At 38.3% G+C, this 72,089-nt stretch overlaps 1 protein-coding gene and 1 long non-coding RNA gene across 2 annotated transcripts; both read right to left on the reverse strand.

Moving 5' to 3' along the window:
• Positions 1 to 17,013: 17,013 nt before the first annotated feature.
• Positions 17,014 to 42,931, reverse strand: LOC122018688 (lysine-specific demethylase SE14-like). Its single transcript, XM_042576088.1, has 8 exons — positions 41,725 to 42,931; positions 41,562 to 41,640; positions 41,366 to 41,433; positions 24,091 to 24,241; positions 21,947 to 22,641; positions 20,942 to 21,019; positions 20,608 to 20,832; positions 17,014 to 19,427 (listed from the first exon to the last, which is right to left on the reverse strand). Exons 1-8 carry the CDS (start codon positions 42,677 to 42,679, stop codon positions 17,335 to 17,337), a joined length of 4,344 nt encoding a protein of 1,447 aa, XP_042432022.1. The 5' UTR covers positions 42,680 to 42,931; the 3' UTR covers positions 17,014 to 17,334.
• Positions 42,932 to 45,048: 2,117 nt separating this feature from the next.
• Positions 45,049 to 46,618, reverse strand: LOC122021242. Its single transcript, XR_006122482.1, has 4 exons — positions 46,578 to 46,618; positions 45,529 to 45,589; positions 45,224 to 45,351; positions 45,049 to 45,075 (listed from the first exon to the last, which is right to left on the reverse strand). It is a non-coding gene; the product is annotated as an uncharacterized LOC122021242 (long non-coding RNA).
• Between the last annotated feature and the right edge of the window lie 25,471 nt (positions 46,619 to 72,089).

Genomic DNA, 72,089 nt, shown 5'->3' on the forward strand with positions numbered 1-72,089 from the left:
TTCCTTAAAAGGCTTTGTCTAGTCGGTGGTGGTTGCTCTCATATCCAAGAAGGCCAAGTGCCTCGTCATGCAGCACTGGAAGCCAATTTTGGAAACTAATATTTAATTGAATTTATAACCTAGTTGATTTGAATCAAACGTGTTAAGTTCCGTAGGAGATCCAAATCTAAACCTAAAAGAACATATAAGTTAAACTTGGAATCAAACGTGTTAAGTTCCGCAGGAGATACAAGTTTAACTTAAAAGAACACATGGTAGCTAGGAAAGGTTCAGATCACGTACAAAATTTTTGTACAGTGGAGCCATTGGGTTTTCCGAGTAGCAACCAACAACCACGTCTTCCTTGGTGAGAGAGAAAATCATGGCATTTGTCGTAACTGGCGGGACTCCCAATCTCCCTTGGCTTACTGAGTACCTTCTATCACAGCTTGCATCTGGTGTAGCTGTGAGGGAGCACCCCGGTTCTAAATATACTGCTGAGGAGGTGCCTGAACCTGATAGGGAAGTCCCTGGCTCTATGTCCTTTCAGTCCATAGTTGAAGCACATATTTGTGCCCTTGTGGCACACCCCGGGATGCTTCTTTCCACATGTAGTACACTGAGGGTGCGTGGGTTGTTTATTTGCTGGACCACCCTTAGAGTTGTTACATTGCTTTCTCTTACCAGTGGGGTTTCCTTTCTAGCTGGCTTTGGTACTTTGAGGTTTCTGTCCTCCTGACTGGGCTCAACTCTTGCCTTCGTTCAGCGCCTTCAGGTAGTGTTCGGTGATCAGGGCACTGTTGAACAGCTCTTCTGCAGTCTGCGGTCTATTAACCCCGGCGACCACATTCAGAGTTATTTCGGGCATGAGCATCTTCAGTATGAGTCTGACCTTTTCTCTTTCCGTACCGACCAACTCTGGGCATAGGCGTGCTAGTCGGTTGAATCTTTTCACGTCTTCATTAACTGATAGGTCACCTTGCCGAAACTCGGTGAACTCGTCGTAGTGCTTGTTTGTCACACGCATATAAAAGAATTCTTCAAAAAATTCAGCTTCAAAATCCGTCCATCTCATTTGGTTCACTTGCCTCTTTGCTTTAACCCTGTCCCACCACATTCTGGCATCTTCCGAAAGACAGAATGATGCACACTTGACCTTTTCATGTTCAGGTCAGTCCAGTAGCTCTACTATACTTTCCACAGTCTTGAACCAGGCCTGGGCGCCCCATGGTTCACAAGTGCCATAGAAATTTTCCGGCTTCAGTCTCTGCCACTGAATTAAATACGCTTCTTGTCGAACTACTGGGGTTGGGCCTATCGGTGGTACTGGTGCAGCTGTAGGTACGACTGACATCTGATTCTAGTTCACTGGTGTGGTGGTAGGATTCCCTTGCTGATTCATCAGAGCATTAATTACTTGCTGCTGCTCTGTAACTTGACACTGGAGTTCAGTAACTACATGCATCAGATCAGGTGGGGGTATTGTCTCATCGACTCTGTTATTGCGTCTTCTAACCATGCTTATATTCATCAATGACAACAAGGCTAGCATAAGATTATTATCATCTTAACCTACATTCATGCATACTTAAACTAAAGCATTCATTAACATACATAAAAGAAATAGAGTAGGCATAGAACTTCTTACTTGGAGCAGCAGGATGGAGGCTTGATGTGTGTGTAGTGGAAAGACAGACCTGCTCTTATACCAAACTGTAACACCCGCCCTTCCCCTACTGATAGCAAGGGCGGCGCTACGCGAACATACATGCATGTGTAATCATTGCAGCGGAAGAATTCTTAAATTTTTAAAACATACATAGAGAACAATATAATCATGTAAACATATTAAACATGTGAGCATGCTTAGCATTCATGTGCGTACTTGATTTAATATTTAGTCACTGAAACATAACATAAAATTCAAGCATAGTTTAGTTAGCTTAACATTCAAGCATGATAAAAAAGTTCTTAGCAATTCTATAACTAAACCAAGTGTCTATTAGTTCAAGATTCATGAAAATAATAAAAAGAGATAGTCAAGTAGCAAACATTAAAAGCATCAAGTAGGAAAACAAGTTAACATGCAGAACTTAGAATATGCATAAGTCTTAAAACACCAAACAGATCTCTTCCACCATGCCACTGTCACACACATCTTTCGTCCCTCCTACTGCTCTCTTTAGTTTAGCCATTCTTTACTCTTGTCTGCAGTACAAGGAAAGTAAAACTATAAGCACATAGACTTAATAAGATCCTTTCCTACTCACAAAAGTCATAAATCACGAATTAAACATGGAGTAGTGATATATTCATTTAACCAACACCTACATTTAACATTTTATGCTAAAACATAATAATCATATAGCATGAAATAAGTATATGCAAGATGTTCTTTTGAAAACATATATCATAATCATATAGCATGAAATAAGTATATGCAAGATGTTATTTTAAAAACATATATCATAATCGTATAGCATGAAATAAGTATATGCAAGATGTTCTTTTGAAAATGTATATCATATAGGTACTTAAACATAAATCTCAACATGAGAGTCCGGCATTGTACCACATATATGAATTGCGCGCATTCTAATTAAATCCGAGGTAGCTAATCTCGAACCTTCTAGGAACTAGGCCCGTACTTCGACCTAGGGGCAACTTAGGAGCTCATCCCATGGACCATTCTTAGGGGCCGGTACAAGCCATTCAAAAGTAAAATAGCATATCATGTTTCTTGTCATATCATGAAGAGTGCTCTTAGTCCCAACTTATAGAGAAGCATCTCTTAGGCATTTCATCATACATAAGCCTTGCAAAAGCATAACATGGTGACATAAAGTTCACATATCACATAGCATATCATGAAGAGTCATTGTCATGCATAGTTGGGGTTTTGATCTTTCTACAAACCCTAACTCATATCTTGGCCGAAACTTGCATGAGACATAATCTTAAATCTTAAGCAACTTTAAACAAGGAAAGCATCCTACTAGCATCACATAATACATAGTATATCATGGGAGAAAACATAAGAAATTCTAGTTGGAGTTAAACTTCCCTAAGTCATTTCATTTCCTTCTTGGACGAAACTTACAAGACATGGTACTAGGTTTTTAAGCCACATTTAAGCATGAAACATCAAACTAATACCACATAATACATAGCATAACATGGGAGAAAACATAAGCAAGTCCAGTTGGAGTTAAACTTGTTGATACAGTCTGATCTGGATATTGTTTTGCTGTTGACACTGATTTAAGTTTGTATCAGATATTTAACTCAGATTAATTACTAATCTAGGTTGACTTGGTTGACCTGATTGAGGAAGTCCTAACTGGGATGTTAGGCAGTTGGAAAGTCCTGGTGAGTGAAGCTAGGCAGATTGAAAGTCCTGGTGAGTGAAGCCAGGCAGATTGGAAATCCTGGTGAGTGAAGCCAGGTGAAAACCCTAGTGAGTGAAGCTAGGTGCAAGTCCTGGTGAGTGAAGCCAGGCAAGGGAAAATCCAGATGGATCAAGGGTGATCGGACATCTGGTGTTGAAAAGTCCAAGAAGGAAGCTTGGCATGCGAAGTCAGAGAGGGCTCGGTGGCTCGTTCTCTAGGACCGGATGAAGTCGGAGGGCTAGGGAGCTCGTTCTCCGGACTAGGTCGGAGAGGGCTCGGCCGCCCGATCCAGAAGGCTGGATCGGTCGGCGGACCGATCGGTGGCTTGAACACTGATCGGTCGGCGGCCGATCGAGAATCGATCGATGGCTGCGGCGATTCTTGTCGATCTGCGGCCGATCAATCGATCGATGATCTCGTGATTTTCTTGATCGGTGCGGAGCCGTCGAGGGTAGCGCTGGGAAGGCGACATCGATCGGTCCGGGCCGATCGAAGCTGCGCATTGGAAAGGCGACATCGATCGGTGCGGGGACCGATCAGATTAGTTCTGATCGGTCCGCAGACCGATCAGCGAAGCGTGGATCGGTCTGCAGACCGACCCACGGTATTGTTTGTTTTGCATGCACTTTTTCTGATTGCCGTATTTGTTTTCACCCATCTGTTTTTAACCATCTGCTGTGAGTCTTTTTAGCTTGCAGGTTGCAGGTCACACTCTCATGGTTGAATTCAAATTGAGCTTCATTAAGAGAAGAAGACAAGTGCTCTTTTCACTGTGATTTGCTGCAACAGATGCATTTGAGGCATCAACGTTCACTGGCGAATCTGATTGCGATTGGGTTGCGCTCAGTTTGACCTCTACTTATTGGTTCGTATCCAGAGACGCCAGTGATTTCCATTGGCATGGGTTCAGAGAACCAGATGAGGAGGAGAGGTGATTGGCTACGCCTTGTTGGCAGCAGCGATTCTGCAGGCGGCGGTGATTCGAGCCAGTAAAGCAAAGAGACATAAGAAGGAAGAAGAGAGGTTCAGAAAAGGGACTGTATTCTCTGTTTATTTTCGATTAATCCTTTGAGAAAGCAAGTTTGTGAAGCTGTGAGCTCCTTGCTAAGAAGGTCGTTGTGCGCTCTCTGCTCTGTTTTTTCTCCGCGTGGCTGTAAGCTCATCTGATTATTCTTCTCAGCCACTGTAAGTCTTGTGCTTAATTCTATAATCAACTGAGACTCTGTTGAGAGGTTGCTCCACCGAGAAGGAGACATCTTTAGCCGGATTTTGTCCGGGGTGTGATCTACCGAAAGATCAAGGAGTCGTCCTCCTTACGGACACGCCGAGGAGGAGGGGCAAGTTATCCCCGAACCTCGTATATCCTTGTGTCTGCTGTGTGTGTTTTTCTTCCTTCGTTTTAGTTTTCTACTTCCGCTGTGCTAACAAGTTTTTCTTTAAGAAAGATTGTGTTTAAGTTTTCAAAGAGGCTATTCACCCCCCTCTAGCCATCTAAGATCCCAACAAGTGGTATCAGAGTAAGGGGCTCTTTGATTCAGATTAACACCCAAAAGAGCAAACAAGGATGGCTATGAAGGAAGGCTTTAGCACAAATCGACCACCCTACTTCGAAGGAGCAGATTTTCAATATTGGAAGGGCCGCATGGAGTATTACCTCAAGACCGACATTGCCATGTGGTTCTCAGTCAAGGAAGGTTTCACACCACCAAAGGATGAAGAAGGTAAGGAACTCGATTCGTCAAGGTGGTCTACCGAACAACTCCGCAAAGCACAAGCCGATGCCAAGGCTATGGTCACCTTGCAATGTGGAATCGCCAAGGACCAACTCGTCAAGGTAGGTCCGTTCTCGAGTGCAAGAGACCTATGGAACAAACTCATCGAGCTCCAAGAGGGAACTCGAGATTCTCGGATTGTCAAGAGGGACCTATTCTTGAATCAGCTCCAAAATCTAACCATGAAGGACAATGAAACGGTAAGTGAACTTCATGGAAGATTCAAGGAGATCATCAACGGTCTACACTCTGTGGACGAACGAGTGGAGAATCGCGATCTAGTAAGGTACGCTCTTAAATCTTTTCCTAGGAATGCCTTGTGGTCATCTATGGTGGATACCTACAAGGTATCCAAGGATCTTTCCATTGTTAAACTAGATGAATTTTTCTGTGAGATGGAACTTCATGAGCTTGCTAACAAAGGTCAAAAAGAGAAGGGTATTGCTTTATTTGCAGGACCAAAGAGCAAGGATGGAAGAAGGAAGAAGGAAAAGAAGAAGGAAAAGGAGATTTCCTCATCCACCTCTTCCTCCGAATCCGATGATGAAAGTGGATCATCATCAAGTGAGATGGCGAATTTCGTAAGAAGGATTATGAGAAGAAGCCGAAGATACAAAGGAAAAGGTAAAACTAATGATCAAAATTTTGATAAATCTAATGTTATATGTTATGAGTGTAGCAAGAAAGGACACATTCGGAGCGAGTGTCCGAAATTAAAGAGGAAGGAGGAACGAGCCAAAAAGAAGGAGGAAAGAGTCAAGAAGAAGAAGGCTCTCAAGGCCACTTGGGATGAGTCCTCATCAAGCTCATCGGAGGAAGAAGAGAAGATGAAAAAGAGCACACGACAATTAGCACTCATGGCAAGGGAGGTTTCGGACTCCGGAAGTGAGGGAGATTCGAGCGACGCTTCAACCGCGGCTTCATCATCGTCGGATGATGAAGAGGTAACCTCTTTTCATATAGAAAAGTGTTATAAGACTATCACTCACTTATCTACATTGCTTAAAAAATCAAAAATAGAAAATAAATTGTTAAAAGAAGAAATAAAAACCTTAAGGACCCTTAGGGAAGATGAGGTCGATGACCTACATCTAGAAGTCCTTGAGGATGAGAACAAGGCTTTAAAGGGTGAGGTTGAGAAACTCAAGAAAATGCTTGAGAAGTTCTCAACTAGCTCTAAGACTCTAGACATGATTCTAAATGCCCAAAGGATAGTCTACAACAAGGCCGGGCTAGGGTATCAACCCAAGGAGTCGAGTTTCATTTCTCTAATGTCTAGAACTCAAAATAGTAGATCACATGTTTCTAGGGCTCATGGAACTAGGAAAGGTATGACCAAGGCATGGGTTCCTAGGTCTTTCGTTGTAGAAGCGTTAGGTCCCAAGATTTGGGTACCTAAAACCTCTATCTTCCGTGTCTTGTAGGCATTGGTCGAGGGGGAGCATCTATCAACTTGGTTTGTTGATAGTGGATGCTCCAAGCACATGACCGGGGACAAATCACTGTTTACAACCATTCAAAACAAAAGTAGAGGTAATGTGTCTTTTGGTAATAATGGTAGCCTTAAGGTTGTAGGAGTTGGAGACATTCATATATCCGAATGTCTCCATATCAAGAATGTCCTTCTAGTCAAGGGGATGACTTTTAATCTCCTAAGTGTCAGTCAATTGTGTGATACGGGTTACACAATTGAATTTCATTCAAGTCAATGTTTGGTTAAACACATTGACACACTTGACACGGTACTAGTAGGCACAAGGGTTGATAATATTTATCAAGTATTGTTTAAAAGTGCTACTAATGCTTTGATTAAGTGTTTCATGTCGAAAGAAGAAGAGTCTTGGCTATGGCATAGAAGGTTGGCACATGTAAACATGAAGAACATCCGGAAGTTGGCCAACCAAGGATTAGTGCGAGACTTACCCAGCATCAAGTACCACAAGACCAAACTATGTGATGCATGTCAAAAGGGTAAGCAAACAAAAGTTGTTCATAAAGGTAAAAGCACTGTAAGTACATCTACTGCTTTAGATTTATTGCACATGGACCTATTTGATTGCAGTAGTGTAATATCATTGAATGGAAGTAAATATTGCTTGGTAATCGTTGATGATTTTACTAGATACACGTGGACTTTCTTCTTGAAACATAAGGACCAAACTATAGATATTTTTATTTCTTTTTATAGAAGAACTGAAAATGAAAAATCGACAACAATTAAAACCATTAGAAGTGATCATGGTGGGGAATTTCAAAATCATAGGTTTTTAGAGTTTTGTCAAGAAAAGGGATATAGGCATGAGTTCTCTACTCCAAGGACCCCACAGCAAAATGGGGTTGTGGAGAGAAAGAACCGAGTCCTACAAGAGGCTGCATGCTCAATGAGTACTCACTACCGAGCTACTTATGGGCTGAAGCTGTGAATACAGCTTGCTATGTGCAAAATCGAGTTTTAATACATAGGTTTTTAGGAAAGACTCCCCATGAACTTTGGTTTGGGAAACCGCCTACAATTAAACATCTTAGGGTGTTTGGTTATAAGGTGTTTATCTTGAACACCAAGGATCATCTTGGGAAGTTCACGGCTAAGGCTGATCAAGGGATACTGGTCGGGTACTCTCTTACCAGCAAAGCCTATCGAGTCTACAATGAGAGGACTAAATTGATTGAAGAGTCCTCGGATGTAGCTTTCGAAGAAATCCCTGATAATCAATCAAGGAATGTAGAAGAAATTCAATTCAAACTTAGAAGGCTATGTTTGAATGATCCAAACATAGAAAGAGTCGAAATTGACTCTGATGATGATGAGCAAGGGCAACAAAGAACTCAGGCAGACCCGTTGCCTGATACTGAGTCCTCGCCTGTGCCGAGTGAGACCACTCATGAGGCACCGCCAACACCAAGGCAGTCTAGGTTAGCCTCTAGTCATCCCCAAGACCAGATTGTGGGAGACATCTAACAAGGGGTTAGGACTAGATCATTCTTTAGAAATGAGTCCAATGAGGTTGCCTTAATCTCAGAGATTGAACCAAGACTAGTTGATGAAGCATTGCACGATCCTGATTGGATCATAGCTATGCAAGACGAATTAGGTCAATTTGAAAGGAGCCAAGTATGAGACTTAGTTCCGAGACCTAAGAAGACCACCATTATTGGAACTAAATGGGTCTTCAAAAATAAGTTAAATCAAAAGGGAGAAGTTGTAAGAAACAAGGCAAGACTTGTAGCCAAGGGCTATAGTCAAGTCGAAGGTCTCGATTATGATGAGACTTATGCTCCCGTGGCCCGATTAGAGTCCATTCGTTTGATGCTAGCTTTTGCTGCACATAGAGGTTTCAAGCTCTATCAAATGGATGTTAAATCTGCCTTCTTAAATGACTTTATTAAAGAAGAAGTCTATGTTGAACAACCACCGGGGTTTGTGAATACCGAAGCTCCAAACCACGTGTACAAGCTCAAGAAAGCACTTTATGGGCTTAAACAAGCACCACGAGCTTGGTACGAAAGGTTGTCAACATATTTACTAGAAAAGGGTTTTGTAAGAGGCCAAATAGACCCAACACTATTTCTGCGTAGAGATGGTGAAAACATTTTTGTAGCCCAAGTGTATGTCGATGACATAATTTGTGGCTCAAATAACAAGGGCTATTTGAATGAATTTATTTCTCACATGGAAAGTGAGTTTGAGATGAGTCTAGTAGGAGAATTGACTTTCTTCCTTGGACTTGAAATCAAACAAACTCGAGATGGAATTTATGTCCATCAAACGAAATACACTCAAGAGATGCTCAAAAAATTCAACATGAGTGACTCTAAGGAAGTGTCCACTCCAATGGCGACAAACACTCGTCTTGACAATGATGAGAGTGGGAAACCAGTTGATCTAACGCAATATAGAAGCATGATCGGTAGTCTTCTATATCTCACAGCTAGTCGACCGGACATACTTTTTGCTGTGGGCATGTGTGCTAGATATCAAGTTTGTGCCAAGGAATCTCATTTAACTGCAGTTAAGAGAATTCTAAGATATCTCAAGGGCACAATTAGAGTAGGACTGTGGTACCCTCGTACGGAGTCTTTTGATTTGATAGGCTATACCGATTCCGATTATGCTGGATGCAAATTGGATCGGAAAAGCACTAGTGGGGGTTGCCAATTTTTAGGTTCATCGTTGATTAGTTGGTCAAGTCGGAAGCAACATTGTGTTGCTCTCTCCACGACCGAGGCTGAATACATTGCCATGGGAGAGAGTGTGTCACAATTGTTGTGGATGATTCACACTCTAGAAGATTATGGACTTTCATATAAAGGAGTGCAAGTGTTGTGTGACAATATTAGCACAATAAACCTAACGAAAAATCCAGTCCATCATTCTAGGACCAAACACATTGAAGTGCGTCATCACTTCATTAGAGATCACGTAGCTAGGGGAGACATTGCACTCACATATGTTGAGTCAAAGTCAAACTTAGCCGATATTTTCACCAAACCCCTTCCGGAAAATGAATTTAGTCATTTAAGGAGGGAATTGGGAATGTGTTTGGCTCAATAAGTCATTTTGACCACATCGTGATCAATAAGGACCATTAAAATGACAAGAGAAATTGGAAAATTAATTTGGGCAACTTAGGGACATCTCACACAAACTATAAGGTTTAAGAAAATATTTTTGTTTGCTAGAAATGGGGTGAGATGCTAGGATCAACCAAATTATTCAAAATGTATCATGCATCCCTTGAATAATTAGGTTGAAGAGACATAAATTGAGTATGGGGAAGGCCATTACATAATTCATGTGTATTTAGCTCCTAGATCTTACTCATATATTCCAACCAAGGAATCTTGGTTGGATCTGTGTCTAGAAATCATCTAACCTGGTTAATGTGTTGATTGATACCCTTGATTGATACCTTCCTGATTTTGTTTGAAAATAGGACAAGTTGGTGAAGAAATGTGACATATTTTGACAAACTTGTAACTACTCATAGGAAGGATATATCGTGAACCGATAGCCTGAGTCAGATTTATTACCTTGGTTCACTATAAATCATAGTTTCAGCAAACAACTAACACAAACTTCTCTCTTGAAACTTTGAGATTCAACACATTTGTTATGAAGTGTCTGAAACTTTCGAGCCCTTGATAATTCAAAATTATTAGAGCTCATCATTAGGAAATATTCATTGGTATCACTGAATATAATCTGTGGGCTCTTCAGATCCTAGGTTCTGAACTTGGAAGTTGTTGAACCAAGTTTGAGTTGTCGTCGAATTTCGAGACTAAAGTCACGATTATCGAACCGATCGGTCCGAGGACCGATCAGATGATATCTCGATCGGTCTCTGACCGATCGGAGAGTTCTTCGATATCGATCGGTGCGGACCGATCGGTGGTTCAACGCGTATCGGCGATTCTTGATCGACTTGATCGGTCCGGGACCGATCGAGCTTCGATCGGTCTCCACGACCGATCGGGAGGCAACTGTTGTGGCACCTCGATCGGTCGGGGACGATCGGGAGGCTCCTGATCGGTCTCACGACCGTCGAGGCTCTCGATCCACCTCGATCGGTCCGGGGACCGATCGAAAGTCTGATCGGTCTCCGCGATCGATCAGAACACTCCCTAATCGATCAGGACGTTCCCTGATCGGTCAGGATTTCTCCTGATCGGACAGCCGTCCGATCATTTCATCAACTGTATACCCATCAGTAAACCATTAAAACTTCCCGATCTCTTCTTTTCCTCTTTCACGCAGAACCCTAGCCGACTCCTTCCCTCACCTCACTCTTTCTCTTCTCGTTGCACGCAGACCTCTAGCCGAACCCTAGCTGAAGCTCTAGCACTCTGAAACTCTAGCCAAAAGTTCAATGGCACCAAGGTAACTCTCTACCTCTCTAAAACTTTGGCAGTTCGGTTTCATTTCTCACCATATATGTTTTTTTTTTGTGCTGGTGGCTCCAGTGCTCACTCATTGCCCCATTTTACCACTTTGATAACCCTTAGAAAGAAAGTAGTGGGTGAAGGGACCTCTAAATCTAAGTCACCTGAGAAATCCAAGTCCCAGGCACCCTCCCGACCTCAACCTTCTTCTTCTTCAAGATTCCCGAACCGCCAGTTTGAGCAAGCATTTCAACAGAGGACATTCAAGCTGCTTCCATGCCGATCTGTGGATCGAAAGTACATGGATGAATTTTGTCCCTCTGTATCCGAAACCCTAGCCTATTATAAACTTGACTCGGTAGTCTACTTAGAAAGGGACATCAACCTTGACCTAGTTTCTGAGTTCTATAATAATCTTCATCAGAACAGTGATGGTGTTTATAAAACCCGAGTCGCTAAACGAACTATCGATTTCTCCATCAGAGAATTCTTTGGGTATCTAGGGTGTCGTATGTGTTCAGGAGATCCTTTTCCTATTTATCCTGATTTACCAGAGTCATTACCTCCTCCACTTGATGTATCACCTGACTCTATCTATGAGTATTTCTTTGGACACCCTAGACCTGATGGACTAGATGAGCTAGATGTTGACTTCCCTACTTTTGCAGCCTTGAGATTATCTCCTCAAGACTACATTCTTTTTAAGATTGTCACGAACTGCCTTCTACCTATCACATCTAAACCATTATCAGAGATCCGACCATATCACTGTCTTATGCTTTATGGTTTACGTCGGCGTCTCGATTTTGATATCATGTCGAGTATCTACTCTTCGATCATCTCTTATTCTCAGCCTAGCAGCTCCACTGTTTATATGCCTTATGGGCATATAATTACAGATTGGCTCGAGACCCTTCAGATTGATGTCTCTAAGGGTAGAATAGTCAAGATGGTCAGACAGGATTGCAGACTTGGGAAGCGGGTATTTTCCAAGTCTGGAATCATAGGACAAAATGGGGATGTTCGGTGGAAGGATGGAAGAGCACTAGGTGAGTTACCACGGGGACCTCCACGACAGGTTGCTCCTGTTGCTACTCCTCCTGCTGTTGACGATGGAGAGGCCGATCCTGATCTGCGCTTGCAGATCGCCGAGCTGGAGAGTCGCTTTGATCGACACGATGAGCTACTGGCTGCTGAGCTCCATGGACTGCGTGTTCGGATCGACCAGCGCTACGATGACTTGCGAGTCAGCAGCTGGTGACGCAGCAGCTACTTCTGGGCTGGATGGCCAACTACCCACCTCCGCAGCATTTCTCGGGCCATCCACCTTCGAGCTCCAGCATGCCGCCTCAGGGTTACGAGCCTCCCACGGATGATGATGATGTTCCTCGTGTTGAGGAAATTGATTGATACATTCTATGTGTTATTTTGCCTGTCTGTATGTTGGATGATATTTGTTGGATATCTTTGTCTGACCTGGATACTTATGCTACTCATATATTTTTGCTATTCATTTGTCCATTTCTCGTTTTTCCTTATGCTTCAGTTCATATTAATATGCTGTTCCTATGCCATGACTTGATTGTGTATTATCTCTTTCTTACTGTCATATTATACACTTAGAGGGAACTCTAGGTGCAAGACAGTATGGGTTAAGGGAGAGTCTTTTGAGTCTTATCACCCCATTCGCACCTTTTCGGTGTTTGACAAAGGGGGAGAAGATAACTAAGTTTAGAAATGAATGAAAGGTCGATTTTAGGGGAGAGGATGACTTTGAGTCTTTTTGAATCCTCTTACCTAATTCGCACCTATTCGACTAAGTTAAGTTAAGTGATGAATTGACTTCATCGAGTCAATATGAAAAAGGGGGAGAAGATAACTAAGGTATATCCGTCTTAGGGGGAGGATCCTGATTTCCCTAAAAATTATGGGTATATGAGCATTTCTGATCTAAACTTAAATCGTGTTGTCAAACAACAAAAAGGGGGAGATTGTTGATACAGTCTGACCTGGATGTTGTTTTATTGTTGACACTGATTTAAGTTTGTATCAGATATTTAACTCAGATTAATTACTAATCTAGGTTGACTTGGTTGACCTGATTGAGGAAGTCCTAACTGGGATGTTAGGCAGTTGGAAAGTCCTGGTGAGTGAAGCCAGGCAGATTGGAAATCCTGGTGAGTGAAGCCAGGTGAAAACCCTAGTGAGTGAAGCTAGGTGCAAGTCCTGGTGAGTGAAGCCAGGTGAAAACCCTAGTGAGTGAAGCTAGGTGCAAGTCCTGGTGAGTGAAGCCAGGTGAAAACCCTAGTGAGTGAAGCTAGGTGCAAGTCCTGGTGAGTGAAGCCAGGCAAGGGAAAATCCAGATGGATCAAGGGTGATCGGACATCTGGTGTTGAAAAGTCCAAGAAGGAAGCTTGGCATGCGAAGTCAGAGAGGGCTCGGTAGCTCGTTCTCTAGGACCAGATGAAGTCGGAGAGGGCTAGGGAGCTCGTTTCTCCGGACTAGGTCAGAGAGGGCTCGACCCGGACTGAGTCAAGAAGCTGGATCGGTCGGCAGACCGATCCAGTGAAACCTTGGACACCTGATCGGTCTGGCGACCGATCAGGAATCGATCAGTGGCTACTGAGCGATTACTGATCGGTCTGCAGACCGATCAGAAATCGATCAGTAGTCTACTGTGATTTTACTGATCGGTCTGGAGACCGATCAGGAGGCTGTAAGCGCTTGGGAAGAGCGACATCTGATCGGTCCGCAGACCGATCAGAAGCTGTGCGCATTTGGAAAGAGCGACATCTGATCGGTCTAGGGACCGATCAGATTAGTTCCTGATCGGTCTGCCAGACCGATCAGCGATGATCCAGAAAGCGTGGATCAGTCTGCAGACCGACCCACGATATTGTTTGTTTTGCATGCACTTTTTCTGATTGCCGTATTTGTTTTCACCCATGAGTCTTTTTAGCTTGCAGGTTGCAGGTCACACTCTCATGGTTGAATTCAAATTGAGTTTCATTAAGAGAAGAAGACAAGTGCTCTTTTCACTGTGATTTGCTGCAACAGATGCATTTGAGGCATCAACGTTCACTAGCGAATCTGATTGCGATTGGGTTGCGCTCAGTTTGACCTCTACTTATTGGTTCGTATCCAGAGACGCCAGTGATTTCCATTGGCATGGGTTCAGAGAACCAGATGAGGAGGAGAGGTGATTGGCTACGCCTTGTTGGCAGCAGCGATTCTGCAGGCGGCGGTGATTCGAGCCAGTAAAGCAGAGAGACATAAGAAGGAAGAAGAGAGGTTCAGAAAAGGGACTGTATTCTCTGTTTCTTTTCGATTAAACCTTTGAGAAAGCAAGTTTGTGAAGCTGTGAGCTCCTTGCTAAGAAGGTCGTTGTGCGCTCTCTGCTCTGTTTTTTCTCTGCGTGGCTGTAAGCTCATCTGATTATTCTTCTCAGCCACTGTAAGTCTTGTGCTTAATTCTATAATCAACTGAGACTCTGTTGAGAGGTTGCTCCACCGAGAAGGAGACATCTTTAGCCGGATTTTGTCCGGGGTGTGATCTACCGAAAGATCAAGGAGTCGTCCTCCTTACGGACACGCCGAGGAGTAGGGGCAAGTTATCCCCGAACCTCGTATATCCTTGTGTCTGCTGTGTGTGTTTTTCTTCCTTCGTTTTAGTTTTCTACTTCCGCTGTGCTAACAAGTTTTTCTTTAAGAAAGATTGTGTTTAAGTTTTCAAAGAGGTTATTCACCCCCCTCTAGCCATCTAAGATCCCAACAAAACTTCCCTAATCCATTCCATTTCTTTCTTGGCCGAAACTTACAAAAGGTATATTCCTAGGTTTTTAAGCAACATAAAGCATGGAAACCTTAAACTAACATCATATAATGGATTACACACCATGAGCATTCATAAGCAAGCATAGTTTATGTTTTAAAACTTTCTCTAATCTTTTTTATTTCTTCTTGGCCGAAACCTAAAGGAACATGGTTCTAAGCTTTTAAGCAACATAAAGCATGAAAACCTTAAACCAACATCATAAAATGGATTAAACACCATGAGGAATCATAAGCAAGCATAGTTTAGGTTTTAAAACTTTCTCTAATCCTTTTATTTCTTCTTGGCCGAAACCTAAAGGAGCATGGTTCTAAGTTTTTAAGCAACATAAAGCATGAAAACATTAAACCAACATCATATAATGGATTACACACCATGAGGAATTATAAGCAAGCATAGTTTAGGTTTTAAACTTTCTCTAATCCTTTTATTTTTTTCTTGGACGAAATCTAAAGGAGCATGGTTCTAAGTTTTTAAGCAACATAAAGCATGAAAACCTTAAACCAACATCATATAATGGATTACACACCATGAGGAATCATAGGCAAGCATAGTTTAGGTTTTAAACTTTCTCTAATCCTTTTATTTCTTCTTGGCCGAAACCTAAAGGAACATGGTTCTAAGTTTTTAAGCAACATAAAGCATGAAAACCTTAAACCAACATCATATAATGGATTACACACCATGAGGAATCATAAGCAAGCATAGTTTAGGTTTTAAACTTTCTCTAATCCTTTTATTTTTTTCTTGGCCGAAACCTAAAGGAGCATGGTTCTAAGTTTTTAAGCAACATAAAGCATGAAAACCTTAACTCAACATCATATAATGGATTACACATCATGAGGAATCATAGGCAAGCATAATTTAGGTTTTAAACTTTCTCTAATCCTTTTATTTGTTCTTGGTTAAAACCTAGAGGAGCATGGTTCTAAGTTTTTAAGCAACATAAAGCATGAAAACCTTAAACCAACATCATATAATGGATTACACACCATGAGGAATCATAAGCAAACATAGTTTAGGTTTTAAACTTTCTCTAATCCTTTTATTTCTTCTTGGCCGAAACCTAAAGGAGCATGGTTCTATGTTTTTAAGCAACATAAAGAAAAATAACGAGGAAAACTACTTGTACTGCAGGTGAGGGGAATACTTACATCCTCTTCTTGATTTACTAAGAAAAGTACTCTTGGTGGAGGAGAAGAAGACTTCCGCTTCTAGTACTCCCCTTTGTGTACCTTGCTTGTGAGAAGGATTAGCCCTTAAGAACTCTTCCTTGTGTAGTTTTCTTAGGGAGAAACCTTAAGTTTGTTTTCGGAAATGGGAGAGGGGAAACTTAGGATTTCGGTGGAGGAAGAAGAAGGAGAAGAAGGAAGGAGAAAACCAATTTCTCTTGCCCTCTTATTCCTTTTTATTCTAAATGAAAGGGGAAGGAAGAATGAATTTTTCTTTCCCTTATCTTTTATTCCTATTTATTCTAAATAAAAGGAAGAGGGAAGAACACAACTTGTCATTCTCTTGCTTTCTCTCTTCATCCCTCTCACTTATTCTTAGTGAAAGAAGAAAAGTATCCCCTTACCTTCCCTACCTTTAACCACAAATTTCATTTCCTTTCTAACAATACTTTCTCTTGGCCTATTAGTTATTCCATACCACTTAAAGCTTGTCACTTGTTAAGAGGTTCAAGGTTTACATCTTGGCCATGTCTCTTTTTGATTCTATTTTTTTTTTTTAAAGAAAAAATTCACATAAAACTCATTTTAATTTGCAAAAAGCATATAAAATTACTAAAGACTTTATAGATGTTACAACCTATGCCACTAGCCACTGGGTTAAAGATAAATTAATTGGACTTTGATAACTGAAGCTACTACAAAAGTACCCTTGTTCACTTTTTGTTAGCCATTCATCATAATATTTCATGTAAAAGTTAATGACATCATTGACACTATTCAATTTCTAAATAATATGCCCTCATCTTACAAGAAATAAGAAGGTTTTACTGTCTACCGACTTCAATGATAGATTTGACAAGGTTCAAGTTTAACAAGTATCTGATCATTGAGAAAATGGCATACAAAGCAACCCAACATCCATTGGGAATCTAGAAGAAACAAAAAGAATATACTAACTACCGAACACGCTAACTTCCGTTTCACGGAATGTCAAAAACTGAAAACAGACTGAACCTTTTTAAAGTAGAAATAAAAGGTTAGGCATGGTTTTACATATGATTGTTTGTATCTAGTAGACTTACAGCAATGGTCAGTCGGCGTACAATAAGCTTTAAAGAAATGAGAGAAGACAACAGAGAAGAGTATAATGAAATGATGGATAGAAGAATAATGGTACAATTAGTTCCTTTGCCCGTGCAAAGAACATCGTGGAACAGCATCTCATACAACCAGGATCAGCCTGTACAGAGCTACGACAAAATTAAGTGAATTCCTAGAGTCTATCTAGAGAGCGTTTGATGAAATCAATGGCTATCCAGCAGATGGAGAAACATAATGCCCAGTTTTTCTTCGGTGGCGGCTGAAATCAGATACAAACCTGAATGTCTGGCCACAATCGGTGAATTTGCACTTGTAAGGGCGCTCTCCAGTATGGAGACGGATGTGTTCAGTCCTAGCCCATGCCCACTTGAAAGTCATGTTGCAGCCCTTCCCTTTCCAGGGGCACACAAGTGGTCGATCATCCTTGTGAACACATTGATGATGTGCTGCATATCTATGCGAGCTAAATCTTTTCTTACATCCCTCAATCGTACAACGGTTCCGTTTGTGAAGAGAAAGTTCTCGTCTCGTGCCAAAACTCATATAACAGCCTTCAATATCACATTTCAAGGCCCTGCGTTCATCTTTTTTGACAAGAAAATTTCCGGGTCTTCTGCTTAACTTGATTGTGGAGCTTTTTCCCGGCGTCAATGTGTCAGCCTTAGTTTCTACTTTAAGCTGACTCCTTGGCCTTAGACCTTCACAAGGGCCACGGATAAAGCAAGCTTGTCTATCTTCATGTGTTGCTTGGACATAATTTCTTTTCTTTCCACGCCTTACATACTGAATAAGATCAACTCTTGCTGGATATCTGTAGTCTAGTTGCATATCTCTTTGTGGTAAAGAGACACCTTCAGAAGTACAGCACTCTCTTGCATCTTCATTTACTTCCTGGATTACAGAATTTTCAACCACTGAGATGGCATCCATATCTGCCTGTTTCGTTGACCCTTCATTCAGTATGTCAGAAGAACCAACCATATTGGTCAAAACAAACTGATCAGTGCAATTTGCGACATCTGAAACATCAACATGTTGAGTCATAGATAAAGTCTTTTCCTGCAATTTATTATTATCAGTTTTATTATCGTGAAGGAAGCCATTTGAATTATCAGCATATTTAATTAGTTTGTTGTTTGAAGTTTCCTGAACACCTTTATTAAGCTGTATTTCAGGAAGAAATAACTGATCTGATAATAAAGATCTATAGTTATGCTCTGAGTTCCCCAAATTTGTGTAACTACCAAGGCACCTTGCAGTTTGTCCACTAGATGATTCCCTTTCAACAAATACTTCCTGATTAGCTTTGCCTGTGACACTGATTTCTCTTAGATCATAAGTTTCACCATCTGAATTAAGCACACAAGTTGGAGCTTTTGGTATAACAGAACTACCGAGCTTGTCTTTTGATTCTGCTTCTTTGGCAGCTTGACCTGTTTCTAAACTATCCAAATAATTATTGCAGGAACACACTATAGGGTCACAAAGTGCTCCCATACCATTATAACTCTTGGAGTAAATCTCTGGTGAGCCTTCACAACATTCAACATTTCTATTATCAGTACACAAGCGGCAGAAACTAGGAGGAGCAACCTCACTATATTTCCTAACTTCCAGAATCACCTGATCAACTAGATGCCTTTGAGGATATTCGGCAATCAAGATAGGTATGTTATGCAAGTTTTCACTTGTACCACCAATCATTTGACCACTAACTTCACTAGCAGCACCAGAATTTCTTCTATCATCACCACCACTGGAATCGGCCATGCGAGATTCACTAATTGTAGAATCTGTGGGTGTAGTATTGCAGGTAAACTTGTGTTTGGTAGTAATACCAATTGATCCAACTGTAGAGCCATGATGAACCGTAGTTATTTTTACAGGAACATCTTTTGAGTTATTTCTATCAGACAGCTCATACTTTAGAACATTTGCAACATGTGATTTTGACTGGACAATACCAACTACCTTGTAGGGAGTGCGAAATTTTTTAGAAAGCCACTTGAGATTTGAAACTACTGACATGGGAGAAGGATCTGAAAAGATTCCACCCAAGGATAATGTAAGCTGGTCTTTATTTGAGGGCATCTGCTTTTTGAGCTTAACACAGTATTTCAGATTTAGACCCAATTTTGATGTCCAATCATTTCCGTCTTCATCATGCCCTTCCTCATCAATTGACATGTTGATTAAATCCAGATCTGATGGGGTCCCATTAACTAGTGGGACATCATCACAGTTCAACCGGATATTGATATCTTCGGCAATCGATAAAGCTAGAGCTTTCATCTTAAGGTAGTCTACAAAACCAAATTAATGAAATATCTTTTTTTTAAAAGCATCATTGCAGGCTGTAACATATGACAAAAAGAAAAATAGACAGATGCATTGGTTGATAATGAAATCATAAAATCAACAGGTATACCAATCACAACTAGTATGTCATCAGCATCATCATTATCAAACAATGGTAGCCCCAATAATTTGGGGCAGGCTACAAGGCTATATCACTAGTTGTACATATCGGTTAAAGGATTTTTGTTACATCTAATCATTAGTTAAAGAGAAAATATCCCTCAACACCTCGTATCATTTATTAGAGCTACACCTAACCACTCTCAAATAGTATTATTTTTTTATTTATCTTTTTAATAACCCAAAACATTTATTTTAACATTTTGATATCTTCTACATTAATTTATGATGTGTTATTTCCTAACTGTAAGATTGGATTACATCAAAATCCTAAGAAAATTCCCTTTATCCTAAGTGATACTAACACACCATGGTCATACAGCACTTCCGAAGTTCCTCTTGACTTTATTCACTGTTTACCTCTAATGATATCTTCAACAATAATAACAATTGTAATTATACTTAACTTTCATTTTCTAAATTTTTTCTTCAAATTTAATCTAATTGAATTTTCATTAATAATCACAATGCCATCAACAATAACATAAACCAAAGGAGTTTATCTTGAATGTATTCGATGTGCCCATCCAGTACCAACATATAAAGATAAAGATTAGACCTGATCCTCAATGTAAATTTACAGTTGTACATGTAGGAAAATCATTTATCACACTTAGAACCATTACATCTTCCATGTAGTCTATCAAATTGTGTGCAAAGAACTTCTCCTAACTATCATTTTAAAACAGAAACACCTCCAACATATTAAGATCAGTCGTACCAACATACATAGAAAGTTTCTAACTAAGTTATGAAAATTTCCAAACAAATATATTAAAGGTTGTGTAATAGATAATCATCCATTTAACAACTTTATCGCTAAGTCTATACACGTGTTCACTTGCATGTCAACAGCTCAAGCTTATGAGAAAATAGCATGATAGGTAAAGCAGTATCCAATGAGAAAAGGTGAACACAAAAATTAAAATCACTGCATGGCATATAAAAACTTCGGAATAGATGTATAAGGCAACATAGACAAATTCAAAGTGTATAGATGCACACCTGAATGGCATATAACAAGCAAATGAGCACCACCCTTGCATTGTAGTAAGTTCTCAGCCTCAAGAGCATGTTGTAAGCAGAAGATTCGTGGTCTTAGAAAACTACTGGACAAATTCCATTTTGAAACCACACCTGAAGGACTCCTCATTGGCATACCTAACTTGTCAGTCTTGTTGGAAGAAATAGCAGGAAAATGGTCTGCCTCGTAGGTTTTATAATCAATCTCTGCATTATTTTCCAGGAACATGTATAAGTGTTATGTGCTGCACAGGTTTCTACTCTACATCACAAAATTGTTGTCCATTCAGATTTTCAAAGTTTGTTTTGTAAATACCTTGACTATAAGTAGTCTGTTCTTGAACAGATGTGTAACCTTTATCTTGTTGTCTCAATTCACATACTTGATTCTCCACTGCAAGAAAAAGGCGTTTATCTTCCTCATTGCCCAAATTACTAACAGACAGCAAAGACATGTCGAGTAGCTTTTCAATAGATGACTATATCTAGTCATCTCAACTTCATAACCAATCAAATCTAGCATGCAGTATGGTGAAGCATCTCTGGCATCACTTGGGTACTCAACAAGAGACACTTGCAGTGTTATCAGGATGTGAGTTGACATTTGAATATAAATTTCTTATTTTGTCATGCCAGCATAGTTTTCCTCTTGAATTTTAAGTAACAAAATGAAAATTAGCACCGTTCTACATGAGAAATTGTATGTTATCTGCTAGAAACTTTCTGAATCTACAGAAGTTGACCGCACACAACAATACAACATGAATCTATAGTTGTTAGCTGCACAACATATCAATTAACTCTAACATATTTGTACCGAACATCATTCTGCTTAATACAATGTATTCATCTCCACTGTAAATCCAATTTCTACTAGTATACAAATGCCAACTCCAGCAACTAGATGCAAAATATTCCATGTCATTCATTTCAAGATTTCAACATTGATGTATCACAGAGGTTGCAACATGGCAATAAATTATGGCACGCATTTTTGAGCTGAACATTATCCTATATCTTATAATGTTTTGTGACCTCTAAACCAATAAAAATTAAGTGAATGAGAAATTGACTGACAATAGACCCTCCATCTCATATCTGGCTGCTAAATGATCAGTGTAACATGTTGCAAAATAGATATTTTTCTAGCCAATGCTTAAAGTTCTAAAAGAGGATCCTGCAATGGAACACATACATGATACTTACTATACATTTTTAGCAACACAAAATTTTGTAAGAAAGCTGGGAAGTTCGGACTCATATGTAATAATATAAATTGTCTATAGAAAATGTAGATCAAGAAGATGGGAAAATATTTTACCTGAATCTAAATTCTGAACAGAGCAAGGCGCAGAAGAATGGACATTCACATTCAGTGATTTGTCAAGCACTGTGTTGAATTCGTCCAAATTTGATGGAAAAAGCTTCATGCATGCCATTTCAGAAGGCTGCAAGATTGCCATAAATGGGTAGCCAAGAATTCCGCAGGCAACACATGCCAATGATCCAGAGTCAACATTAAGACCACATGGTAGATCAATTTCATCAAAATCCTTGTTATCCATTGCTTTGACCTGAGAATTAATCCAATCAGCTTGGAAAGCATTCTCTGATGCCTCAGCAGACATAATGCAAGGAGATGAAGTTCTGGCAAAATTAGAAGTTGATTCATGAGTGTACTGTGTACAGCAAGTGTCTCCTTCATGATCAAATGAAAGTGTACCCCTTGATTCAGAGTCTCTTTGAATTCCACAACCATCATCAGTTGTTGGCTTACATGCTTTGGGTGATAACGGGGAAGATTGTAGTGGGGCACTTGGGCAAGCAGAAGGCAGTGACTCTGGTTCCCACAAGATAACACTGGAGATTGCTGCTTTTGAGAGAAGTGCAAATAATAGATTACTTTCACTCATCATATCTTCTAAAAATGCCTTCTTTACCAAGACTTCTTTCTCTTCTCTCCTACGGTCTCTCAGACGTGAACTACGCCCTCCAGGTAATAGTTCTCTAGGGACACTGGCATTAAAACCACCAGATTCAAACTGGAGAAAAAACTAAAATTTGGTGCTCACTCATTCAAAAGTATGGACACCAATAATGGAGGAAATAAAGAAAGAAAATATCACAGCTTCAGTTGGCCTTATGTCACAAGTATATGAGCAGTATAGTCATAGAAACTTAAAAACAGTGTCTTTTGTGTAAAATTTTTAGTCAAAATCACCAAATGAAAACTTTAAAGAAAATCAAAAGAAAACTGATGAGAAACACAAAACATCTCTGGGAATCAACATATAAGACAATAATATAAGTTGCATCATCTTGAAATACTTCTTATTTGTGTTAATTCACCATATAAGCTGACGCTTACAAACCCATAGAATATTTTTTTTATTAGGGAATAAGTTTAAACATATCTTTTAAAAAAAACTTGAATAGATGTAGTGTTCATAATATGTTAGTAAAAACATTTGCCTTGTTCAATGAAATCTTTCTCAAAATCATTCTAAGCAGAATGAATAACTTAATCAATACCATGGACTCTGATATAGAGTTAACTTTAAAGAGCAGCCTGGTGCATGAAGTTTCCATCAATGTGGTGCCAATGCGGGGTCCCGGGGAAAGATCTATTACACAGAGTTTTACCCTGCTTTGCAAAAGGTTGTTGTGACCTCTAAGTCACACGACAACAATTTTATTGTTGCATCATGGCTCCCCTTCCCTTATACAGAGTTTAACTTTATAAAAGAAAATCTGTAACTAGAAATAATAAAGGTTTGAAGTATTAGATTACTGGTATTTTTTATGAAGCCTTAGGTATGAGTCACCTCGTTCTAAAATCTAAATGAAGTTTACACAATCCCAATCACACTCACTTACTGTTTTCTAACAAATACTAGCTGAAAAACTTGTAGAAATAAAACAAGTGGTTGGCCAGTAGAAAGCCTCTGACATCAGATAGTGACTATTTTGGTAATAAACATCATATATGGGAAAGGACGAAAGGTCCTGTACTTTAGTAAGTAACAAACACTCTTCCCAGCCCAATGCTATGCCTACAATGCCATATGGTCAATCATAACAACTTCCCTAAAATATTTTAAACAATTTTACTCTGACTCAAGTACAATTACCACCGGAAAGATGGATCATGTTGTCTGATATCTAATTTTCTAAAGACAATTACATGGTCAATGGGGAAGAGTATTAGATGTGTGACATGCGCATATAGGGCTTAAAAATCGAAACAGATACCCACTTATTCGAAAACAATTGGCATCAATCTAAAATATTGCTAAATACCAGATCAAACAATACTTCCTTGAACTATAGAACTAGCCAACATAAACTAGTTTGTCACAGGAAATTCACATTTCCGTCACATGCAAGGAAATGCAAATATGAAAGAAGAAAATTAGTCCGATTCAAACTCTCCAAATTGCACCTCGACAAACATAAAGAACTAACCTAGAGACAAAAGATATTGATAACAAATACAGCAATTGTTGATGGGAGAGCATGGGAAGAAAATTCATTGCTGCCCTTCGCACTGCAGCCTCTTTTGCCACTGTTAACCATTTTGGAGTTGCAAAATTGGCAGCCTCACCACAATTGAATCCTGTTAGTGCAACAATGATAACAGAACTAAATGAGGAAGACAGTAAATATAGAAGCAAGAAAAGATAAACATAACCACAAAAATGTAAAAGCTTTTAATTAAACAATATATTGTCTCAATAATAGGACAAATGAATTTAAAACTATATTTGATTTGCAAAATATCTAAGAAATAATACTATATTAGTTCATCAGATAGTGTAAGACATCAGATGCACTAAAAACATCAAACCCAACGTAAGAAGGGCTGATGCAACTTTTATAAATTAAAAAATATATATTGACATCATGAGGCAATAAATGAGATTGAATTTATTTTTAAATTTGAGTGCTAATCTATGTAATTCTATTCAGTTAGGAAAGCAAGTGGAACTTTAAGTAAGAAAATTTTGTTCTATATGGACCCTTTCTATAGGTGTAACATTCATTCCTAATGAGTGTGTAGGATTCCTAACGAGCAAATGCCTATAGCATCAGATGCACTAAAACATCAAGCCCAATGTTAAGAAGAGCTGATGCAACTTTTCTAAATTATGCAAAATATTGACATCATGAGGCGATAAATGAGATTGATTTTTTTTTTTAAATTTGAATGCAATCTATATAATTCTATTCCGTTATGAGAGCAGATTAGCAAGTGCAACATATAAGAAAATTTTGTTACATATGGACTCTTTCTATAGGGTGTAACATTCACTCCTCATGGGTGTGTAGGATTCCTAACAAGCAAATACCTGTAGCAGTAGCATCAGATGCACTAAAACATCAAGCCCAATGTAAGAAGAACTGATGCACCTTTTCTAAATTAAGAAAAACATTGACATCATGAGGCAATAAATGAGATTGAATTTTATTTTAAATTTGAGTGGAATCTATGTAATTCTATTCCATTTGGAAAGCATCTCAGCAAGTGGAACTTTAGGTAAGAAAATTTTGTTCTATATGGACTCTTTCTATATGGTGTAACATCCATTCCTTATGGGTATGTACGATTTAACAAGCAAATACCTATAGCGTATATCTTTAACATCTTATTTCCTATATGAGAAAGAAGAAAAATGCAAGAACTGACATTATTAATCATGGAAAATTAATCCTGACATAGATACAGCTACAGAGATTTTATACTGTTATTAATGTACAAATTTGTCATGGTTTCACATCATGGGTATTTATAATGGTCATCCATACCACCTTAAATGCATTTCTCAGAGTTTTCCATTTATGGATGTAGCCTCAATTCCCTCTAATAATTTCTTATCCTGTCCATCTTCATATATCCATACATCTACCTTAACATACTCATGTCTAAGACTCTTATATTCTTCTCATGTGCTCAATTCATAGGTTATCATTCAACTCTATATAACAAAGTAGATCGTATAACTTGCTATTAAACTTTAGAGAGACCTTACAATCATAAAAGAACATCTATGTCCTCCTCTATTTCAACCACCTTACTTGTACCCTACATCCTTTTTCTAAAGCATTCCTAGATACTTAAAATTCTAATCATTCGTCATCTCCTACTTTAACAATTGTCTGTTTACGTTTAATACTATTAAACTTAAATTCTAGTTCTTTCTACTAAACTTAAAACCTTAAAGTATCCGGCCAAGATTCAAGTTTGACATTTACTCTTTCACTGAGTTCTAAAATGCGCCCTAGGCAGCTACCTAGGCACCGCCTAGGCGCTAGCGGCCAACACCCACATCGGAAAGGTGCTAGGAGGCAAGCCTAGGTGGCCCAGCCACCTAGGCGGCGCTGGGCATCACTTGGCATCGCAAAAACATTGAATTTTATTTATTTATTTTTTCCATTTAAAGCCCTAAATCCTATTCGATCTCACGTCGTTTAGACTATCCCGACTGTCTCTCGCCTCCTCCGGAAGAGCTCGACGATCAATAAGTTTTTAAATTTATTTTATGCAAAAAAAATTTTTGCCTCCTGCAACACTTCCGGCGTCGCGGGACGTGTCTGGGGTCGCTGGACGAGTCGCCGGAATCTTCCGACGGCATTGGACGCTTCGCCGGAGCTTCCGACAACTCATCCAGTGGCCCTAGACGCGTCCGGTAATGCGCCCGCCGCCATCGGAGTTCAGCACAATTGTGTCGTGTCGCGTTAAGCATAGCCTCACGATGTTTTTTTTTTTTATTTTTTTTATTATTTATTTAATTCAACAATTTCTCACTTAAATAGGGTAATTTGAATAGGCTTTTATACCCCCTAATTAAATTATCCCAATAAATTATATAAAAAATAAATTTAAAATTTAAAAAAAATTATAAATATTAAGTTATTTATATTCTAATAATATTATATTTAAAATTTTAAAATTCTAATAAATATTATTAATTAATTTATATTCTGATATTTTATATTTAAAATTAAAAAATCGAATAAATCTTATTAATTCATATAAATCATATTTATATTCATAATTGTATATTTAAAATGTTTAAAAAATCTAATAAATTTTTTTAATTCATATAAATCATATTTATATTCTGATAATATTTTTTTTTACTAATTTATATTAATGTTTTTTTTTACTGATGTATATCCTAAATTTATTCTTAAATCACTTTTCAGGTTATTACAATTACAATGACAAACAATCAATCTTTGACGACATCCATCATTCAACCCAAATACGAAATTCTTAGGAGAAAGTCAAATGACATTGGATGGAAATTTGGGATGTTGATTGATCCTAAGAACCTCAACAAAATTAAATGCAAGTTGTGTGAAAAAACGATGAGGGGGAGTGTATAGGATCAAGAAGTACATAGCAAATATACCTGGAAATGTATCTAGTTGTCGAAAAAACATCTCAAGAAGATTAAAATAAGTGCAAACGGACTATTTAGAAGGGAGGAACAGAAAGAAGAACAAAATAATGGAAGAACAAATTTGTAGAGCAGAGGTGACTATTTTTCTAGATGAAGAAGGCCCTGAAATTGAAGGGATAAATGGAATTAAAAAACCTCTTCCACTTGGCCCCATGGATAGATAGGTTCCGATGGGAGTAACGTGCTTCGCAAAAAAAAAATAAAATAAATGAGGCTCTTTTCAAAGAGAGAACTCAACAAGTTCAATAATATGTTGGGAGATGAGTTTGTGAAAATAGAATCTCATTCAATGTTGTTGATAATGATAGCTTCCAGCAACTAATGGAGGTAGTGGGTCAATTTGGACCAGGATTCAAGCCTCCAACTCAATATCAACTTAGGGAGCCACTGTAGAAAGTCGAAGTTGAAAGAAAAAATTTGTACGTTAATTGCAAGTTGGGTACTAAATTTTTAGAGTCTAAGGAGTCTTCAGATGAATTTTTGAGTATGTTGACAAGTGTGTTGAACAAATAGAAGCTTAGAATATTGTTCAAATTGTAACAGACAATGCCACTAACAATATAATTGCAGCTAAATTGATGAGAAAAAAACGACCAGGGATCTTTTGGAGCTCATATGCAACTCACACGATTAATCTCATGCTTAAAAATATTGGCAAGCTTCCACAATATAAAAAGGTTATTGAGCAAGCCAAGTCTTTTACCATTTTTATTTATGCTCACATAAGACTTTATAATTGATGAAAAGTTTCATGAAGAAGAGAGATATAGTGTTACCAGGTTTGCATCAAATTTCCTCACATTGCAAAGCTTGATTGAAAAAAAATCTAATTTAAGAGTCATGTTTACAAATGATATGTGGGAGAAATGTAAATGGTCAAAAATAAAGGGAAATTGGCTTACTCTATTGGGCACATCACATAAGTTTTTGGAATGGTGTCACACTTTATTTGAAAATATTTGCTCTTTTGGTAAGAGATTTTCGATAGAAAGACATTCATGGGTTTTCTATATGGGGAGCTTCTTTAAACTAAAGATATCAAGGTAGCCCTGAACAACGTGGAATCAAACTATCAACCTATCATAGTGATTATTGAGTCAAAAATGAAGGATAGACTTGATACATCATTGCATACCATTGTATTTTACAAAAGGTAAAGGTACTCTTCATGGATTTGTTAATTCGGAACCTAGACAAATAACCCTAAATTTAGCATACAAAAAAGATTTGCTTGATGATGTGAAGCGTAGAGTTGGCCGTTTTATTTACTCTACAGCACTTCCGTTTAATGTTGTGAATGATCCTTATTGGTTGCCTATGATTGAGGGTATTGCAGAACATGGAAGAGGGTTCAAGTCTCCTTCAATGCATGAGTTAAGAACTTGGATACTTAAGGCTGAGGTTGATGGCATCAACCTAATATATGAGTATAAAAAGGCATGGAAATAATATGGATGCACTATTATGTCCGATGGTTGGACGGATAAGAAGAATAGAAGTTTGATCAATTTTTTTAGTGAATAGTCCTACCGGCACTTTCTTTTTAAAATCTAGTGATGCATCAGCTTCTATTAAAAATGGAGAATTGATCTTTAAATATCTTGATGATGTTGTTGATGAGGTGGGAGAGGAAAATGTGATTCAAATTGTGACGGATAATGCTTCAAATTGCATTAAGGCGGGGGAAAAAATTATGGAGACTAGACACGGAATTTGGTGGACACCTTGTGCGGCACATTGCATTAATCTAATGTCAGAGAATATTGCAAAGTTGAAGATTTTTTCTGACACAATTAAGCATGCTAAGATGGTTATGAAGTTCCTTTATGGTCATGGGACTACTTTCTTTGATGAGAAAGTATACAAACGGTAAAGAAATTCTCCGTCCTGTTGTTACTTACTTTGCTACTTCATTTCTCACTCTTTAGAGTATGTATAAAGTTAAAAAACCACTTGAACAAATGTTTGCTTCCAAAGATTGGGTTAGTTCACCACTATCTCAAACAACTCAGGGAAGGTCATGAAAAGAATTGTTGTTAATGATCTCAACTTTTGGCCGCATGTTGCATTTTGTGTTAAGAGTGTAGTTAGCTGCATGTTGCATTTTGTGTTAAGGGAAGTTGATTCGAAGGAGAGATTGGGCTTGGGATATATTTATGAACTTATGGATAAGGCAAAAGAGATAATAAAATTTAATTGTAGGGGAGTTGAAAATATAAGCTCATTTGGAAAAAAAATTGATTCACGATGGACTCCACAACTTCATCATCCTCTACATGTGGTCGGGTACTATTTAAACCCGCAATTATATTATGAAGAAAGATTTTCTGATTGTGATGAAGTTAGAGTGGATTGTATGCTTGCATGGATAAGATGATGATCATCTTAAAGTGGGTATCCAATTGGACTTGTATAACAAAGTTGAAGGAGAATTAGAGCTCCAATAGCAAAACGAACAAAAATGTTACGTGATAAAATTTACTTCTTGTAACCGTTCTTGTATATATATATATATATATATATATATATATATATATATATATATTCTTGTAATTTTCTTTATGTTATTAGTCTCGTGGTGGGAACGTCTTGGAAGTAAGACACCCGAGCTTACTACGTTTACAATTCGAGTGCTTGGTCTCACTTATAGTGCTTCGGGATGTAAAAGAAATTGGAGCACTTTTGAATCAGTGAATATTCTAAGTTTATAACTCTACTTGAATTTTAATTGTTTTATAATTTTTATATCATTGCTTAATTTTTTATATATGTTTTCTTCTTTATAATATTAGATTCATACAAAAAAGAGAAATAGGCTTGAACATACGAAGTTGAATGCGTCGGTGTTTGTAAAATATAACTTCAAGCTTAGGAAGAGAAGCATTAGGAGGAGAGACAAGATGATCCCATTGTAGTTGATTAAATTGATTCAAATGATGAATGGATAACTGAGAAAGAAGGACCCGTGATGAATTATTTAAAAGTGATCCTATTGTGAGTGTGTCGCTGGCTATCTTTGAAAGTTTTTTCAACTCAGATAAGCGAGTCGAAGATGTTGAGGATATAGTTGAAGTTCCTCCTACGAATTAAAAAAAAAAAGAGTTGTTGAAAATTCAAGCATATGCAAATTATGTACTTATATCTACTTCACTTATAATTGATTCTTAAATGTCGTATCTCTTATATAATAGGTGGAAACAAAGACAAACAAGCAAGGTTGAGTCTTGTGGAAGATAATCATCTTGATGCTGAAAATTCTGGTGGAGTAATTCCAACAACTTTTGATAGTGGAAATTTTCCGACCATAGACACTATTGATGATGATAGTGATATAGAGTTGGATGATGCTGATTATTTTTAGGTTATGTTATTTTAATTATAAGACTTTTTAAATTGTTGTTCTTGAATATTTTGACATGTAATGAATTATTATGATTAATTTTAGGTAATGTTATTTTTATTTTACTTGTATAAGTATTTTTGTTTTTTAAAATTTAAAAATTAAGGGCACGAAAGCTTGCGCTATGTGCTTCGCTATTTATGTTATGCGATGACAAGACAAAAATACTATGAACCAACGCTATGCGATTTAAAACATTGGTTTAAATTGAACTCGATTTGAATTCAATTTGGTTTATTAAAACTAAACCAAAGTTATATCTTGGATAAATTAGTGATAATTAGGTTAGTTGTATTTTTTGTTAGAAATTATTTAGTTATTTAAATAATTAGGTAATATTTTATTTTTCTTTCTCCCTTCCCCCTTCTCTTTTCGCTCATAGCCTACACGCATCCCACCCACACTTGTGGTTGCTCGATGTTTGCAATCGTCATCTGGCCACCCACTGCTCCCCTTCTCTTTCACTCCCTTAGCATGCATGCATCTCACACATAATCACGCGTGACCTCGATAATCATCCACCACTTACGACTAGTTGGCCACCCATAGTCACCCATCGTCTACCGTCCACAACCACCTATTGCCTAAAGGCCCCACAACACTCAACGACTGCACTTGCTACGATCGCGTCTCACGCCCTCTCTCTCCCTAGTAACTTCTTCCTCTCCTCTCTTTGGGATTTTCTTCCTTATTTTTTCCCTCTACTTTGTCTCTCTTGCTTTGGTGAGTGTTTCATGTACCTGTTGGCAAGCAAAAATATAAATTTTGGCCATGACGACACTTCAAACACTGATTTGGACCACTTTTAAACATTGGGCACGTGCAACAAGTGAAGGCTCAATAATAACCTTTCTTAAGGTCAAATATGAATTGGCTATGGAAGAGTGGCATAGCTGATAGATGCAGATGCAATCATGAGGGCAAGGATGATGAGGCAAATAACTAAGAAAGTGAAGAAAATCATGAGTAAAAGGATGAGATGAAAAAAATAGTGCAACTTAGGTATAATTGAGGTAGTGAAGCATGTTCTAAATAATATATATTAAGGAAAGAGGTATTAAGATAATGAGGTAAACTAGACATAGTTTTAAAAGACATAGAAACAATCTTCAATTGCGCCAAACATAATGTGCACATAGTATGGGGCCATATACCTAAGTAACAAAAATGCTTATGCATCATCTATTTAGGAAATGTTGTAACGCTCAATAATTCTAAGGTTTAAAAGTCAAAGTGCTTGGAAGTAAAGAGGCCGCTATAAAGTCCAACTATTCCTATCAATTTTAATGTTTTTTAATTTCCAATGTTTAGGAATTGGAGGGCCAATTAAGAGTGTCGCTGAGTTCTTTATGTTTTCGATGTTAAAGAGTTCAAGTAGTAAAAATATGTATTGTTGTTGATCCGGTGGTAAGGATCGGGGGTCCACATAGGAAGGGGTCAACGACATGGGAGAGTCAAAATCCCGGCTGATCAGGGGAAGTCACCTGGCTGACCGACCGGAGTAAATCCCGGGCCGGCACGAAGATAGCTCGACCTCGAGTCGAGCTTCCGACGCTCACGAGTTTCCCTTATAGAGGAACCGTTGTGCCGAGCGGCCGATCCGCTCGGCCGAACTGCAAATCAACCAGCTCGTACTCCCGTCCGAGTATGTAACCGAGCGGCCTTCTCGCCCGGTCCGATGCGCATACACACCCGAGCGCCCTGGAGGCCGAGCGGTCATCCCGTCCGGCCCAGTAAGAGACAAAAGACTTAGAAGAGGACAAAAAGGGCAGCTAGTGATATCATTCTCGAGACACCTGCCATCGACAAACAACATGGTCAGCGGTCGGACCGTACCAAGGATCGTACGGTGGAAGTTTCCACTGTCATGACAGAGATATGCTCGGACAGTTACGGTATGACGTCAGGCGCACGCTTTTCTGACACAACCATTCTGAGGTATGCTTTGAGGAGCGTGCACACCTTGAGAAGCGTGCACACGCCTCTCCGGGGTCCTATATAAGGACCTCCCGACTTCGGCGGAGGTATGCTTTTCTCATCTACGGTAGTCACAGTCTCGTTATTTTGCCTCTGCTTCGTCTCGTCGTTGCCTGACTTGAGCGTCGGAGGGTCGTCGCCGGGAACCCTTTCCCGGCCTGGCTTTGTTGCAGGTCCACCTCATTGCGGAGATCACCCGAAGGCAGCAGAGAGCGCCACGTCCCCAGTTTTCATCGACTCAGCGCTCGGTCAGGATCAGCCGCTATCATAAAATGACTGTGAAGTTGCTCTCGCTCAAGCAGGGGCTCAAGGAGACACGACGGGCCCGTGGAGCAGCAGCAGCAAAAGGCGCTAGCCGAGCGGCTAGCACAACAGGCAACATCAGTATCGAGCGGCTGGGCGGCGCGAGAGGACCGACCGGAGCAACTCTCAGTGTGGGGGCAGAACAAAGGTCCGACCGGTACTCAAGTGGAAGCGCCACCCGCCCCGATACCTTTCCATCGGGCCTTGTTTCAAACGCCATCAGAAGTCACGCAAGCCAATCTCGACCGAGGGTCTTCATCCGACGAGGCACCCGTTCGTGACGCAAGGAAGGGCAAGGCACCCCGAACGGAGTCATCCTCCGAGCAGATCAACCGTCGATTCTCTGAAGCCATCTTACGAGACCCACTGCCAAGGCATTACATGCCCCCAGCAATCGGAGAGTACAACGGGACCACCGACCCGGATGACCATCTGGGTAAGTTCGACAACACAATCACTTTATATCAATATATATATGGTGTGAAGTGCCGGGTGTTCATCACCACCCTTTCTGGATCGACACAACGGTGGTTCCGGAGGCTGCCGGACGGATTAATCACGAGCTTCAGAGAGTTCCGCACGGCTTTCCTTCACCATTTCGCGAGCGCGCTACCAGAAGACCAACGTCAACCTGTTCGCCATAAGACAAGGCTCGAGGGAGACGCTCCGAGCTTACATCCAGCGCTTCAACCAGGTGGCCATGGATATTCCGACAGTCACCCCGGAGACTATGCTGAATGCGTTCACACAAGGGCTCGCGTACGGCGACTCCTTCCGCTCGCTCATACGAAAGTCGCCCCGTAACTACGACCACATGCTGAACAAGGCTAGTGAGTAAATCAACGTAGAGGAAGCCCAGGCGGCCAGAAGAAAAGAAGCGCCACCCGAGCCACCGGCCACTGCCGAGCGAAGGCCGCACGCCGTCCAACACGTGGCAGCCGATCGGCCCAAGCCAAAAAGGGAAGGTATGGACTCTCATGTTTTGTTCGCTCAATCAGTCAGCAACCCACAACACGCGCGATTGTCGGAGCCTCCCCCGATCGCTCACCCTAAGCCACGAAGTTATCACCGCCGATCACCTTCCCCGGACCAACGACACCGACACCACAGCCCCGGTTGGCGCGGTGCCAGAGAGCCACCTGAGCGGCATCATCATCGTCAGCCAAGGGTCAATCCCAGAGCATCGCAGGAACGGACAAGGCTTTCCGCTCGGGAGCAGGAGAATAGAAACAACGCAGCTCGGGGCGAGATCAACATCATTGCTGGCGGACCTACAGGCGGTGACTCGAACTAGGCTAGGAAGTCACATGCTCGGCAGCTCAGGATCCACGCGGTCGGCTGCAATCAAGAACGGGCGAGTGGGCCCGAGATAAGCTTTGGGCCTAGAGACCTCGAGGGGGTCGAAGTCCCTCACGATGATGCCCTCATCATCCGAGCGGTAATAGCTAGCTACACTATCCACCGCATATTTATTGATACAGGCAGCTCGGTCAATAATATTTTCAAGAAGGCATTCGACCAACTTCAAATTGACCGAGCTGAGCTACTGCCAATGACGACCCCGTTATACGATTTCACTGGCAATGAGGTTTTGCCGATCGGGCAGACCAGATTGGCTATCTCGCTAGGAGAGGAGCTGCTCAGGAGAACGCGAACAACTAACTTCATCATGATCGACGCCCTCTCCGCATACAATGTGATCTTGGGGTGACCGGCTCTCAACGAGTTCCGAGCGGTCGTCTCAACATTTTGCCAAAAAATCAAATTCCCTGGGGAAGATCGGGTGGGAGAAGTCCGAAGAGATCAAATGGCAGCCCGGCGATGTTATGTGGAGATGGTCCGAGCCGAAGCAAAGGTCGCTCGGAAAACACCACGCATCGAGGTAAACGCTATAACCGAAAGACCCTCTACTTTAGTTTATGAAGAAAAGGAGGAGGTACAGATCCACCCGGAGCGACCGGAGGCCACGACGTTCATAGCCTCCGACCTGGAGGCAAGCCAGAAGGAGGAGCTAACCAGATGTCTCCAACAAAACCGCGACGTCTTCGCTTGGTCAACTCATGAGCTGCCGGGAATCTCGCCGAGCGTGGCGCAACACGAGCTTCATGTCCGGCCGGACACTCGGCCTGTGAAGCAAAGGAAGAGGGATTTTAGTGCCGAACAGAATGTCATCATCCGAGCTGAAGTCGAGAAGCTTCTGGAGGCCGGCCATATACGGGAGGTGCAATTCCCGAGCTGGCTCGCAAATGTAGTGCTAGTCTCCAAACCTGGCAACAAATGGAGAGTCTGCATCGACTTCCGTGATCTGAACAAGGCGTGTCCGAAGGATTTTTACCCGCTGCCCCGGATTGATCAAATGGTGGACTCAACCGCTGGGTGCGAACTGATATGCATGCTGGATGCTTATCAGGGCTACCACCAAGTGTCGCTAGCCCGGGAAGACCAAGAGAAAGTCATCTTCATTACGGCGGACGGTACCTACTGCTACAACGTGATGTCATTCAGATTGAAGAATGCTGGAGCTACGTACCAGCGGCTCATGAATAAGGTGTTCCGAAAGCAAATCGGGCGGAACTTGGAAGTATACGTAGATGACATACTTATTAAATCACTTCGAACGACCGACCTGTGTGCAGATATAGAAGAAACCTTCCGGACGCTGAGAATGTACGGAGTCAAGCTGAACCCCCAAAAGTGTCTATTCGGAGCCAAAAGCAGACACTTCCTGGGATACATCGTCACCGAGCGTGGCATCGAGGCGAACCCTAGCAAGGTGAAGGCATTGCAGGATATGCCGCCACCCAGAAATCTCAAGGAAGTTCAGTGTCTTACCGATCGGATAACAGCACTGTCGCGATTCATCCACCGAACGACCGAGCTCCATCAAACCATCGAGCGGCGACCATAAATACCCCGCTCGGAAGACCGTCGAGTGGCGACGTTAAACTCTAGGATCGAAGCGACGACCATAAATACCCCGCTCGGAAGACCGTCGAGCGGCTACGGTAACTCTAGGGTCGAAGCGGCGACAATAAATACCCCGCTCGGAAGACCGTCGAGCGACGACGTTAAACTCTAAAGTCGGACCGGCGACTACAAACCCCCGACCCGAAGATCGCCCAATGGCAACATTGAAGCTTAACGCCCAATGAGAGACGAGCGGCAATTATTAAAGGCCAGGATAAGGAGGGAATCGACCTACTGAAACGTAGCCCGTTCGGGATGCACGATTATTTATGTTGACCAGAGAAAGTGAGCCAGCAAAACACGAGCAAATTTTCATTAAACAAAAAGGGGTCTTCGGACCGACCGATAGGATTACAAAGAAACACTTCATTCAAGAAAGTTAAAAATATCCTTGGGCATGCCGCTGAGGAGCGCCGCGTGTTCCCGGACGGGAATAGTCAAGGACTCCGGAAGGTGGCCCTTAGCCTTCAAATAATCTGCAGTGGCGGTGATAGCCAATTCAAAGGTGTGAACGAGCCGGTGGCAAACCTTTTCAACAAAATCGTCCGAGCGGATGTACTTTTACCTCAGCACGGCGAAACGGCTCGGCTCGGCCTCCTGGTACTCCTTGAAAGCAGCACGGGAAGCATCGAGGGCCTCCTGGAGGGCCTTCAGCTCGTCCTTGACAGCCACCACCTCCGCCGAACGACCCTTTTTCTCGCCGTCCAGCAGCTCAGCTAATTCCTGCACCCGCTGTGCCAAGGCCCGAGCCTCAACATTCTTCGCGTCTAGATCGGCGATAGCGCGATTCTTCCAAGTGGTCGCCAAATCTATCTTGTGGTCATAGGTTTTGACCTGCTTTTCGAGCTGGCCTAACATGAACGCCTGATCAGCAGATTTCTTCCGCTCGGCCTCAAGCAGCCCTTTAGTCTTCGCCAGCTCCTGTTGCAGCTCGACGTATGATGGTGCCTGGGAGGAGGATGGTCCGCCAGAAATTTTGAGCTTCTTCAGCTCTTCTTCTAACATCGCCAAGCGGCCGGAGATGGCCACGCTTTCCACCCAGTTCTGATAAAGGCCAAAGTTGTTAAGCACCGAGCGGAAAAGTCATGCGAATAAGTTGCAAGAGACTCACCCCGGTGGCATGCTGCAGGTAGCTGTCGCCCAACTGACCGGGAGACATCGCGACAGCGCGAGCGTGCGTGTCTTCCCATACCTTGGCGAGCGGCCCACGAATCGTGATGACGTGTTCGGGAGTCGTCGACCGAGCGGATTCGGCCATATAATCCTCTGTTGGAAGGCGCAGAACAACCTTTATGACGCGACGTCCGCTTGGCGTCGTATGAGCTGACACCGAAGGACCAGACGGCTGGTCGGACGGTGCTGAAAGTATGCCCGAGCGGCGAATCCTTGGAGGCACTAGAGGCAAGGAGCTGACTGGCATCGCCTCGAGGGGTCTGTCGGCACGTCCAACTGAGAGGGTGTCCGGTCGAAGGAAAGGGCCTCAACTGATGGAGCCTTGTCTCTGGGAGAAAGATCCCTCGTCCGCTCGAACGCTTGTACTGCGGAGGTGGCCGAACGCAGAGGCATCTCCGTCCTGCGCCTCTTCCGATTAAGGGGGAGATCATCCTCCGGCTCAGAGTCCTCCTCCCGAGCGACAGGCTCCTTGCTAGAAGTTGCTCCGCCCGTTAACTCCGCGGGAGAGGTCTGAGCGGCCGACTCCCCAGCGCCCGCCTCGCTCTCACCCTCGTGAGAAGAGAAATGTCCAGTCGCTCCATTTCTTTGGCCGCTTCAGCCTTCTTCTTCAGGATCCCGAACAGCACGGACTCCATTACGATGTTCGCTGCGAAAGAAAAAGAAGAAAATCAGTTAGACTCAAGGTAAATGCACAAGTGAACTTCTTACCAAAGCTGCTCGGAAGCTTGGTTCAGCTCGGACTCAGGTCGAACATGTACATCACCCCTTCTGGTAAAAGCTTGTTGATATCGAGCTTGAGGCCGGCCAGCATATTTGCGGCTTGGAGGTAGTCCGGTCGGGTCTTATACCTCTTCAGCTCGAGAGAAGTTGGCGGTCCGACCCGCCACTTGGTTATAAAAGGAAGCCGCCCGGGGAGACGAAGGAAAAACAAGTACTCCTTCCAATGTTTGTTGGAGGAGGGCATCTTATCAAAAAAGACTAAGCTGATCCGAGACTGGAACAGATATGTGCCCAGCTCGGATTGCTTGGGGTAATAGAAGTAGTAAAAAACCTCCGAACGGAGGGGAATGTTGTGGATTTTGAATAACACAACAACTCCACACAAAAGGCGGAAGGAATTAGGTACAAGCTGGCTGAGCAGAATGCCAAAGAAATTACAGACTTCAACTATAAAGGGGTGGAGAGGAAAGCGCAGCCCGGCCACAAACTGATCGCGGAGCTGCGGTTTGTGTGGCCGGTTGGAAGGTGAGGCCAAAACGATTTCGAGAGAAGAAGGAAGGTCAAAGGCATTGACCAGACCCTCCGCGTCCCGCGCGTCGAACCGCGACTCCATGGTCGTGTACCATGGGTCGGGGGCGAGCTCAGAGGGTTGAGAGGTGCTGGTCATTGCGCGGAACAGTATGAAGAGCGAAGGCCGAAGAAAAACGGAAAGGTTGATAAGGAAGAAGTGCAGAACAATGCCAGCGGAGCACAGTACCGCTAGAATGCGAAGAAAAGCACGAAAAGAAAGAAGAAAGGGTGGGCAAAGAGTCCTTACAGAAAGATGGTCGGAGAAGAAGGCGAGTGGCTGGAAGATTGAGGACGAGTTCACCGGAGCACTGAACAGGATGGAACAGAAGCCTTCGGATGCACGCACGCGATAACGCGAAGCAGCGGAGGAAGAAGAGATGGCGGGATCCGAGGAGCAGATCTGACCGTCGAATTCAAAAGGCCAAAGGTCACATCAGCCCTAACAGCTCGAGCGAGCGGTGACGGCTGCGTGACCACGTGGCGCCCGCTCACGGGTCGCATTTAATGAGCGTCATTACGCAGGCGTGGTCGCGTGCTCAGTCTTAATGGCGAGGATTTGCACGAATTCCGAAGAGATTCTAGGGACATCAGCATTGACCAATGTCGGGGCGGCGGGACAACCACTGGCAAACAAAACTTTCCAAGTGCCAGCAGGTGTCAGGCCGAGCGGCATCGCCCACTTGCGCAGTTCCTGATCGGATAGACACTAACATCAGTAGCAGAACGGCAGGCGTGTCACCAGGCCAATGGTCCAGTCAGTCGGACTTGCAGCCTCCTTCGACTAGACTTGAAGGGAAGGCACGTGATCCGGTGGTAAGGATCGGGGGCCCACATAGGAAGGGGTCAACGATACGGGAGAGTCAAAGTCCCGACTGATCGGGGGAAGTCACCTGGCTGGCCGACCGGAGTAAATCCCGGGCCGACGCGAAGATAGCTCGATCCTCCAACGCTCACGAGTTTCCCTTATAGAGGAACTGTTGTGCCGAGCGACCGATCCGCTCGGCCGAACTGCAGATCAACCAGCTCGTACTCTCGTCCGAGTATGTGATCGAGCGGCCTTCTCGCCCGGTCCGATGCGCATACACACCCGAGCGCCCTGGAGGCCGAGCGACCATCCCGTCCGGCCCAGTAAGAGAAAAGACTTAGAAGAGGACAAAAAGGGCATCTAGTGATATCATTCTCGAGACACATGCCGCCGACAAACAGCATGGTCGGCGGCCGGGCCGTACTGAGGATCGTACGGTGGAAGTTTCCACTGGCAAAGATATGCTCGGACGGTTGCGGTATGGCGTCAGGCACGCTTTTCTGACACAACCATTCTGAGGCACGCCTCGAGAAGCGTGCACGCGCCTCTCAAGGGTCCTATATAAGGACCTCCAGACTTCGGCGGAGGTATGCTTTTCTCATCTACTGTAGCCACAGTCTCATTATTTTGCCTCTGCTTCGTCTCGCCGTTGCCTGACTTGAGCGTCGGAGGGTCGTCGCTGGGAACCCTTCCCGGCCCGGCTTTGTTGCAAGTCCACCGAAGGTCCACGTCATTGCGGAGATCACCCGAAGACAGCAGAGAGTGCCACGTCCCCAGTTTTCATCGACTCAGCGCTCGGACAGGATCAGTTGTATTACAAAACTAGAATCTAATATAAAAGCTGAGTCTTTTTAATAATTTTTCTAAATTGTGTGAGGCAATCCCATCCCCCTATAGTGTGATGGCTAAGATTCAATCTCTCTTCTTATGTTGAATCATATTTTGTATTAAAGCCTAAGATAATATGTCTATAAAATCCAGGTGTTTTAGAGGAAAGTTGACTGATAGTCAACAAGATGAGATATTCATATGAACAACTTAATGGCATACAACGATGTTGGAAAACCCTGCCTTCTCAATCTAAAAGTGATCAAGCCCAAGGGAGTAAGGAGAAATATCTCGAGCAAACAAGTCAATTCAAGAGGCTTCTAAGATTTCAACAACAACAAAGTGGACAAGAGGATTCCTTGAGACAAAGAACAATTATCAAAATGCTATTGGAGCCATATTTCTAAGGAAAAGTGGATCTCAATTTATTTGTTGATTGGCTTGCATCAATAGTATAATATTTTAATTGGTACATCATAGATGATCAAAAAGTAAGGTTTACTCAAATAAAGCTCATGGGTTTAACAAAGATATTGTGGACGTTAATTAAAGCAGACATAAGAAGTATAAGACAACCACCAATCAACTCATGGCAAGAGATGAAGGCTAAGCTACGAGAGAAATATATTTGTCGCTGTAGCTGGATATATGGAGAAGTTCAATGAGTTAAAGATTCACAACAAACTCTTGTAACGTATAAGGATAAAGTCAGAAATTCGAAGAGAATTATTAAAGCAGCCACTTCACAACCAAGAACAAACTTTTCAAGTGGCATTGGATATGGAGGAGTACTTGGGTATTCATTTGATAAGAAGCTTGGAGTTTCAGCAATTGGTTCGATGAACAAAGGTATCCATGAAACCAACTGGCAAGCACCGGTAAGCGAGAAGAGGATTTGTAACCCATTTAATTAGCAAATAGGCTCTAAACCACCTTCAAAACTATTCAAGTTTAAAACAAGGGTAACACATGTTTCAAGAGTTAAGAGTCTTGCTTACAATTGTCTAAAAGGATCTTCACATTTAAGTGGAGCACGAAGATGATGCAAAAATCTAACCAGTATCATATAATATAGTTTTTGGATACTTTTTCAACTATAGTATTTCTTTTCATCTAACAACCTTATTCACCATTTCATCATTTAAAAAAAATATATTTTCAATTGTTTTTCCAATTTTGAGCCTACCTATTATATATAACAACAACAACCAAGATTTATCCCACTAGGTGAAGTCGGCTAAGCCTACCTATTATATCAATCAAATATTGTTGACATTTTGGGTTTTGACCCAATATTGATACCAATACATATTCCACAAAATATGGTAAGATCTCACAATATGTAAGTGCAATTTGTATCTTCTCGATAAGTTAAAGGAGGCATAATTTGAAAGTTAAAAAAAAAATCTTAATTTAAGGGCAAAAATCAGAAACATTATATCTTAGTCATTATTAGAGATAGTATGTAATAGTTTACAATATTTAACAAGAACTAATACTTCTCAAAATTATATTTTAAAAAAAACTTACCATGGCTAAAGCCTATATGATAAGCCCTTGGAAATGTTACAACGAATTCACCAGGACGTTGCACTAACCTAAACAGTAACAATTGATACTTTTAGTTTATAATAGAATTTTAAACAGAAAGAAATTTACAAGAAACCCAGTGAAACTAAGATTAGTCATAAGCAGATGTTCAATTATCAAGGATCAGAGTTTTTACCGGCAGCATGGTATTCCCGATAGCACCAGAATTTCAGGGGACAGCAATGTTGTTTTCTCACCCAACATAATTAGAGAAGCTGAAACAAAAGAAACAAGTAAAAATTGATCTTATCCACTTGTCAAAATGCACAATCATGTGGAAAGTTAATGTGCTAGCCTACCAAGCCTATCCATGCTTCCTCCATAGCCCTGGATACGAATAATCTCCTCTAGCATGGCAGCATGATCCCCAGGAATAGCATACCAAGTTTTTGGGGAACCCATGTGGAGAAAGTTCAAGCTATGCAGCTCATGATCCTCAACATGCCATGCGAACCAACTGAACAACATCCCAATATACACCATAGGTGAGGTGACTCCTGGCACTTCGTCAGGCATAAACCTAGTGAGAGAGCCAGGTGACCTAGCAATAACTTGGAGATTCCATGGGCTATTGGATAGCTTCCATCCAGAGTCATTCATGCCCTCTTGTTCCCCAGATGCTTGTGGGCACATGCGTTTTGGCTCCTGGATGCTCCTCTTATCGAACCCTTTTTTCTGCTTTCTTCCACAGTGGAGATAGACTGGTTCCTCAGGCACACCAAACCCGGAACCTGGTACATCGTTGGCATACTCTACAGAGACGGGCTTTTCTGCAGCAGCTTTCCAAAAGAGGGTCTCAATCAACAGAGGGTCGACTTCCTTGAAACCAGTGAGCTGGGTGCGGGCAAATGCCTTGGACTTGGCCTCAAAATGGTCCAGAGTATAGAATTCGCCGCTCTGCCAGACCTGCTTCTGCACTGGGAGCGGGCGGCCACGCTTTGCCCCGAGCTCCTGGCACCGGGTAGTGAAAACGGCGGACTGAGAAAAGGGGGAGGGGGAGGGGGAGGGGGATGAGGAAGGCGGTCGTGGACGGTCGGGATGGGTGGAGAGGGTGCGGTTGAGGTTTGCGAGAACGAACTTCTTGGATGGCCGGGGCAGCGGGGGAATGACTTTGCAGATGCCGAAGGCGGAGGCCGTACGCTCGATGCGGGAGATGAAGGCGATCGGGTCAGCGAACTCCGTCTCCGTGGGGTGGTACTCCGGGGCCATGGGCAGGTTCTTCAGCCAGGCTGGGATCTCCGCCGGCTCCGCCATGTAAACCCTCCCTTCCAACCTCCTCCGCAAGAACCCTAGCGGCGCGGCGACGAGATCAAGGGCGTAGAGGATCTACGAGAAAGGGAGATTGAGAGGGCGGCATCAAGGAGGAACGGGTGGCGCTGCTGTTGCTGCCGCCCTAGGTTTATCGGACGATGGTTGCCGACATCGCCAAGCGTGGTAACTATATCGCGTCGTGGGCTGAACCGACTGCCAAGATCTACTGTAGACAACTGAGAGATGCAGACGGCTAGAGACAAAGAGGGAAATGCACACTTTTTTTTTATAGTTTGTAAAACAATTAAGAAATAATTAATCCTCTTTTTAAAATAAAATTTAACAATAATTATACGGCATGAAAATACCCTATGTATTTGTTCATAGATTCATTAATCAATTTCATCCGAAATATGAATCTAAAAATTTTTGAATAACTTTAAATCAAAATTAATATATTTTTAAAATTTTTTAATATATTTATATGTTCATATCTAATTTTGATAACATAAATTAAGATATTTAAATATAATTAAGAGCACATCTCTAAATTTTTACTTTACCAATTTATTATTCTCAATTTACGTTATCGAATTCAGATATAAGAGCATAGATATATTAAAAAGAAATTTAGAAGTGTATTAATTGTGGTTTAAAGTCATTCGGAGTTCTCTTAGTTTATCAGTTAATTTCATCTAAAATTAATTGATGGACTTATACCATAGAAGTTCTTGAAGTATCACTACAAAAAATAAGGCATTTTGGGACGAATTTTGGGACGAATTTTACAAAAAAATTCGTTGCAAAATTTTTTGGGACGAAATCAGGGACGAAAATTTTTTCGTCCCAAAATGTTTGATGCCAACTTTTGGAACGAATTATGATTTGTTGCAAATTCAGCAACGAATTTGGGGACAAAATTGGCAACGAATAAAATTTTCGTCCCCAAATTTGTCGCAAAAAAGGAACGAATAATTTTGTTGTTGCAAACTTAGCAACGAATTTGGGGATGAATTCAGTTCGGAGGAAATAATTTTTTGTTGCCAAATTTGTCCCTATTTTTGCAACAAAATTGGGGACGAATTCAGTGGCAAATTATTTTTTGTTGCTAAGTTTGTCCCTAATATTGCAACGAATTTGGGGACGAATTCGGTGACAATTTTTTTTTGTTGCCAAATTTGTCCCTAATTTTGCAACGAATAATAAATTTGTTGCAAAATTTTAAGCATTTGCAACAAATTTGGGGACAAAAATACTAATTTAATTAATAAATAAATTTTCGTCCCAAAATTCGTCCCAGAATCTGGGACGAATTTTGGGACGAATTTGTGGATTCGTCCCAGAATTCGTCCCAAATTCTGGGACGAATCCACATATTCGTCCCAAATTCTAGATTCGATACAATTACGATAGAGTGGGAACAAATCGTTTTCGTCGCCAAATTCGTCCCTAATACTAAATTTTTTTCCAGATTAAATTTCTTTTTGCAATTCAATCCATAGATACATAAACACCAAATTCAAATAACATTTATATACATTCAACACATCTTAATTTCACATACAAGAGTAATAATTGAACTCGATCAACTCATAATTCAACAAATATAAAGATCTCAACAAATTTTACAAGATCTATCTTGTTCAAGCTTCTAGAAAATATTATAAAGTTCAACAATCAAATGTTATATAAGTCCATCATCCATCCAAGGAGGTAAATAAACTAAAAATACATCAAGTCATCTTCGTCTGCCCAAAAGCTTTGCACCCCTTCAAATCTCCTTTGCCTACATAACAACAAACAAATAAACCAGATCATGTGTAACAAGAAAGATTATAAATATAATACGAAATGCCCATGTAACAAGAAAGATTGGAAACAAGACATAACTGTGAAATTCCTTAAACATTCAAATAAATGTCCTATTTACCAACGATATGAATCATCCATGTCATAAAATTATAAGAAGTATCTTGAAGCTAAGTAAAAACATCGTAAATATGATACAACCTAATATAAATGGCACATCAAATTGTTATAATAATACCTATTTCACCATATCAATCAATAGCTACAAATATTCTATGTCCATGTGATCACATGGAGAGCATGAAAGATATTCTTAAAATTTCCTAACATATGAAAATAGCTCAAATGAAGAAAACACAAACTAATTAAACTTAATTTTTTTGTGATACAAGTGTTTTAGTAATCATGGTTACTTGGTTGTTAGGTAAACTCTAATCATAATTTGCAATTTGAACTAATAAAGCAGTAGTAATAAATTTCAATAAATTAAAAGCAATTAGAAAATAAATAAATAAATAAATAAAATTAAAAGTTTAACATGTTACTTAATACTTACTTTTTTTTCGGACCTTTAGTTCGCCTCACCAACCCTGTTAAAAACAAATTGACAATATTAATTAAAATAAAAATTAGAAAAGTTAACAAGCCATTGATTAATGTGTAAAACAGTAAACATGAGACAAATAATCATCATACATAATTATGGGAAATTTTTTTAAATAAGCTAACAAAACTTACCCATCGTCAAAAATTAAAGTCATCATTATGATTATCATCCTCCTCCTCCTCCTCCTCCTCCTCTTCCTCATTCTGCATTATACTTGAATTCTTGTTATATATCCAACTTCGCTCATTCTGCATTTTACCTGAATTCAGCTATTTAGTTAAACATTATTAACAGAAATAAATCTTATCATTGAAGACAAAACAACAAAGAAAAGCTTATCAAAAAGAAGAAATACAATTAATCAACTATAAAATAATTATTTAAAGCTAACTTTATATACAGATCATTAAATGCATATTAATGAACTTAGAAATACCGAAAAGACGTGAACAAATACAGTTGTCTTCAACTACACTGAGATCATGCCAAATTGAAACCTGCACAAGCAACATTATCAATTATTATAGTATTATTCTAACAATTTTAATAGAGTTGAAGCAATTGTAATTAAATTGAAATAATAATATTTTAATGGAACAAAATTTGGAAAAAAAACAAAATTACTCTCTATATTAGAGCAATTGTGGATCAGAATTGACATTTTTTAGATGAAAAATAAAATATTTTGATAAGGATATTTTTGAGATAAAAAATAGAATAGGGTCGCTTCTATTTTTTTCTTTAAAAGAAAATCTTTTTAACAATAATAATAATAATGAGCACCCTTTGAATTTTGTATCAAAGAAAAAAAAACATGTCAACTCTATTGTAATTTGTCCCTCCATTAATTAATTCCAATCTAAAAACTATCCTACAAGTATTTGTAATGATAAAGAGGATCAGTACACAGAAAATCAAAGGTAAATTTATACCTATGGTATACTGGAGCTGCCCATACATTTAGGATTCGAAACCCTAGTATCAAAATTTTGCCCTAGTGTAGTTGAGATTTTATTACTTCCACACCCCTAAACTGTACATCTATATACAAGAAGAACTACAAATCTTTATCCAAAAATAGCCCTAAACCCTATTTCACAGATCATTGGTCATTGACATCTAAGTGATCAAGAGTTGCAGTGCTTTTCTTTGTTAACAAACAAGAATGAAGCCCTAAATTTCACAGATCAGTACTCCACCATTCCAAATCTTGCGACATCAGTGCTAGCAGCGGCGACTCGCGGCCAACTGCCGCCAGCCACGGCCACGCGCGGCCAGCCGCAGCCACGCGCGGCCACGCGCGGCCAGCCGCAGCCACGCGCGGCAAGGCGACCCCACGCGCGGCGCGCGGCCAGGCGAGGCCACGCGCGGCCACGCGCGGCCAGGCGAGGCCAGGCGAGGCCAGCCGCGGCCTCGCGAGAAGAAGTGGGCAGATGTGGGAGAAAGGAGAGGGAAGAGGGGAGAAGGGAGAAGGGAGAGGGTTACCTGTGCCGCAGCCGATCGGGAAGGAATCAGATGAGGAAGGGGCAGATGGGTGGGAGGAGATTTAGGGTTAACTTATAAATTAAAAAATAGATTTTGGGACGAATCTAGGAATTTGTCCCCAAATCTGGGACGAATTCCAGAATTCGACCCTAAATCTGGGACGAATTCCAAAATTCGTCCCAAAATATAAAAAATTTTTAAAAAAATAAAAAAATGATTTGGAAACACTAAATATGAACTTAGAGATATCGGATTTCCGTGAAATAAGTTTCTATGGATTTCTAATTTTCTCGTGATCTTAAAAATATCTTCATCCATAATTTTAACATACTATATTAAATGCGGCAAATTTTTTTATTATGAATTAGGTCAAATTCGGGTTATAAATTCATCATACTAAATATAAAATTTGATGGAAATTAGATAATGAAATTTGGAACAAAATATTTTCGTGAAATTCCCAACGAACATTATTTTCCTTCAAAATTTTTATTTTTTTTTAAAATTTGGGACGAATCCTGATTTGTCCCAAATTTTGGGACGAATCCGGATTCGTCCCAAATTTAAGAAAAATAAAATTAAAAGAAAAATCATTTGGAAGGCCTAAATATGGACACGATCTCGAATTTCATGAAACAAGTTTCTATGGGTTCCTAATTTTCTCATTATCTTAAAATATCCTCATCCATAATTTTAACCTCATATATTTAGTATGGTGATTTTTAACCTGAATTTGACCTAATTTAGGTAAAAAAACACGAAACACAATATATAATTTTAAAATTAAGGAAGAGGATATATTTATGAATAAGGGAAAATAAGAAACTTATAAACTCTTGTTTCATGAAATTCTGACATTTGTAGATCTATATTTTTAGTTTTAAACACATATTCAAACATGCGTTATACGCTAACATACTTAATTAATACTAAACTATCTATGTTTCACTAAATATGGACCTAACGATCTCGGAATTTCATGAAATAAGTTTCTATAGGTTCCTAATTTTCTTATAATCTTAAAAATATATTCATCCATAATTTTAACATATTATATTGAGTGCGGTGAATTTTTTATTACAAATTAGGTCATATTCATGTTAAAAAATCACCACACTTAATTTATTAGGTTAAAATTCAGATTTAGGATATTTTTATGATCATGAGAAAATTAGGAATCCATAGAAACTTGTTTCATGAAATTCTGAGATCATTAGGTACATATTTAGGCCTTCAGAATGATTTTTCTATTATTTTTTATTTTTTTTAAATCTGGGACGAATCCTGGATTCGTCCCAAATTTAAGAAAAATAAAATATAAAAGAAAATTTATTTGGAAGGCCTAAATATGGACCTAACGATCTCGGAATTTCATGAAACAAGTTTCTATGGATTTCTAATTTTCTCGTGATCTTAAAAATATCTTTATCCATAATTTTAACATAATATATTAAATGCGGTGAATTTTTTATTATGAATTTGGTCAAATTCGGGTTAAAAAATCACCATACTAAATATATGAGGTTAAAATTTTGGATGAGGATATTTTTAAGATCATGAGAAAATTAGGAACCCATAGAAACTTGTTTCATGAAATTCTGAGATCGTTAGGTCCATATATAGGCCTTCCAAATAAATTTTCTTTTATTTTTTATTTTTTTAAATTTGGGACGAATTCTAGATTCGTCCCAAAATCTGGGACGAATCCAGAAATTCATCCCAAATTTTGGGACGAATTCCTGGATTCGTCCCAAATTTTGGGACGAATCCAAGATTCGTCCCAAATTTAAGAAAAATAAAAATTAAAAGAAAAATCATTCGGAAGGCCTATATATGGACCTAACGATCTCGGAATTTCATGAAACAAGTTTCTTTGGGTTCCTAATTTTCTCATGATCTTAAAAATACCCTCATCCATACTTTTAATCTCATATATTTAGCGTGGTGATTTTTTAACTCGAATTTGACCTAATTCAGGTAAAAAAACACGAAACACAATATATTATTTTAAAATTAAGGAAGAGGATATATTTATGAATAAGGGAAAATAAGAAACTTATAGACTCTTGTTTCATGAAATTCTGACATTTGTAGATCTATATTTTTAGTTTTAAACACATATTCAAGCATGTGTTAAACGCTAACATACTTAATTAATACTAAACTATCTATGTTTCACTAAATATGGACCTAACGATCTCGGAATTTCATGAAATAAGTTTCTATAGGTTTCTAATTTTCTTATAATCTTAAAAATATCTTCATCTATAATTTTAACATATTATATTGAGTGCGGTGAATTTTTTATTACAAATTAGGTCATATTCATGTTAAAAAATCACCACACTTAATTTATTAGATTAAATTTCAAATTTAGGATATTTTATGATCATGAGAAAATTAGGAATCCATAGAAACTTGTTTCATGAAATTCCGAGATCATTAGGTCCATATTTATGCCTTCCGAATGATTTTTCTATTATTTTTTAATTTTTTTAAATCTGGGACGAATCCAGGATTCGTCCCAGATTTTGACCCATTTTTTTCATTTTTTTCTGAATATATTTCGATTCTGGAACGAACCCTGGATTCGTCCCAGAATCTGGGACGAATTCTAGATTCGTTCTAGAATTTGGGACGAATCCTGGATTTGTCCCAGAATCTGGGACGAATTTTGCAACGAAAATAATGTTCGTTGGGAATTTGCGACGAAAATATTTTGTTGCAGATTTCGTTTCTAATTTGGATCAAATTTTGTGTTTGTCGCCAAAATTGTTGCGATTTTGGGACGAAAATTTTTCGTCCCAAACTTTCGTCCCTAAATTATTGTTTTTTTGTAGTGTATATTGATAGTATTGATTAGTAAGTATCATTGTTCTAAGTCTTATAATGAGTTTATTATAAAATTTATAAGTCTTTGCAATTTAAAAATTTACTATTTTTAATTTACGTTATCAAATTCAGATCTGAGGATATAATACATTAAAAATTTCAAAAATATATTAATTTTAATTTGTAGTGATTTAGAGTTTTCTAAGTCCGTCAACTAGTTTCAAATGAAACTACTGATATACTTGTAGAGAAAGAGGAGAGATATTTTAGGAATATACTACCTAATTTGCGTATTATAAGAGTTGGATATGTGCTTTGAATAATACCAAAACTTGCTTATGCAGTTTAGTAAAATATCAATTTTTTAAGTTTGTAAAACAATTAAGAAACAGTAATTTACCAAAATGTGTAGATGATTTTGTGTTTTTCCATTTCAGTACTTGGTTTTGGAATTATCCAAACAATGTAGCCTCGCTGAGTTTATTTCCCATTTTACCTGCCTCTCTTCTCCCTCCTCTATTACCGTTCATCCAAAAATCAACACCACAACGCCATGTTGCATTCGTTCTCCTTTCTCGATCTCCTCCCTCTTTGCCTCTTCGTCTTTCTGCTCTTAAGCGTCGTCCCCGCCATGAAAGGTCATCTCGAGTTCCACGACTAGGAGATCTCGACGTCAGTGAGGATAATTGAAAACCCTCATAGGAGCATAACTCCAGTGAAGAAACCATCGTGCTCAACTACTTCACATTAGATTCACCCAAGGAGCACCGTAAAGGAGTCTCCTTTGACGGAAATGGCCAAAATGAGGAGATGGTTGAGGGCACGGTGATGTACTATTTGAAAACCTCTAGTTACCCGAACACGAAGGGGAAGGACGCTAGTTTTTCGAAGGTGAGTACTAATTCAGATAATTGTGGGTTTGATGAGCCGAAGGAGGAGAAAAAATTGCATCTTGGTAGCCAAAAAGGAGGAGCTTAGTGGTGCTAAAGTGCCAAAAATTGTTGAGAAATTACATGAAGATGAAGAGGGTGAAGAAGTAGTGGGTACCATGAGAATAAGAATTGAGAAGCTCGAGGAAGGATGGTGTGAAGAATATATGGAGATTGAAGACATTAGCTTGCAAAAAATTTGGTTAAAGGACGAGAGAAGAAAGTTATTCCATTATTATTATGATTTGGTTTGGTGGAAGCTCCCGTTTGAGCTTCTAAAAGCTTGTGCTATGCAACTTATTATATATCAATTGCTTTTTCCTTTGAAGTTATTCCATTATTATTATGCTACTATCAGAGTTCATTGCTAAATAAATATTAGGTAGAATGTCAAGGACTCTCTTTTATTACTTATTCCTCTTCGTAGAAGTCACTCCAATCTCAGTTGAAAACCCAAGCAGTGCATCTCAATGAAGCCTTCTCGATCGTGAGCTGCCTTTTGATTCTAAAATCTCAACTGCCTGTTGGTGGATTGACCCCTTTTAGTAAGATATTTCGCAACTTCACCCTAGGAGAGTTGGGTCCAATAAGGCATGAGATGATTTTTTTTTCTATTAGTTGTGGAGCTCATCCAGACACCCTGAGCAGTTACTTTTTCAAGGAAGCTCTGAGTCCCTACTTGCTCCTAGAAATTCATTTTCTTTGCCACTCGATTTTATGCTTGTGCAATGGTTGTCTTTCTTGTATTGTTTAGTTTTATCGTTGATGTTGGTCTATGTTTGAGATCAGTAATGAATGTTTTGTGCCTTTTTATTTGTTTACCAAAAGGAGATTAGCTGTATTATCTTTCAAACAGTTTGCTTGTTTATTATAAGGAGTTCATAGAGAATGTTGAAGGTTATTGATTGAAAAGTTAAATCATAGACTAGATTATCTTAAGATATTATATACAGTTTCAATGTAACATATTAAAAATAATAAACATAAATAGGGTCATAAAAATAAACCAACAACACTTATGTTGTTGGTTTGCAAAAATCAGCAACAAGAAAAATCAACAACAATGTGTTGCTGATTTATAAAAATTAGCATCAATATATTGTTGTCAACTTCTAAAATTAGCAACACTTATGTTGTTAGTTTCTAAAAATCAACCTCATGTTGTTGATTTCTAGAAATTGAAAGTTATGATTTCTCAAAATTTAAGTCAGTAACACATTATTACTGATTTTAAAAAACCAACAAAACTATATTGTTGATTTTCAAAAATCAACAACACAACACTAATTATGGAAATCAGCAAACTATGCTACTGACTTAAACTTTAAGAGACTATAACTTGACTAGAATTAAACCATGGGACACACAATATATCATATCAAAGATCATTTTGAGATCTTTGATTTGATTTATTGTTGGTCTCATGATTCAATCAGAGTCAAAAAGTTACGGTCTATCAGAATTTAAGCCAACACACATTGTTGATGATTTAATGCTGCTGAAAAATAAGCGACACAATACATTGTGTTGTTGATTTTTAAAAAATCATAACTTTTGACTGGAATTAAACCATGGGACATATAATATATCAAATCAAAGTTCGTTCAGAGATCTTCGATTTAATATATTATGTGTATCATGATCCAATATCAGCTAAAAGTTATAATGTCTCAAAATTTAATTCAGCACTAACGTTGTTGCTAGTCTTTGGAAGATTAACAACACGTTATAGTTGGTATGTTGAAGATTAGAAATCATAGTTGCTACAACGTGTTGATGATCTTTAAAAGACTAGCTACAATATTGTTACTAAATTAAACTTTGAAAGATCATGACTGAGATTGAATTATAAGATGCACAATATATCAAATCGAAGATCTTCAATTTAATATATTGTGCTTCTCGTGGTTTAATCCAATTAAAAGTTATGATTTTTTAAAGATCAGTAGTAAAATCAATAACACAACATTGTGTTTCTGATTTTATTATTGATCTTCAAAAGACCATAACTTTTGACCGAGATTAAATCATGAGACGCACAATATATTAAATTGAAGCTCGTTCTGAGATCTTTAAGTTGATATAATGTGTGTCTCATGGTTTAATTCGACTCAAAAGTTACGATCTCTCAAAGTTTAAGTTAGCAATACATTGTTGTTGATTTTGAAAAATCAGCAAAACAATATATTGTATTACTAATTTTACTATTGATCTTCAAAAGATCATAACTTTTATTGTCGATCTTTGATTTGATATATTGTGTATCCTATAGTTTGATCCCAGTCAAAAGTTATAGTCACTTAAAATTTAAGTCAATAACACTGTGTTGTTAATTTTTGAAAATCAGTATTGTGTTACTAATTTTTGAAAACCAGCATATAGTCTTGCTGATTTTAAAAAACTAACAATAACGTGTTGTTAACTTAAATTTTAAGAAATCATAACTTTCAATTTCTGGAAATCAACAACATGGGGATGATTTTCAGAAACTAGCAATATAGGTGTTGCTAATTTCCAGAAATTAGCAACACCATATTGCTATTGATTTTTAGAAATCAGCAACATAGTGTTGATGATTTTCCTTGTTCCTGATTTTTGAAAATCAATAACACAAGTCTTGTTGATTTATCTTAATGACCCTATTTATGTTTATTATTTTCAATATGTTATATTGAAACTGTATATAATATCTGAAGATAATCTACTCTGTAATTTAACTTTTCAATCAATAATCTTCATCATTCTCTATGAGCTCTTTAAGATAAATAAACAAACTGCTCGAAAGATAAGCAACCAATCTTCTTTCGATAAACATATAAAAACGTACAAAACATCCATTACTGATCTCAAACACAGAATAAATCGATAATAAGACTAAACAATACAAGGAAGATAATCATTGCACAAGTATGAAACCTAGTGACAAAGAAAATAAGTTTTCAGGAATAATTAGGGACTCAAAGCTTCCTTGAAAGGTAACTACTAAGGGTGTCTAGATGAGCTCTATAGCTAATAGGAAAAATCATCTCATGCTTTGTTAGAGCCAACTCTCCTTGGGCAAAGCCGTGAAACATCTCACTAAAGGGTTAGAATTGACCATAAGGTCAATCCACCAACAAATAGTTGAGATTTTAGAATCAAAAGGTGTCTCACAACATAGAAGGCTTCGTTCAGACGCACTACTTAGGTTTTCAACTGAGATTGGAGTGACTTCTACGAAGAGGAACAAGTATTAAAAGAGAGTCCTTGACATTCTACCTAACATTTGTTTAGTAATGAACTCTTGTAATAACATAATAACAATGGAATAACTTCAAATAAAAAAAAAATAATTGATAGATAATAAGTTGCAAAGCATAAAACTTTTAAAGATCAAACATGAGATTTCACCAAGCCATCACTTTCTTCTCTTGTCTTTTAATCAAATCACTCTGCAAGCCAATGTCTTCAATCTCTACATGTTCTTCACACCCTTCTTCCTCGGGCTTCTCGATTCCTATTTTCATAGTACCCACTACTTCTTCACCCTCCTTATTTTCATATATCTTTTCGACAATTTTCAACACTTTAGCATCACTAAGCTCGTCCTTTTGGCTACCAAGACGTGATCTTTTCTTCTCCTCTTGGTCGTCGAACTCTTAGCCATCTGAATTAGTACTCGCATATGGAAAACCACGTCCTTCCACTTTGTGTCTGGGTCGACCCAACCAGGGTTTTTCAAATTGTCCATTGTCATCGTCTCAACCGTCTCCTCATTATGGCCATTTCCATCAAAGGAGGTTCCTTTGCTATAATCCTCGTGTAAATCTAACACGAAGTAATCGAGCATGATGGCTCCATTGCTAGAGTCATGCTCTTGCGAGGTTTTCCAATAGTCCTCTCCAACGTTGAGGCCCATCAAGATCTCTGAGTCACAGAACTTGAGATGACCTTCTATGGCAGGTGTGGTGCTCAAGAGCAGAAAGGCCAAGAAGCAAAGAGGGAGGAGATCGAGAGAGGAGAATGAAGACAATGTGATGTTGTGGTGTTGATTTTTGGATGAACAGTAATAGAGGAGGGAGGAGGTTAAATGGGAAATGAACTCAATGAAGCTACATTATTTGGACAATTCCAAAACTAAGTACTGAAATGGAGAAAACACAAAACTACCTACGCGTTTTGGTAAATTGCCAATAAAATCTAACAATAATTTTATTTTAGGTAAAAAAATGAAAAATGCACCATTTATTGTCATTATTAATATGATCCCTTTTTTATTTAATATTAAAACAATTTCTCATCCTATGATATCGAATCAAATGTATAGTTATACTCGTCTAAATAATATTATATTAGATATGCTAGGAGTCTTCTTCAATTATGTTTAATGTACGTGTGTTATTTTTTTCCTGACATTTGATTTTTCATATTATGTTTTAAGGTCTTGTTAGTATCTTTTTTAATCATTGTTTTAGGAGTTTCCTTCTTGAGTTAATTGAATACATGCCCTGAATGGAAAAAGTTCTAGAAAAGTGTTAGAGGATTATATGATATCTAAAGGTTTTGAGATGATGCATAATATGATTTGAGACAATGCATAATATCAGAAGATACAAAATGAAATTTGCTTATAAAGTTAAGACATTATTTCTAGATGATTCAGAAAATTTTGAATTAATGTGTTTGATAATATATTTGCTCAAATTTTTTAAGAAATGGTAGAGACCATAAAAATTACACTAGTACTTGAATTGCTAGCAAAATTTCATAACAAATGATGACTAATGAGAAACACACTCCATTGTAGCATATATTACAAAAAAATAAAAAAAAATAAAAAAAAAGGATTGATAATACCTTTTTAAAAAATATTGTGAGCCAAAGTTCATGTAATGATTAATTTACATGGGATTACACTGGGTCACAATGATCATTACGCATTTGATAGAGACCTAAAGATAGGATATATCCATACATTGGTGCATGTAATTGATGTGTATGCTTAATACATAGTTTTTTATATTATTTTAGGAAATTTGGTATTTTAGGAAAGTTTCTTAATTTTTTAGGAAGATTTGTTAATTCTTAATATAGTTGGAGGCTATAAAAGGACTAAGGGAGACATATATTGGATGCATATGAGGATCAAGGGGGTTCTCCCCTTCTCTATCAAGGATTTTCTCGTGACAAGGAACCTATGGGAGAGTCATTTTCAAAGAGCTATCGAGATCCCTTCCACCAAGGAGCTTAGAGATCAAGTCGAAGACAACCACAGACAACTAAGTCTTTCTTCTCTTTTCTCTTTAATTTGAGTTATTAAATATTTTCCTTCATGTCGTTTGCTTGTACCTCCATCTCCATGGAGTAATCTCTTAATTCTAGAATAAGAAAGTAGCCCGATATAATCGTTGACACTTGTTTTGTTTAATTTAACTTTTTTTTTTTATCTCATAACATGTTTGATTTATGATTTTACTTTAGTATGCATACATGACTATGACACTAGCATGCATTTCATATCTCACAGGACGTGGGAAAAGATCGAAAGATGAACTCAATTCTCCAGCCTCTAATGTTTGAGACTTGAGAAATTGTTCATGAAAGTAGTTTAAAATCTCACGAGGGCACTATTAGCTATCATCGAGCTTAATAGTCTACCCTGATTCGATGCCACTAAGTATGAGATAGCACCTAGGGGACTATAGGGAATCGTAAGAGGAGCCTCTTTGAGAAAACGATCACTCTAGTAAGATTACCTTGAAATTAAGCACTGCGGTTGGGTAAATACCTCGGTATTATTTAAAAGGAGATATTGAGTACCTCAGGATAAACCACCTCCATACTATCAAACACAAAGGTAAAAGAGTGAAAAATAATTAGAGTGTCAATGACCATCATGGTGAAACCAAAATCCAAAAATTGCTTCCTCAAATCAGTTCCCCCCATAAATTCTTCTTGTTTTTTTAAAATTCATTTTCTTTCTCAAATGACTTTCTCATTTCGAATGATTTAGATAACCCACTTCACAATTTGAATTGCTACTCGATTTAATAGTCTTTGTGGATGATATTTCATTACTTGATAATAATCGTACACTTACGATTTGCACACATTAAATTTTTGATATCGTTGTCGAGGATTGTTTCAAATCAATATTGGTTGTATTGCGATTTGATTAATCTAGATTTTTTCCTTTACATCTTTTACTGATTTTTTCCTTTTATTTTATTTCTTTTTTCTCCTATTTCCTTTTTCTTTTGCTTCTATTTTTTTTTTTAATCTTTTACCATCCTCTTTGATCCCCCCTTCTTCCTTTTTTTTAGGTAAACAAATCTTTGATATCAAAGATGGATGCTCCAACTTAATGGTTTAATCAATTTGATTGAGTGAACTCTTCTAACATTTATTGTAAGCTTTGTGGTGCAACATATCATACACATAATAATTCCCCTATAATATTTAGATTTTCATATGGAATATAAGCGATATAATGGGAAGGCATCTCCAACTACAACCAGTGGTTGCAAGATGATCCATATTTGTACATTTATAATTCTGATTGGAAGAACCCTCAAAAATTTTCTTACAGATACAATTATGATCAAGTTGGGGAAGACAACTATGGACCATCACTATAATTCTATCAAGCATCAAAATCCAATATAGAAATCATGTTAGAAAATTTCATTTCAACTAAAACTAAGTGGAGTGACGAGTTTAGACAAAAATTCACATAGAATAGGCAACAACATCAAGCTATTATGGACGTAATCAAACAATTTATAGGTAACTTTGATACCTTAATCATTTTGAGTTGGAAACTCATTTTTTGCAGGATGATAGTTCCCCTCCAAAGGTTCCAAATATATTTTCAAGTCAACCTGAGATTAATCATTTTGAATATTTTGACACTATTACTATGAGAATTGATGAAGCTTTGGAGGAGCCTAAGGTGAATAAGGAAGATGAAGATGACACAAGAACCAAAGATGGTATGACTATTCATACACAACTTGAAGAGGAACTTGAAGAATATGAAATTGAGGCTTTGATAGAGGAATGCAAGGCTTTAATTCAATTACTTCCAAATCTCAGGGATCTAGGAAAATCTTTCTTTGGCACCACTAAAGCTGTAGTAACCAATGTTAATCTCTCTTTGATGGATGAAAAAGATAACATTTTATTTGATTTATCTATGACTACTAATCAACCTTTTGTTGAGCATGTTTGTTGTAGGGCAAATTTTTCACAACAAATGGCGAAAGAAGAATCACATTGTCAACTTCCTGATGAACCTTTAAAGTTGAGCATATTTGACGAAGGACCAAGAGATAAAGCTAGCAATACCTTGTTTCTCCACAAGCAAGGTTTAGAAGATATGACAAGCCTTTGAGATTAAACATATTTGGTCAAAGAGCTAGTGATAGAAGAGTAAGGAAGTATCTTGTTCCGACACCAGCAAGATTTAAGAGGTCTTTCTTTAAGGAGCCTATTGAGAGAAGAAAGGAGCACAACCACCTTAAACCATTCTCTCTCTATTGAAACTGATAGGAGTCGACCTTATGACCTAAAACAAACACTTTTTGAGAGACAATATTATTTTTTTTTTCTTTTTATGTTTGTCCTTTATTTCATTATCTTATCCTTTTATTTTGTTTGTTTTCAGGGTCGGAAGAATCCATGAGCTAATCGTGGCAATTGCCATGGGCATGGAAGTAGTTCTAGAACAAAACATAACCTAGCAATGTGGAGAAACATGGTCGTGCCCCATAATGATTGTGGCAATTCAAAGGCTCTAGTAATAAACACGACATAGTTGTGTGGAAAAGAACTGTCAAGGCCCATAACAATTGTGACAAAAAATAGCAAGAAACACGAGCAAACTATGTTGGCTGACACATCCATGTTTACTTGATATGACCAACTTTGAGAGGTCATAAATTTTAACTTGAGATTAACCATTGAGCCCATAACTTATCAAATCAAAGTTCGTTAACAGATCTACAATATCAAACTCGTAACATCCCATTCTTAGGCTCGAAAAATATCATTTAAAGTCTTTTTAAAGGATCATACTTTATAATTGAGGTATAATGTTTTCTAAACAACAACGTAGGAAAGGCTCAAGCTTGAGGGTGAAAGGGAAGAGCACATCATCTAGACGGAGACACCTTTTTACAAATCTGCACATCCCTTAACATCATTATTACAGGAAGAAGATAAAAACCAACATATGAATGCCTTATACACCTGACATGCGTCACTTGATAACCTCCCTAACTTCCCTCATTTTTCACTTCCTCTGTATTAGATTTTGTTATCATTGAAGATAATGTTTTATTCAAGTTGGGGGGGGGGGGGTTAATTAGTTTAATTAGGATTAGGATTTTGTTAGTTTGTTTTGTTATTTTTTTAGTTTAGTTTTGCTTATTTCATCATGTTTTCATCTCATCATTATGCTTATTTGTTATATTATCATATATACTATGCCATCATGCATTGTTTGTTTGTTCCTTATAGTACAACATTAGCATGATAAACTTTATATTTTCATTGAAAGCATTCTTGTATCTTTAGTGATTTATTTATTTTTATATATGGTAATATGATATGAGCATTGTTGAGTCAAAAAGTTTCAATGTTGACCTACCTATTTAATGTCTTTCATACACTTTATGTTTGATCTTGATAGTTAATATATCTAAGAATAGTTATGATTCATATATTGGATTAGTACCTTAGTTTTTTAGGTGATCCCACTGTATTTTGGTTATTAGAGAAACACTTGGGTCGTGAATCTCATTGAAAAAAAATATGTTTCTAAAAATGGAAAAAATCTTAATAGAAGCTTGATAAAAAAAGTATCTGGATCATGAGTGTAAATGATATAGTACCCCTTTGAGACATAGTGATTTAGGAAAAATTAAGTTAGGTGACCTTTAAGATCTCGAGGTTATTGAAAAAATATAGTTAGTTTCTCTTGACATTGAGTGCTCCTTTGAGACCTTGTATAGACAATGCAAAGCATTAAGAGGAGACTATTCTTGCACATTTGACAAGTAAGTGCCTCTTGTGCCAGAGATCTCGGGAACACAGTGGGATGACAACTTACTAGGATTGATAATTGATACTTAAGAGTCAAATAACTTTTACACTATGCATGGAGAACATTTAGGTTAGGCTGCATTAGGATGATTCGTGTGTTTTAGTTCATTAATGGAAACTATTTGATAGGATTCGATGAATTTGTTAGGAATTATGATGTATCATTCATACACATGAATTTAGATTGCAAATTTTACTTGAGAACAACCAAAGGTTTTAGTCTGGAAGTGTTGATATTATTTTGCATGCATTTTATTTTATTATATGAATATATTTTGTATACTTTCATATCTTTTGCATTATTTTTACTCTTTTAATTTGAATAACTATTTTTTATGTATTTTTATTGATAAGACATGAATTTAGAGCTTAATTAGAGCAAAAAGAAATCTTCAAGCATACATTCCAGCATGATTCACAGTTTGGCTGTGTCCCCTAACAAGATCGTGCACCACATATGGAACAAGGCGACCAACGGAGCAGCAACAAAACTTCTAGAGTGAAATATGGGCAGGCCATGTTAGGGGGCATGACCTTGCTTTTCTTTGTTGCTCATTGAGGAGACATTCAGCATGCCACACGACTAGACCATGTTTCCCTATATGTGGAACCGCCACATCAACGACCCCCCTAGAGCCGGTCCCACGGATATGGAGGGAGGTAAATACAGGTACATAGGTGGAAAGTACATGGCGGAGACGTTAACCCCAGGCAGTGACACCCCAGGGATCGACCCTTGGACCTTTCAGCCACAGAACCATGTACTCCCCATCTGTGCTACGCCCTAGGGACGACCATGTTTCCCTATATGATTGTGGGTCGTGTGGTGGTAACCTCCTCTTTTAAGGAAATTTAGTATTTAAGCAAGAGCCGCAACTTTTTAAGAAAGTTTGTTATTCTTAGTATCTTTGGATGTTATAAAAGGACCATGAGAGCATCTATTGGACGCATTTGGGGATCAAGGGGGTTTCCCCTTTCCTATCAAGGGTTCCCTCATGACAGGGAACCCTAGGAGAGAGCCGTTTCCAAGAACTTGTCGAGATTCCATCCATCGAGGTGCTTGGAGATCAAGTTGAAGACCATTATGAACACCATGACTAAGACTTTCTTCTCTTTTCTTTTTGATTTGAGTTGCAAAATGCTTTTTCTTCATGTATTGTGCTTGTACCTCCGTCTCAATGGAGTAGTCTCTTAATTCTAGGATGAGGGAGTAGCCTGACGTAATCGTTGACATTTGTTTTATTTAATTCAACTCTTTTTATCGCATGATGTGTTTGATTTATGATCCAACTTTAGTATGTGATAATCATGATTTTGCTATATTATTTTGACTCATAATGCATGTTTTTATTGATCTATTCATAGCTTAAACTCATGATTACTCTACATTTCATAAATTGCATGTGATCTTGGACCTAATTACAAATTAGCCTATTTTCATGGTATTTGATGCTAATATTTGTTTATTATTTTGTAGGCATAAAAAGAGTCATGGACCCGATCAAATCAGGCCACATTTGGGCTCAAATCTAGGGCTAAACGAGGCGATCAAGCTTTGGATCAATTTGGACCGTCCATTAAAGATTGGAGAGATCTGAGCCATCCGTCAAGCATCTGGTCCATCCAACCTAATGAGGAGTAGATCTGGACCGTAGATGAAGATCAATACTGTTGGATCGGATTTTAGGCTATTTTCCACCGTTGATCAAGCTCCGATGATTCTCGACCGTTCGATCAGATTAGGGAGAGATTTAAATTTGTTGAGAAGCTATAGTGTTGCTTGGGCTCGGCATTTCTGAGACAAAAACACTGTGGCTTCTTCTTCTTCATGTGACATCGTTGCTCCCATTCCATCTTCCAGATCTGAGAGCTGGACTTCTTCATCGCCGGTGATCTCTGAGTGAGTGGCGACCAGCGTCCGAGGGCACAGAGAGTGGCAGAGGCGTTCCCAGTCCATAGTTGAGGTTCTATCCAGTTCGCGATCCGGATTTAGGGGTGTTCTCCGATCCGCGATTTCCACCATCACCGGAGCTCGAGAGGCGTTCCCAATAGCTCTGATCTTCTTCCATCTACCATTCCATCCGCGACATCCGAATCGATCCGATTAATCGATTCGAGTCCACAAATTCCAGAACTCAGCATCTCTGTTCTTCGCACATTGATATGCCAGGCGATTGCAAGCTTGAGAGGCATTCCCAGGGGTCGCACAATTCGTCTGTGCTAGCTGTGAGCTTGGCTGATTTCCGGAGATTTCCCGAGAGGCATTTCCAGAGGTGGCATTGTGTGACGGTAGTGGGAAGGAGCTTGCAGCAAGGATCTGTGAGGGTGAACATTTGATTTTAGGTTTTGTTTTGTTTTTATTTCTGATACATCTGCTCAGATCATCAGATGTGATTCCTTTCTTTTCTATTTTGTTTTGTTTGAATCTCAATTGCAATTCTATATTTGAATTCCATTTGCAGTTTCATTTTATACAATCCGGATTTTGTTTTAATTGTTTGTAGTTTAGGTAACTGCTAACTTGTTAGTTTGGTTATTTAATCAACAATTTCTAGCTCGATACAACCGATCTTATGACTATGATGTTGCATGAATATTTGATATTTTATTTAAGCTCTTGAATATAGTTTCTGTTCAATATTGATGTGTTTGAGCTCGTGAGATTACTTGCTGCTGTAATTGAGTTTAATTAGTGAATGCTTGACCTGATGTTTTGATTGCTACCTCTATTCATCTACAATTTGTTTGAGCTTAAGAATTTAATTGAAATCGTGATTGTGAATTGGAGAGAAAGATATTGATTTATTTAATTCAAGGATGCTTAATTGTTGTTGACTTGATGAGACGGAAGAGAATAATGTTAGATGAGCTTACCCTTCATTGTTTCTGTTCTTGATTTTATTAGATGAGATTAATTTGAATTGTGAGATAAATGGAAGTGTTAAGTTGAACTTGTTGATGTAATAATTTCATTTGAACCAATTCTATGATTTTCACACACTTACTAGTCATCCTTGGAAAAATATGACTTGGGATTCCTTACTACGACATGTGTTTTAATTTTAGTGAGTTTCCAATCTTTATCAATTTGGGGTACCTCGTGACATGGAAAATGGTCAACACCAAATTTTGGCACCGTTGCCGGGGAACTAACTAGTAGTGTGTGTTTATTTTAGATTGTGCATTGAATTTGATTAATTTATTTTGTTAGCATCTTAATTGATTGATTGCTTATTTCTTTTTGTATTTTCATGTTGGCTTGTTCTTGAATTATTAAGTGCTTTTACTGTTCATATTTTCATATGTATGAAACTTTATGCTTTTGAGTCTTCTAATCTTGATTTTTAGTGTTGTAGTGAAGAACAGGAGATTTCTTTAGCATGGATCCATATTTTTAGAATTTTGGAGGTGGAATGGAGAATCAGTATTTTCAGCCTGAGTATCAATATTACCCAAACATGGATCAACAAAATAGGTATGAGTCATTTTCAAATAGTTTTAATGCTAATTAGGTGGATAATTCATGTTTCAGGTATGAAAGTGCACAAGGACAATTTGTTGAGCCATTTCTAACCTACTAGATGTAACGACTCAAATTTCCTCATTTTGAGCCCCAAAAATAATTCAAAAATATTTAGAAATACCTTTAAAATATTCTAGAGATATTTAGGAATTTTTAGAGTATTTTTACCTAATTTTTGGAGTTCGTTTGGTATTTTTATCAAGAGGAAGAAGTTTAAAAAAAAAAATAAAATAAAAAGTGTTAAGGTCAGGTTTTGAACCCAAGACTTCGGACCCAATTTGTTGAGCCATTTCTAACCTACTAGATGTAACGACCCAAATTTCCTCATTTTGAGCCCCAAAAATAATTCAAAAATATTTAGAAATACCTTTAAAATATTCTAGAGATATTTAGGAATTTTTAGAGTATTTTTACATAATTTTTTGAGTTCGTTTGGTATTTTTACCAAGAGGAAGAAGTTTAAAAAAAAATAAAATAAAATAAAAAGTGTTAAGGTCAGGTTTTGAACCCAAGACCTCGGACCCGAACCAGGTTCTAACCGGACGCAGCCGACCAGCTGAGCTTCACGATTTTTGTTAATTTTATATGGAGCGAAATATATATAAGCAGTATTTAGGAATGTTTAAATAAATTGGAAATAAAAGTGCGCGGATGAGGAATCGAAGCTGCGACTTGGGATTTGGTTAAAACTGAGTTAACTGTGCTAGCGGTCATCTGTTATCAAAAAAAGAGAAAAATTCTATTTAAGCAGTAGTTAGGAAACAGAGAATAATAGGAAATAAAATGGTTGCAGCTGGGATTCGAACCCGCGAGCCGCGCCCGAAGTAGGAATGCAGCCAACCAACTGGGCCAGCGGGCTTTATTAATAAGAAGGGAAGCGAAAAATATATAAGCAATAGTAGTTAATAGAAATATGGGAGTTATTAAGTGAGAACTTAGGGCTTGATTACTCGTGACCAAAAAACCCTACCTCTTCTTTCTCTCCCGACGTCGTTCTCTGCTCGAACGAAAACACAAAAGAGGATTTAGGGCTTCACTCCGGCGGCCGGCCAAGGCAAGGTTCTATGGATTCTTCACACCGCCGAGCTCCTCTCGATGAGGAGAAATCTGGAGCACGAGGAGGAGCCGCGATTTCGAGTCTTCCGATCAGAGCTCCGAGACCTAGAAGTCCTCCTTGCGTTCGGTTGTAAGTCCAAGAACGCTAGGTAAGTTGCTACTCACCTGCAGTAGGATAGTTCCGAAGTTTATTCCTCGTTCTTTTCCTTGTTTCCGAAGCTTTGCATGAAATCTTGCTTTCCAATTGATTTCGACGATTTTGGGATAGAATTTGGGGTAGTTTCAATTCTGATTTGGAGCTGTGCTTGCTTTCTTCATGTAGAATGAATTATGAACAGATTAGGATGATGTAGAATGAATCCGTTGATGCTCTGTGTGATAGAATAGTTATGTATGCTTGAGGGATTTAACTTGAATTGGTTTTGTTTCTGGCATAACTATGGTTTTGAGAATTTATCTGTTAACCACAGGATTCACTTGAGAACGTTGTGTCTTGTGGAGGGGTTTGGTGTGCGATAATTTCACTTTGATGGAAGTTTGCTCCTTGTGTTGTTCGGATTCTGTTATAAGGACTATCAAGGCAGTAGGATAGGTTGATTCCTTCAGGTTTTGAAATTGGTTGGGACCTTGATATGCATGCTCGGTTCATGTGGAGTTTTATAGTTTCCAAATTCTGTTGTTCTTTTATGGTTTTCTTTCCTTGTTGCTGTGAATTGAGGATTTTTGCACCAAGTTTAGGATGACAGATGGATATTGGTTGTTTACAAGCTTCGAATTTTGTTGCTCTATTAGGACATAAGCTGTGAACAAGTTCTACATAGGTCTTAATTTTAAAAGTTCCAGTAAGTTTAACTTAGGTGGTGTTGTAGTTTTCAGATCCTTGTAAATACTCAAATTGAGCATAGAGTCAATTATATGAGAGCTACAGATCCAACAACATTTACAGTTGTTCTTGAGATGTTAGAAGCTTTAAGTACTGTAGATTTCTAGTGTTGGTATGTTTACACAGCTTTGAGGTTCATGTTAGAGGATTGGTTATAAAGTTTTGTAAGCGCATTCCTTTATGTTAGTATGGATTCGATGAGGTAAGGGTTAAAGGTCTTGGAATGTTTGGTGCTATGATATCTAGAAGTAGAAAGAATTAGCAGGATTATTTTAGAGGATCACCTAGACTATTGAATGGATTTAATAGAATCTGAACTTATGATGCTTAAGTAAATGTTCTTTCAATATGCACTTAAGTTATTTGGATTGAATATTCATAGTTTACAATTCCAGTTGGATCACTTCTTCATATTGGTTGAAGTAGGAACGGACTTAAAAAAAAATAAGGAAAATCGGAGTAAATATCCTTTTAATCATAAATAGATCATGTTGATGATGAAAAAGAAAGTTTAGAAAGCAGTGGTTGATATTAGATGAGTGAGGAAACTGAGATAATTGAAATCAATTTGGAAGTTTTAATGTAGTTTAGATCTCATAGTGCAGTTTTAAAAGATTATAGTGAAGTTTGATTAAGTCTTTAGAGTGCAGATTTTTATTAGGAAGAGCTGTGCAGATTTTAATAAGTAGATTTTTATAAGTATAGCATGCAGATTTTTATGAGTATAGTATGCAGATTTTAATAAGCAGATTTGTATAAGTAGTGTTTGCAGAATTTAAAGTGCAGTTTTCATTGTGTTATTAGCTGGACATAATCAGTTTCCTCTGCAGAATATTAAGTGCAGATTTAGTTTAGTTCTTTAGCAAATGCAGCTTTCATTTATGCTATTAGTAGAGCACGAGCAGTATTTCTCATTTGCTATTAGAATAACATGAGCAGTATTGATTCCTATTTCTAGTCCTTTACTACTAGATACATATGAGCAGTTTCCTTTAGTTTTCATTTGCTATTTTAACAAGCATGAACAACCATGTATTCTAGTGGAAGAATAAGAATCCTATTAAATACTTTTAGAAGTATTAACAAGTAAAATAAAGAAAAAAGAAAAGAAAGAGAAAGGTCAAGGCCTTAAGTAGATCCCAAAGTCAAGACTTTAGGGATTTTGGCACACAAGGTGCTAAAGAAAATGTCGAGACATTATATATTAGAAGTATTAAAAGATAACAAGTATTTTACTTTTATCAGTGGCATTGTACTGGACTCTCAGTTGTCCTTGGGCTGGGCTCTCATAGTCGTCCCTAGGTTTAGATAACCTAGTAGTAACAACACTGCCGACGGTCGACGGTCGACGACTCTAGGGTCGCCAAATGGGCCGCCAAATGGGTCGGGTCGTTACAAAAGTAAAAGCAAGTACAGTTGCCGGGCCCAAGAAGAAGTTGATTATTATTTTTAAGTATTATAAGTATAAGTTTTTGAACAAGTAAAAAATAAGTTTCACATAAGTATTAAAGAATAAGTCTTTAAGCAAGTGAAATAAGGTACAGAAGGTGTTTAGAATTCAGTAAGTTAAGTTCTTTATGCAAGCATGATAGTATAGACTTGCCTTACATGTTTAGCCTTTCAGTATGTTTCTTTACTAATATAAGAGCATGAGTTAGTTTACTGTTCTTTGCTATTTATGAGCATGATTAGCTATACATGATTAGTATTCCAGTTAGTATGATTCCTTTGCTATGTATGAGCATGAGTAGCTTTACATGTTAGCATTCAGTTTTAGCATGTTTTTATTTATATATATGCATATCAAGATTTTGTGAGTTAGATAGCGCTTACTAAGCAAATTTTGCTTATAGACTGTACTTCCTCTTACTGCAGATACAGAAAAGGAAAAGATATAGAAAGGAAGGCGACAAGGAGGTGTTTGAAGGATGTGTGATGCCAGGACTATGGAAGCCTTGGGACTAGGAAAGAAGTTTTATTTTAGTTTCCATTGTCTTTTGCTATGTTAGGAGTATTTGAGATAGTATTTGTTATTTTGATATGATTAGGACATAGTAGAAGAATTGTAATCTTGTGTGATGATTTCTGGTGTTGTTTTCTTTATTTTGGATTTATTATACTGCGTGGTTGATTGATATGTGTTTCAACCGCTTGTGGCTGAGTATATATTGTATGTATTGTTGAATATGGTCACCGGTACAGGGGAGACTTTGTCGAAATTTTTCGGTAGGGTTTCCATGTGATTTTTAATCATACCGGTTAAGTAGAGTTAGTAGTTAAGTAACGGTCATCCTTAGAGAGTAGTAGTAGTAAGAAGGGTGGTTGTTACACTAGAGTTCATATGGGTTTCAAGAAGTTTCAACATCCTATATGTCATATCCTTTTCAACAAAATGAACCTCAAATGGATGAGTCAACATGGAAACTTAGGGAGATTATGCAACAAATGAGTGAGCATCAAGAGCAGCAATTTTCAAGGATACAGAACATACAAATTCAGTTAGATCAAATTGCATCATCTATTAATCAGCTGCAAGCATGAAATTCCAGTGGTGAGATGGAAAGTAGCGATTATGTCAGGTCTGCCCATACTTCTATCACTTCACATGATTCTTCTAGTAATTTTTGTGATAATGATGTAATTATGCAAATTTCTGATCCTAATGATTTTGTTGTTGAAGATGTTGATAGTGATTCAGGTTCTGAACATTTTTTTGAAGATGATTTAAGTGTAGGAGATTGCTTACTGGAAGCATTACCTCAAGAATCACCAAGAATTGAAGATGTAAGTGTAGGGACTTGTGCTATGGAGCCAAGCACCCAAGAATCACTACATGAAGTTGTACAACCACCTGAACCATCACTTGAACCAGAGCTTGAGCATTTACATGATGAAGAGGAGGTAACAATCACCACTCCAGGTACCTTTCAAGATGACAAGGTGAGTATTTCTTGTGATTTATCAGAAAATTCAATAGAGGTATCATTTATTGATTTTATTAGTTGTGATTCATTTCTTGACATATCTTCTATCAAAACTAATATTTTCCTATCTTCTTCTTATCCTATATGTGTATGAGAGGTTTTGTCTTTTAATGAATGTGTAGGAGAATACAAGCTCCCAGAGTGGATGCTTGAACTGAATCGTCTCCGTCCTCCAGAAAGAATGTGCAAAGGAAAAATGGTAAATAAAAAGAAGTTGATTGCAATCAAGGATATTCCACTTCCGGGGTGGCTTCTTCTTCTTAATCTTCTTCAACCGCCCGGAATTAAGGGGAGTTTGTTCCTTGTTTTTATTTCTTTTTTGCTTTATACATTTCTTTAGTTTCATTTTCCTATATTTGCATTTTACTTCCACACTTTGCTTTCATATTTTGCATTTTGTTAAGTACATAGCATTTCAATTTTGAATAAATTCTCCAATGAATTTTTTAGTAATATTTTTAAGATGGTAAAAGCTTCTTAAATTTGATCATCAATTTAGGTCATGTGACATGGTTGAATGCTCTACTTACATGACATTGGTTAATTTGGGTGGTGGATTCCAATTTGATAAATTGAGCTTGATTGCATAAAAAAAAAAACCTAGAGAGGACCACTTTAAGCCTAAGCACTATTTTATTTTTGTGTGGCATGCACTTACAACAATTGAAAACTCTAGAACTTTCTTTGCTTCTTTTCAAAGTCACAATAGCATAAGTATGCATGGAAATGAAGGATATTTGTCATTCTTGTTCCATCATAAGTTCAAATTTCTTTCCCCACAATTTTCTAAAACCTTCTCATCTAGCATTTTAACCCTTGATCATTTTGCTTTGCCTTTATTTCGTTTGGAGTGTTGGTTGAATTCTTGATGAGTTGGATTTACTAGATAGACAAAGATTTAAGTGGGGTGGGGGGGGGGGGGAATTGTATATGTTTGAGATTCGTGGAGGTGCTCTTTCAACTTGTTTTGAAATTTTAGATTGATGAATTTTCGTGTGGAACTTGTTTAGGTTGTTTGAAGCAAACATCATAGGTTGGTTTGAATGAGTTTTCAACAAGTCATATGCTGTAAAAAAAAACTCCCAGATCCTAAAAGAGAAGCAAGTGTGGATTAAATCATGAGGTTGGAACCTAATGCATCAACTGTTCAAAGTTTCAATTAGTACATGAATTATGTATGAGCTGTGAAGGGAATTTGTTGGGCTGACTTAATGAATTCTCTTGTTGAATTGTAATCAGAATTGTTTGGAAGAATTTGCAAAAACTGAAACAGTTTACAACTCCTAAAAGAAAAGTTCCTCAAATTATAGTTTCTTATTTTCCTGCTGAACTTGTCAAGCTTTAATTTGTTTCTTTCTCTTGTTGACATTGATGTTGATGAAGCATACTTGATAGACAATCGGTGATGGATTTCAAGTTATGAAATGATACTTCATTCAAAGATTGCTGCAAAGACAGAAAGGATATCAGGGAGTGCAGAATAGAAAGTCAAATGTGTAAAAATGAAGAAACTGTGCAGGAAATGAAGAGCTGGAATTCGGTATCAAAGTTTATCATTAATCAAATGCAATATTTTAATGACTGAAACGTTTAAGGGAAGATTTGCAAGATGCAGAAACAAATAGTATTTCAGACTTTTCATGACCATGCTGAACTCTAGGAACTGAAATGAAGAATTCCAAAATATTTTTTGTGCATAAAAATAGTGGCTGTCTGGAAATTGGATGCAACAGCTGAAAGCTGTCAAATGGAGTTGAAATGTATTCAGTTTCAATTGATTTGATTCAAATGAAGTCCCAATCCATTCAAAAGACAATATTGATTATTATCTAGGTGTTGAAATGGAGAAATGGAGACAAGGGCGGTAATATGAAAAAGAAAAACTAAAAACTGAGAGTTGAATTCTGAAACTACAGTATTGTTGCTGTTATTGAGGAAGCTTTGAAATGGAAATTGAAGCCTTGACTTCTGTGATAAATAGAACTTTTCTTCAAATGGAGGATATAAGATAAACAAGGAGTGAAAGAATGTACCAACTTAAGTTCTATTGTGCCAAATTTTGTTGTTGAAGTTGATTTCTACAAACAGAACTCTGATTCTGATTGTTGCTGATCTTCAAAATTGCTGCGTTAAAGATGTTATTCATTAGGCATTTCAGGAATTAAAGAGTAGTTGAATCAATCTGAGTGTGATAAGGGCTGGTCGAAGCTACAGAATTTGATCTGTTAAAGTACACAAGCTGTTCAAATCAACTTAATGTATTTGTTCTTTGAGTCTGAATTTCAGTTAAAGTTCAGAACATTAACTGTAATTAGATAGAGGATTCTTGAAAATGCTGTTTGAATTGGAGGATAAATATGTGGGCTCCATAAATACACTTAACCTTGGAAGATATATTTGAGTTGAGTATGTTGCAATTGTTAAAGGTTAATGAAGAACGAATTATAATTGAAGGATGCATAAGCTAGGAAATGCAGAAGTTTTCAGCAAATCATTGTGATCTTCAATGCATTTTACTAATGAGTCATACTTAATAGGAAATAGGAATATCCATTACCTGGAATTGGAATGCATTACATACTGAAAACTTGAGATACTGTTATGTGCTACATCCTTGATATAGCTGATAAGTGCAGTGAAGTCATGCAATTTCAGAATCTATAAATTCAGATAGTTTCAGCTTGTATCAATGAGAATTTAGCTTGACAAACTATTTCAAGAAGGGAAGTAAACTATAGTGTTTGTAAACTACGTTTTTCTATACAGTTTACTTGAGAGCAGAAAAGAAATGAAGCAAAAGAGAGGGAAGAAACTATCATAGATCTAATGTGCCACTTGGGAACTTTTGTGAAGTGAATGCCCACCAACACTTTGAATTGGAGCATCTGTTAATTCATGACTAAATAAGTACCAACGTCTCTGCTGAAATCTCCATAAGCAGGAATTGCATATGTGATTTAAGAGATTGGTACCAAATGAAGAAACTGAAAGCAAGAAAGGTTAAAATGAAACTATTCAGTGCCAAATGTTAATATTGTGTATGATCATCAACAGTGTGAAACTTAGTCCAGTAAGTTCATATTTGTTGTTGCATCAAGTGTGACCTAGGACATGAATGTAACCTATGCTGACTAAATTTTTGAAACTGAACAATTTCATTGTAGTAGTTCTTCATAAATGAAGATTGTCTATAGAAGCAATTTCTCTGTTCGTTGAAAATTAATTCGGTATGTTTTAAGCCAGCAGATCAGAATTTGATTCTCTGATTTAGGCAGTTTAAATTCTTGTAGCTAGAGACAGAAGATGATGTTGTAAATTGGTGAAGTTGCTAGATACTTTAACTATCCTTATCACTTACATTTCGTATGCTAAAGTAAAACCAAATCTGCTGAAAGAAATTAAAGAATTTTTGTTGAAGTGACTTTGAAACTCTAATTTTGTCTTTAGCTGTAGATTTCAAAAAAAAATCAGCCTTAGATTCTGTAATTGTGGAAATTTCAAAATATGAGTTCTATTTTATACCAGTGCAACATATATGCATTTTTCAAGCCCTTTAGGGGAGCTGGGAATTCTGTTATAAGCAGATGAAATGTGCAAGATTTTGTTTCTGGGTAGGTTTGAGAGAAATTAAACTAATAAGTTTCAAGGTGGTTCCTCTAACTCTGTTCAAAATTTAATTGAAATATGTAGAAACGAAATTCAAAAATCAGATTTGTGATTTCTAATCAGTTTATGTGCAAAAGCTTACTGAAGTTTTTGATTAGTAACTGATTTTTGGAACTTATCTTGAAAACTGAAAGCAAGGGCTTGATTTTAGTGAAACATTGAGCAAAAGATTATTGAGATGTCTTAACAGATGCTGCTGTAGGTGATCAATGAAGCTGATATTTATGAGTATAGAAGAAGAGAAGTTAACAGCAGGGAATGTTCAGATTGACACAGAAACAGAGAAAGTGAGAAAATTTGAAGAATGAAAAGGAAAACAGTGGTTAAAAGATTATCAAGTCATTGGATACATGATTTATTTCATTGCCCGAGATGACCAATATTCTAAGTGTGGGGGAGGGAGTTCTTCATCATAAATTGATGTTAGATTTTTTTAGCTTCCAAATGCTGGAATTGAAGTGAAAACAGAGAAAAACAGAAAAGAGAAAAATGGCGAATCAAGAGTGTATCAAAGGTGAAGATAGAGTATCAAAATTTTTGGATAACCATCAAATT

Source organism: Zingiber officinale, chromosome 9A, assembly GCF_018446385.1.
Source record: "Zingiber officinale cultivar Zhangliang chromosome 9A, Zo_v1.1, whole genome shotgun sequence".
In the NCBI taxonomy this organism is placed as follows: domain Eukaryota; kingdom Viridiplantae; phylum Streptophyta; class Magnoliopsida; order Zingiberales; family Zingiberaceae; genus Zingiber; species Zingiber officinale.

Bases quoted from the DNA above. Each gene is read 5' to 3' on its own strand.
- LOC122018688 (XM_042576088.1), bottom strand. From the start codon at position 42,679: ATGGCGGAGCCGGCGGAGATCCCAGCCTGGCTGAAGAACCTGCCCATG. The intron at 41,641-41,724 runs GTAGGCTAGCAC...CTTTTGTTTCAG, and splicing joins AGGAAGCATGGATAGGCTTG to CTTCTCTAATTATGTTGGGT. The intron at 24,242-41,365 runs GTAAGTTTTTTT...TTGCACTAACAG, and splicing joins TCATATAGGCTTTAGCCATG to GATTCAATTGTGGTGAGGCT.